Source organism: Anomaloglossus baeobatrachus, chromosome 5 (genome assembly GCF_048569485.1).
Source record: "Anomaloglossus baeobatrachus isolate aAnoBae1 chromosome 5, aAnoBae1.hap1, whole genome shotgun sequence".
Classification (NCBI taxonomy): Eukaryota; Metazoa; Chordata; class Amphibia; order Anura; family Aromobatidae; genus Anomaloglossus; species Anomaloglossus baeobatrachus.
Window position 1 is genome coordinate 282,978,000 of NC_134357.1, and position 72,089 is coordinate 283,050,088.

Here is a 72,089-nt window from a genome sequence, read left to right on the forward strand (position 1 = left end):
GGGACGGCTTCTTCTGGGACTTTCCCCTTGGCATGCCACGTTCCTGGGTACCTCCGCAGCACTTTCCCCCCGTGTGCAGAGAGATTGGTGCCACTGGTGAGCCGCAGTGAGCCGGTTAGGAGTCGAGGTGGCTGGAGCTCAGCAGCTAGGTGACCGGTGCCATTAGCAAGCAGGCCACGCCCCCCTCAATTAATGTTTTGACCCTGCCTGACTACTATTCTCTGTAATAGCGGTGTGACTCACATTTCCCATACATTTCAAAGTAAAGCTTTGACCGCCTGATGGCATTGAGCTCTGCTGCCAGCATAGTAAGGAGGTGTGTGGTAGTCCTTGTGCGCAGTTGCAAGGAAGGGTGGCCTGACCACACAGGGTTTGCGCCAAGGTAGAGGACCCACACGAGGTTGAAGAGGCAGAAGCAGTGTATTAACTTCTACATACAGAACAAGGATTGAAACAACTCGTGGGGACGGCAAGACTTGTACAGCAGACCCTTCTCCATCTCTCACCATAGTTTGCCAGTGCCCAGTCAGTGACATGTAATGACCCTGTCTATGCTTACTGGTCCAAGTATCTGTGTTGAAATGCACCCTGTCGCACACAGATTTTCTCAAGGAAGTGGTGATGTTGTGTGCGACATGCTGGTGTAGCGCGGGCATGCTTTTCTTGGAGAAGCAGTGGTGATTGGGCATGTGGTACTGGGGCACAGCGACAGACATAAGGTCTGTAAAATCCTGTGTGTCCACTACGCGTAAAGGCAGCATTTCGGTAGCCAACAGCTTACAGAGGGATAGAGTCAACCACTTAGCTTTGTCATGGGTCGCAGTAAGTGGCCTTTTATTTGACCACATCTGAGGGAAAGAGATCTGGCTGCTGTCTGTAGACGGTGTTGAGTAGGGTGTCCCTGGAAAAATGCAGGTTTGTGAGAAAAGTGCAGGCGGAGACATGATGTTGCCTTCATCTTGCCTTCAGATCTGTTCATCTTGTATCATTTTTAAAAAACACATCAAGCAAGGGTTACTCCAAGCGGAGTCTACCTTTTTTCCCAACATTGGGCACACAGACACCCCATCAGTGGCAGCACTTGTGCCCTAGTTGCAAACAGGATGTTTTGATTTGCATCAAGCACATTCCAAATCCACAAGCATTTACTCTCCCCAGGATGACACAGGGGTAGTAAATTCCTTCTGGATCCATGACTTGTTCATTTTGATGAACGTCAGTGTGTCCACATTGTCACTGGACAGACGCGTGCGCTTATCTGTCAGCACACACCCAGCAGCACTGAAGAAGACACGTTCAGAGACAACGCTGGCAGCTGCACACGACAAAATCTCCAAGGCGTAACTGGAGAGCTCTGTCAATTTTTCTAGATTTGAAGCCCAAAAGGAGCAAGGCTCCATTTGCAAAGTCATTGCATCGATGTTCATTTGGAGATACTCCTGTATCATCCTCTCCATCCGTTGACTATGTGTCAGACTTGTTGTCTCTGGTGGCCTTGCAAAGGAGGGTCTAAAAAAATTATGAAAATATTCCATAAAATTGCTGTTACCAGCACCAGATACGGTCCTACTGGTACGGGTAGACTGTTGAAGATGACGATGCCGTCCCATGTTTGTCAAGTTACAACTGGGAGAATCACTCCCTTCACCTGCACGGTTGTTTGGTGTAAAAGCCGAGCTAAGATTGAGTAACAGCTTATGCTGATACTCCAGCATACGTGCGTCCCTTTCTATGGGTGGAATTATGTCACAAAATTTGGACTTGTCCCGGGGATCTAATAGTGTGGCAAGCCAGTAGTCATCATCACTTCTAATTTTGACAATCCGAGGGTCATGTTGGAGGTAGTGCAACAAGAAGGCACTCATGTGTCTTGCGCAGCCATGCGGACCAAGTCCACGCTGTGTTTGTGGCATAGAGGTGCTAACCGTTCTTTCTTCCTCTGACATCTCCCCCCAACCTCTTTCAACTGAATTTTGACCAAGGTCTCCCTCATCCGCTGAGTCTTCCATGTCCATGGACAGTTCGTCCTCCATATCTTCATGTCCTCCTGCACCTTCCTCAACATCTCGCCTGCTACCATGCGCCCTTGTTGATCCCTGTCCCCCATGGTCCCATGCCTGCCGCGTTGGTGATGATGAACGTCTGGACCTTGGTGATGTTGTTGTGTCTTGCGCATATGAATCCTCCTGTAGTTCCTCCCCTTCCTGTTGTCCCACCCCCTGACTCCGAATAGTGTTTAGCGTGTGCTCCAGCATGTAAATGACTGTAATCGTCATGCTGATAATGGCATTGTCAGCGCTAAACATATTCGTCGCCATGTCGAAACTGTGCAGAACGGTGCATAGGTCCTTGATCTGAGATCACTCCATCAGGGTGATCTGCCCCACTTCTGCATCTCGTTGGCCCAGGCTATACATCATGACGTATTGCACCAGGGCTCGCCGGTGCTGCCACAGTCGCTGTAACATGTGGAGAGTTGAATTCCAGCGTGTCGCCACATCGCATTTCAGGCGATGAACCGGCAGGCCGAAAGACTTCTGGAGCGATGCAAGTCGCTCAGCTGCGGCGGTTGAATGGCGGAAGTGAGCACTGCAGACAGTTTACGTGCCCTGGTCAGAAGGCCATCTAGGCCGGGATAGTGTGTTAAAAATTGCTGGACAACAAGGTTCAACACGTGAGCCATACAAGGCACGTGTGTCACCTTGCCCAGGCGAAGGGCCGCACCCAGGTTTGCAGCATTGTCGCACACGGCCTTACCAGGCTGCAGGTTGAGTGGAGACAACCATTTATTAAACTCGGACCGCAGAGCTGACCACAACTCCTCAGCTGTGTGACTCTTATTCCCAAGACATGTCAAGCTAAAGACCGCCTGATGCCGTTGCGCTCTGCTGCCAGCATAGTAATGAGGGGTGCGTGATTCCTTCTGCGCAGTGAGAACGCTGGTGGCCTGACCAGGCAGGCTTGGGGCGGAGGTGGAGGACCCAGATGAGGTGGAGGATGCAGAAGCAGTGGCGGAACTTGGACAGACAGAGGATTGATACACAAGTCGTGGGGACGGCAAGACTTGTGCAGCAGACCCTTCACCATCTATCAACATAGTTACCCAGTGCCCAGTCAGCGACATGTAACGTCCCTGTCCATGCTTACTGGTCCAAGTATCGGTGGTGAAATGCACCCGTTCACACACAGAGTTTCTCAAGGAAGCGGTGATGTTGTGTGCGACATGCTGGTGTAGCGCGGGCACACCTTTCTTAGAGAAGTAGTGGCGACTAGGCATCTGGTACTGGGGCACAGCGACAGACATAAGGTCTCTAAAATCCTGTGTGTCCACTAGGCGGAAAGGCAGCATTTCGGTAGCCAACAGCTTACAGAGGGATAGAGTCAACCTCTTAGCTTTGTCATGGGTCGGAGGACGTGGCCTTTTATTTGACCACATCTGAGGGACAGAGATCTGGCTGCTGTGTGTAGACGGTGTTGAGTAGGGTGTCCCTGGAAAAATGCAGGTTTGTGAGGAAAGTGCAGGCGGAGACATGATGTTGCCTTCATCCAACGTAGGTGCTATCGATGTCTGAGAGAGCTGTACACACTCACTTGTTTCCCCTTCCAAACCAACTGACGACCTACCAAGCAAACTGCCTGTTGCGGTTACAGTGGTGGAAGTTTTGCGTGGAAAAACAGGTGTGACAGCTGTCCCCACAGTCCTAGAAGATGAAGAGCGCGCGGATGCACTGGAAGGGGCGGGCGGTGGATGGTTCGCTCCGCTAGGCCGCATTGCAGCACAGTGAGCTTCCCACCGGGACCTATGATATTTATTCATGTGACGATTCATGGAAGAAGTTGTCAAACTGCTGAGGTTTTGACCTCTACTAAGAGAATCATGACAAATTTTACATATCACATGATTTGGGCGATCTTTTTCTATGTCAAAAAAGGAACAGGCTAGGCAAGGCTTAGAGGCCATGCGACCTGTTGATGCACCCCGAATAATGCTCATAGGCAGAGTGGTGGCTGAGGATGCAGTTGTAGACGTGCTACCAGTGCTCCGACTCTGTCCAGGAAGGCGCAAGGTAATTTCGTCGTCGGTTGCATCCTCCTCCACCGCCTCTGTTGACCTCCTCGAGTGCCTGACTGGGGGTTGACAGTAGGTGGGATCTAGAACTTCATCATCAATTGTTGTGTTTGCACTCCCCTCCCCCTCAGACCGAGCCTCTTCTTGCCCTGACCGAATATTTAAGTTGTCATCCCAATCGGGTATCTGCGTCTCATCTTCATCAGTATGTTCCTCATTGCCTATAACCACAGTTGTTGGAAAGGCAGCATTTTGGTAGCCAACAGTTTGCATTTTATGAAAGTCAACCTCCAAGCCATGTCATGCCCTTCTAAAAGCATGTATAACACAGCGAGGGGACTCCAACCACAGTCTCCCTCGTTTCCACTCACTGGGCCACACACACCCCACTTGACTGGCATCGGTTGAGCTCCCTTTTGAAAAAGAAAAAGATGCTTTGCATGAAGCACTCTCAAAAATACGCGTGCCTTTCCCGTCCCCTGGCTGACCCAGGGGAAGAAAAGTCCTCTGAGAGCCATGACTTGTTCATCTTGGTTCTTTTAGAGACACAGCGAGGGGACTCCAACCACAGTCTCCCTCGTTTCCACTCACTGGGCCACACACACCCCACTTGACTGGCATCGGTTGAGCTCCCTTTTGAAAAAGAAAAAGATGCTTTGCATGAAGCACTCTCAAAAATACGCGTGCCTTTCCCGTCCCCTGGCTGACCCAGGGGAAGAAAAGTCCTCTGAGAGCCATGATTTGTTCATTTTGGGTCTTTTAGAAACACAGCGAGGGGACTCCAACCACAGTCTCCTTCGTTGCCACTAACTGGGCCACACACACCCCACTTGACTGGCATCGGTTGAGCCCCCTTTTGAAAAAGAAAAAGATGCTTTGCATGAAGCACTCTCAAAAATACGCGTGCCTTTCCCGTCCCCTGGCTGACCCAGGGGAAGAAAAGTCCTCTGAGAGCCATGACTTGTTCATCTTGGTTCTTTTAGAGACACAGCGAGGGGACTCCAACCACAGTCTCCCTCGTTTCCACTCACTGGGCCACACACACCCCACTTGACTGGCATCGGTGGAGCTCCCTTTTGAAAAAGAAAAAGATGCTTTGCATGAAGCACTCTCAAAAATACGCGTGCCTTTCCCGTCCCCTGGCTGACCCAGGGGAAGAAAAGTCCTCTGAGAGCCATGACTTGTTCATCTTGGTTCTTTTAGAGACACAGCGAGGGGACTCCAACCACAGTCTCCCTGGTTGCCACTCACTGGGCCACACACACCCCACTTGACTGGCATCGGTTGAGCTCCCTTTTGAAAAAGAAAAAGATGCTTTGCATGAAGCACTCTCAAAAATACGCGTGCCTTTCCCGTCCCCTGGCTGACCCAGGGGAAGAAAAGTCCTCTGAGAGCCATGACTTGTTCATCTTGGTTCTTTTAGAGACACAGCGAGGGGACTCCAACCACAGTCTCCCTCGTTTCCACTCACTGGGCCACACACACCCCACTTGACTGGCATTGGTTGAGCTCCCTTTTGAAAAAGAAAAAGATGCTTTGCATGAAGCACTCTCAAAAATACGCGTGCCTTTCCCGTCCCCTGGCTGACCCAGGGGAAGAAAAGTCCTCTGAGAGCCATGACTTGTTCATCTTGGTTCTTTTAGAGACACAGCGAGGGGACTCCAACCACAGTCTCCCTCGTTTCCACTCACTGGGCCACACACACCCCACTTGACTGGCATCGGTTGAGCTCCCTTTTGAAAAAGAAAAAGATGCTTTGCATGAAGCACTCTCAAAAATACGCGTGCCTTTCCCGTCCCCTGGCTGACCCAGGGGAAGAAAAGTCCTCTGAGAGCCATGACTTGTTCATCTTGGTTCTTTTAGAGACACAGCGAGGGGACTCCAACCACAGTCTCCCTCGTTTCCACTCACTGGGCCACACACACCCCACTTGACTGGCATCGGTTGAGCTCCCTTTTGAAAAAGAAAAAGATGCTTTGCATGAAGCACTCTCAAAAATACGCGTGCCTTTCCCGTCCCCTGGCTGACCCACGGGAAGAAAAGTCCTCTGAGAGCCATGACTTGTTCATCTTGGTTCTTTTAGAGACACAGCGAGGGGACTCCAACCACAGTCTCCCTGGTTGCCACTCACTGGGCCACACAGACCCCACTTGACTGGCATCGGTTGAGCTCCCTTTTGAAAAAGAAAAAGATGCTTTGCATGAAGCACTCTCAAAAATACGCGTGCCTTTCCCGTCCCCTGGCTGACCCAGGGGAAGAAAAGTCCTCTGAGAGCCATGTCCACATTGTCAGTGGACAGACACGTGTGCTTATCTGCCAGCAGACCCACAGCAGCACTGAAGACAGGTTCCGAGAGAACGCTGGCTGCAGGACACGACAAGATCCCCAAGACGTACGTGGCGAGCTCAGGCAATTTATCAAGATTGGAAGCCAAGAATGAGCAGGGCTCAAGTTGCACATTAATGGAATCGATGTTTCCTTGCATATACTCATATATCTGTGTGTCCTCCTCTTTTTCCTTGTCCAGCTCTTTTGTTTTCGCATGAGTATATGTCCTTGTCACTTTCCCATGTGTTGTGAGTTGTTTGTGACCTTTTGGACACCTTTGAGGGTGTTTTCTAGGTGTTTTTCTGTGTTTGTGATTGCCTGCCATTGTTTCCTATGCAGTTCGAGTTCGGTTCGTCGAACGTTCGACGAACCGAACTCGAACGGTAGGTCCGTTCGGTGAACCAACCTCGAGCCGAACCGCGACCGGTTCGCTCATCTCTAGTCCTGACATCACAACGTGCATCGTTAACTTCTAACGCAAATGGTGTTGGATTAGAAGATGTGGCAAGGAGCAGACAGGTACCATTGAGTATTTGAGGGGTTAGAGATGTGAGCCTTGAGTTGAGTATAAAGTAATTTTTATTCTTTACATATTACACTTAATATAGTCTGGAAATATCATAGAGCATAATAGGGGGCATTAAAGAGGTTATCAACTACTTTTACATTAATGACCTATCCTTTGGATAGGTCATCAATGTCTGAATGTTTGGGGTCCGACACCTTACACCCCCACTGCTCAGCTGATATCAGTCCCGAGTGTGGTAGAAGGTAGCTGCAAATGCTTAGTTCCGGAGTTGAACCGTTAACTGACTGCAGCCATAACCAAGTACTGCAGATCTGCCATCTATTCAAACAATATAAAATTAATGGCCAACCTCTTCCATTTCCCAGGAAGAATGGACAAACAAGCTAATTCAAATTATGCCTGATTTCTACTTGCCTCTAAAATGATTGAAAGCTGCTGGCGAAAGATCTTATTCCTGTACTGTGCAGTGGATTGAACAGTCTAATATATATATATATATATATATATATATAAATGTATTTGCCTAATTTTACCAAGTAAGAAATGGTCTACGCATATTTTGATTAACTTTGGCATATTGGGCCTACCACACCACTAAATTGTTCTGAGCGATCCCAACTAAATATGCAAAATATGTTTACAACTTACTTTTGCAGTACTATTTCTGTAGCACAAACAGGTCATAATAAAATTAAAACAGGAATGCCTCTCTAGGGTTTTTTGTGTGTGAACTTGGGCACATATGAAGAAGCTATAATGGGCCTGTACAACTATAGAAATGTACAGTTAACCCCTTCACCCCCGAGCAATTTTCCATTTTTCTTTTTTATCGTTTGCTCCCCTATTTGCCATACTTTTTGCTCCGAGAGCAGTAGCTTTTTTTATTTTTACATCAATCTTGCCATTTGAAGGCTTGGTTTTTGCAAGATGAGTTGCACTTTTAAATTAAACCATGATTTTTACCATATAGTGTAATGGAAAACGGCAAATAAAATTCCAAATTCGGAAAAATTGTAACAAAAAGTGCAATTGCACTATTGTTTTGGGGGTATTTTATTCTCCATGTTCACTATATGGCACAACTGATAAGTTGGTGTGATGCCTCATGTCAGTACTAGTTTGCAGATAACAAATATGTATAGGTTTACTTTTATCTAAGGGGTTCAGAAGTTTGTCCAAAAAAAGTGGCACACTTTTTGCACCATTTTCCGTGACCCGTAGTTTCTCATTTTTCTGGATATGGGGCTCAGTGACAGCTTATTTTTTGTGTCTTGAGCTGACGTTTTTAATGGTACCATTTTTTGCACAGATGCTATGTTTTGATCGTCTGTTATTGCACTTTGTAAAAAATTTGCAATGACCAAAACATGTAATTTTGGCGTTTTGAATTTTTTGCTGCTTTGCCGTTTATGAATCAGATTAATTGATTTTATCTTTTGATAGATCGGATATTTCTGAATGCGGCAATACCAAATGTGTGTATTTTTTTTATTCGTTTAAATTTCAATAGGGCGAATCGGGGGTGATTTGAACTTTTAGTTTTTTTTTATATTTTTTAAACAAAAATGTAAAACTTTTTTTCCTTTTTTATTTTACTAGTCTCCCTAGGGAACTTTAAGGATCATCAGTCTGATCGCTGATTCATTTCTGTTGATCAGAACTGCTATTGGTAGGTTGTGAGGGGTCTGATAATACTAGATGCCAGCTTTACCTTGTCTGGTTATCAAATATGGGGGGAACCCATACCATTTTTTAAAATTATGTATCTACATAATTTTAAACACCGGCATGGGATTCCCTCTATTTTTGACAACCATTCAAGGTAAAGCTGACAGCTGAGGGCTGCAGTCCTCAGCTTTCTGCTTTGCCTGCACTGGTTATCAAAAATAGGTAGGACCCCACATCTTTTTTTTGTCTTTATTGTTTACAGTAGCATACAGGCATCTTCTGCATACAATACAGTTTGTTTATTGGCTGCCCTGCACACTTTGAATAAACTTTATTAACATAAAAACAGTACCGAAACTTCAATACCCAATGTCCGGTTTAAACCCTGAACTTTATCATTTTGGGTTCTCACATCTCCAGTTATCACCTATCCTATGGATCTTGTGGATCAGTGATATATTGTTTTCACCAAAGAATCTATTTGATATTAACTACTTAAAGGACTTGTTCAAGTGTGTGCTGTACATGAAACAGCTTTTGACTGTCTGCTATGTTCCGTATCCTCCTGTAATTTGTTTTAAAGTCTGATCAATAAGTTTTGGTTTTATGGATGGTGAGTGCTACTCCATTTTTCATCTTTTTATTTTATGGAACTAATGTAATGTTACATCATAGTTGCTATCTGTGCGCAGTATATGTGCAGGCGCTGCCTGTAATTTAGTGTCAACACTACAGTATAATGCTACAGTATAATGGGGATAATAGCTAACAGGTATTTGCATAATACTGTAGTGTAGGCCACAGAATGAATTCCTCCTGTGGGCCCCAGACACCTCAGTCTGACCCTGAAGAAAAAAAAAAATAAAAAATATATATATATATATATATATATATATATATATATATATACAGTTAGGTCCAGAAATATTTGGACAGTGACACAATTTTCGCGAGTTGGGCTCTGCATGCCACCACATTGGATTTGAAATGAATCCTCTACAACAGAATTCAAGTGCAGATTGTAACGTTTAATTTGAAGGTTTGAACAAAAATATCTGATAGAAATTGTAGGAATTGTACACATTTCTTTACAAACACTCCACATTTTAGGAGGTCAAAAGTAATTGGACAAATAAACCAAACCCAAACAAAATATTTTTATTTTCAATATTTTGTTGCGAATCCTTTGGAGGCAATCACTGCCTTAAGTCTGGAACCCATGGACATCACCAAACGCTGGGTTTCCTCCTTCTTAATGCTTTGCCAGGCCTTTACAGCCACAGCCTTCAGGTCTTGCTTGTTTGTGGGTCTTTCCGTCTTAAGTCTGGATTTGAGCAAGTGAAATGCATGCTCAATTGGGTTAAGATCTGGGGATTGACTTGGCCATTGCAGAATGTTCCACTTTTTTGCACTCATGAACTCCTGGGTAGCTTTGGCTGTATGCTTGGGGTCATTGTCCATCTGTACTATGAAGCGCCGTCCGATCAACTTTGCGGCATTTGGCCGAATCTGGGCTGAAAGTATATCCCGGTACACTTCAGAATTCATCCGGCTACTCTTGTCTGCTGTTATGTCATCAATAAACACAAGTGACCCAGTGCCATTGAAAGCCATGCATGCCCATGCCATCACGTTGCCTCCACTATGTTTTACAGAGGATGTGGTGTGCCTTGGATCATGTGCCGTTCCCTTTTTTCTCCAAACTTTTTTCTTCCCATCATTCTGGTACAGGTTGATCTTTGTCTCATCTGTCCATAGAATACTTTTCCAGAACTGAGCTGGCTTCAGGAGGTGTTTTTCAGCAAATTTAACTCTGGCCTCTCTATTTTTGGAATTGATGAATGGTTTGCATCTAGATGTGAACCCTTTGTATTTACTTTCATGGAGTCTTCTCTTTACTGTTGACTTAGAGACAGATACACCTACTTCACTGAGAGTGTTATGGACTTCAGTTGATGTTGTGAATGGGTTCTTCTTCACCAAAGAAAGTATGCGGCGATCATCCACCACTGTTGTCATCCGTGGACGCCCAGGCCTTTTTGAGTTCCCAAGCTCACCAGTCAAGTCCTTTTTTCTCAGAATGTACCCGACTGTTGATTTTGCTACTCCAAGCATGTCTGCTATCTCTCTGATGGATTTTTTCTTTTTTTTCAGCCTCAGGATGTTCTGCTTCACCTCAATTGAGAGTTCCTTAGACCGCATGTTGTCTGGTCACAGCAACAGTTTCCAAATGCAAAACCACACACCTGTAATCAACCCCAGACCTTTTAACTACTTCATTGATTACAGGTTAACGAGGGAGAAGCCTTCAGAGTTAATTGCAGCCCTTAGAGTCCCTTGTCCAATTACTTTTGGTCCCTTGAAAAAGAGGAGGCTATGCATTACAGAGCTATGATTCCTAAACCCTTTCTCCGATTTGGATGTGAAAACTCTCATATTGGGAGTGCGCACTTTCAGCCCATATTATATATATAATTGTATTTCTGAACATGTTTTTGTAAACAGCTAAAATAACAAAACTTGTGTCACTGTCCAAATATTTCTGGACCTAACTGTATATATATATATATATATATATATATATATATATATATATATACAGTGCCTACAAGTAGTATTCAACCCCCTGCAGATTTAGCAGGTTTGATAAGATGCAAATAAGTTAGAGCCTGCAAACTTCAAACAAGAGCAGGATTTATTAACAGATGCATAAATCTTACAAACCAACAAGTTATGTTGCTCAGTTAAATTTTAATAAATTTTCAACATAAAAGTGTGGGTCAATTATTATTCAACCCCTAGGTTTAATATTTTGTGGAATAACCCTTGTTTGCAATTACAGCTAATAATCGTCTTTTATAAGACCTGATCAGGCCGGCACAGGTCTCTGGAGTTATCTTGGCCCACTCCTGCATGCAGATCTTCTCCAAGTTATTTAGGTTCTTTGGGTGTCTCATGTGGACTTTAATCTTGTGCTCCTTCCACAAGTTTTCAATTGGGTTAAGGTCAGGAGACTGACTAGGCCACTGCAACACCTTGATTTTTTCCCTCTTGAACCAGGCCTTGGTTTTCTTGGCTGTGTGCTTTGGGTCGTTGTCTTGTTGGAAGATGAAATGACGACCCATCTTAAGATCCTTGATGGAGGAGCGGAGGTTCTTGGCCAAAATCTCCAGGTAGGCCGTGCTATCCATCTTCCCATGGATGCGGACCAGATGGCCAGGCCCCTTGGCTGAGAAACAGCCCCACAGCATGATGCTGCCACCACCATGCTTGACTGTAGGGATGGTATTCTTGGGGTCGTATGCAGTGCCATCCAGTCTCCAAACGTCACGTGTGTGGTTGGCACCAAAGATCTCGATCTTGAACCAGTCTGTCTCAGAGTCCTCCAAGTGATCATGAGCAAACTGTAGACGAGCCTTGACATGACGCTTTGAAAGTAAAGGTACCTTACGGGCTCGTCTGGAACGGAGACCATTGCGGTGGAGTACGTTACTTATGGTATTGACTGAAACCAATGTCCCCACTGCCATGAGATCTTCCCGGAGCTCCTTCCTTGTTGTCCTTGGGTTAGCCTTGACTCTTCGGACAAGCCTGGCCTCGGCACGGGTGGAAACTTTCAAAGGCTGTCCAGGCCGTGGAAGGCTAACAGTAGTTCCATAAGCCTTCCACTTCCGGATGATGCTCCCAACAGTGGAGACAGGTAGGCCCAACTCCTTGGAAAGGGTTTTGTACCCCTTGCCAGCCTTGTGACCCTCCACGATCTTGTCTCTGATGGCCTTGGAATGCTCCTTTGTCTTTCCCATGTTGACCAAGTATGAGTGCTGTTCACAAGTTTGGGGAGGGTCTTAATTAGTCAGAAAAGGCTGGAAAAAAAGATAATTAATCCAAACATGTGAAGCTCATTGTTCTTTGTGCCTGAAATACTTTTTAATACTTTAGAGGAACCAAACAGAATTCTTGTGGTTTGAGGGGTTGAATAATAAATGACCCTCTGAATAAACTTTTCACAATTTAAAAAAAAAATAAAAAAAGAAATAACATTCTTTTTTGCTGCAGTGCATTTCACACTTCCAGGCTGATCTAGAGTCCAAATGTCACAATGCCAAGTTAATTCCGAATGTGTAAACCTGCTAAATCTGCAGGGGGTTGAATACTACTTGTAGGCACTGTATATATATATATATATATATATATATATATATATATATATATATATATAATATATTGTATATACAGTATATATATATATATATATATATATATATATATATATATATATAGATCTATCTATGTGTTTGTGTGTGTGTAAATCATGACTATATGCTATGCTTGAATAACATTAGTATGACATTCTGTAAAATACCTTGGTGCTTGACACACTTCTCGTCACTGCTTCTCTAAGGGGCGAGTCTATGTTAGCGCATCTTTTGTTGCCAGCTGGATTACTATAGATCATTAATTAGTACCATAAAAATGGCACCCTGAACTCAGGAAATGTGGATCAAGTTTATTTTATATTTTTGGAGGTTTTTTCTTCTTTGAAATATTGAAGATATAATATTAGAGTAAAAAACAGTAATTCTTTTTAGCTGTTCTTCATTTTAGTTTGAGCCTGCCCTCTGACTTTTTTTGCGATAAAGTTCTTAGCAGTGAGACAAATCATCTTAAGTCTATCATACTGCTTTAGAAGGTGTTGTTATTTTCTCTGTAAATGTCACTATAGTTCAGTTGTATTTTTATGCAATTTCCTTCCTGGTCGTAAGAAATAAAAGTTAGAAAACAGATAGACATCTGTACACAAATAGTACATTTGATGGGAATTCATATAAGCAAAAACACAGACAACTAATTATGAAAACAATTTTAAGAGAACCTGTTAGCATGTTTTACGGAAGCCATGGTATAGCTGTAAAGGTGTTTGTCTCCCAATATAAAATAAATAGTGATGAGCGAGTACTAAAAAGCTCGGGTGCTCGAAGCTCGGGCCGAGCCTCCCAAGATACTCGTGTACTCGGCCCGAGCAACGAGCCCAATGTTATCCTATGGGAGACCCGAGTATTTTTGTGAAATGACCCCCCGGCAGCATGGAGAAACCCTAAAAATGTCACAAAAGTCTCAGAAGAGTGCTCAAATGACATGGCAACAGCATGGGGAAGACCCCTTGAAGCATTTATCACTGAAAAGTCACAGCTGTGAACAATTTTGTAAGCGTTTTACGCCATTTTTACGGACTCACCAGAAAACCTTCCAAAATGACCCCAAAATGATTTTTCATGGCGGAAATGTTAAGGGCACATACCCAATAGTGAGATAGAGCTGGTGTATGTTACTTTTTGAGATTAATACATGAAAGATTTTACGTGAAAACATTGTGTGGCACTCCGATGTCCCTGAGAAGAGACGTACATGAAGGCCTCTTGAGTCTAATGTGCCCATTTTGAGGAAGTGAGTCTTTGTAGTATTTTCCTTTGCCAGGGCAGTCCAAAATTGTGAGGTTCACCAATGCCCCTGCATACAGACGTGCATGAGGGCCTGTAAACCTGAAGTGCCCATTGTAAGGAAGTGGGTCTATTGTAGTATAGCCCTTAGGCAGGGCAGCCAAAAATTGGGAGGCTCCACATTGTCCCTGGATAGAGACGTGCATGAGGGCCTGTAAAGCTGAAGTGTCCATTGTAAGGAAGTGGGTCTATTGTAGTAAAGCCCTTAGGCAGGGCAGCCAAAAATTGTGAGGCTCCACATTGTCCCTGGATAGAGACGTGCATGATGGCCTGTAAACCTGAAGTGTCCATTGTAAGGAAGTGGGTCTATTGTAGTAAAGCCCTTAGGCAGGGCAGCCAAAAATTGTGAGGCTCCACATTGTCCCTGGATAGAGACGTGCATGATGGCCTGTAAACCTGAAGTGCCCATTGTAAGGAAGTGGGTCTATTTTAGTATAGCCCTTTGCCAGGGCAGCCAAAAATTGGGAGGCTCCACGTTGTCCCTGGATAGAGACGTGCATGAGGGCCTCAAAACATTAAGTGTCCATTGTCAGGAAGTGGGTGTATTATAGTATAGCCCTTAGGCAGGGCAGCCAAAAATTGGGAGGCTCCACGTTGTCCCTGGATAGAGACGTGCATGAGGGCCTGTAAACCTGAAGTGCCCATTGGAAGGAAGTGGGTCTATTGTAGTATAGCCCTTAGGCAGGGCAGCCAAAAATTGGGAGGCTCCACGTTGTCCCTGGATAGAGACGTGTGTGAAGCCCCACAGGTGTAGTGTCGGTGCATTACCTTCAGGGACTCCACTCGGCTGGATCTCCGTCACTGGTAGGAAATCTTCTGTTTTGATCGTGACGCCACTCTCAGTATTGCGGTCAGTAGGGACCGCCACTGCAGGTTGAGGGTCGCCTGGGGCTGATGGTGTGTGCAGTTAGTTGGAATAGCCTCCTGAGAGTGAGGCAAGCCCCAGGGCCCGGTGTAGGTTTGTAGTACCACAAGTCGCAGAATGACTCACGCAGGCAGAACTGTCTTTCAAGGGCTTTACTCACATTTGATGGCAGGGTGAGTAGCCCGGGCGTAGCTGGGATGAACCAGATGGGAACCAGGTATCCTTCAGGCTGACTTTATGAGGGTGACTACTGACTCGCCTTCCTTAGCCCTTGGTGGTTTGGGGTGACCCCGACTTTGAGTCCCTATGGGGGTCACCCAGGGAAGATGCTGCAGCCTCTCTCCCCCTTTTGTTTGCCGTTTGCTTGTTCCCCGGACCAGGCCACTCCAGCTGCTTGCCTCCTGTGACCTATGGGCCCTCACTGCGGTTACGTGGCTGCGGCTTTTGTGGTGTTGTGGTGTGGGCTTTGAGAGCCCCACACCGGCAGGTTTAGCAGAAGAAAGCTGGATCTATCTTCGCTTCGGGATCTGCCGCCCGGTTGGGCCTGGTGCTCTCTAGCAGTCTCCTTACTTCCCACTCCGTGCTTTCTCTCTAGCTGAAGCTGGCTTTCAGGTAGCACTCCTAGTTGACCGTTCTCCCCCGTCAGTAGCCACTGCGCGGGCGCTGTTAGACAGCAACAGCCCCACAGGTCTGCTCCTCACTGAGCCCTCTGGAGTTCTCTGCTCTAACTGACTCACTGCTCCTCCTCTCCTGTTCTTGCCTACGCCACCTAGCAACCAGACTCTCCTCCACACCCCTTGAGAGGAGATGGAGGCTTTTGACCCCCTGCCACTATTCCAGTGGAGGTATAGGCTTTGCCCCCTCCTGGGACCCCCAGGGGTCCTCTCATGGGTACATGTGTGAGACCTGATCACTATGCGCCTGTGTTCCACACCCCGGTGAGCCTTCTGGATTACCTGTATTGTACTGTCCCCAGCATGGGTGCAGTACTCAGTGGTGCCTGACCAGGTCAGGGGCGCCACACGTGCATGAGGGCCTGTAAACCTGAAGTGCCCATTGGAAGGAAGTGGGTCTATTGTAGTATAGCCCTTAGGCAGGGCAGCCAAAAATTGGGAGGCTCCACGTTGTCCCTGGATAGAGACGTGCATGAGGGCCTGTAAACCTGAAGTGCCCATTGGAAGGAAGTGGGTCTATTGTAGTATAGCCCTTAGGCAGGGCAGCCAAAAATTGGGAGGCTCCACGTTGTCCCTGGATAGAGACGTGTGTGAAGCCCCACAGGTGTAGTGTCGGTGCATTACCTTCAGGGACTCCACTCGGCTGGATCTCCGTCACTGGTAGGAAATCTTCTGTTTTGATCGTGACGCCACTCTCAGTATTGCGGTCAGTAGGGACCGCCACTGCAGGTTGAGGGTCGCCTGGGGCTGATGGTGTGTGCAGTTAGTTGGAATAGCCTCCTGAGAGTGAGGCAAGCCCCAGGGCCCGGTGTAGGTTTGTAGTACCACAAGTCGCAGAATGACTCACGCAGGCAGAACTGTCTTTCAAGGGCTTTACTCACATTTGATGGCAGGGTGAGTAGCCCGGGCGTAGCTGGGATGAACCAGATGGGAACCAGGTATCCTTCAGGCTGACTTTATGAGGGTGACTACTGACTCGCCTTCCTTAGCCCTTGGTGGTTTGGGGTGACCCCGACTTTGAGTCCCTATGGGGGTCACCCAGGGAAGATGCTGCAGCCTCTCTCCCCCTTTTGTTTGCCGTTTGCTTGTTCCCCGGACCAGGCCACTCCAGCTGCTTGCCTCCTGTGACCTATGGGCCCTCACTGCGGTTACGTGGCTGCGGCTTTTGTGGTGTTGTGGTGTGGGCTTTGAGAGCCCCACACCGGCAGGTTTAGCAGAAGAAAGCTGGATCTATCTTCGCTTCGGGATCTGCCGCCCGGTTGGGCCTGGTGCTCTCTAGCAGTCTCCTTACTTCCCACTCCGTGCTTTCTCTCTAGCTGAAGCTGGCTTTCAGGTAGCACTCCTAGTTGACCGTTCTCCCCCGTCAGTAGCCACTGCGCGGGCGCTGTTAGACAGCAACAGCCCCACAGGTCTGCTCCTCACTGAGCCCTCTGGAGTTCTCTGCTCTAACTGACTCACTGCTCCTCCTCTCCTGTTCTTGCCTACGCCACCTAGCAACCAGACTCTCCTCCACACCCCTTGAGAGGAGATGGAGGCTTTTGACCCCCTGCCACTATTCCAGTGGAGGTATAGGCTTTGCCCCCTCCTGGGACCCCCAGGGGTCCTCTCATGGGTACATGTGTGAGACCTGATCACTATGCGCCTGTGTTCCACACCCCGGTGAGCCTTCTGGATTACCTGTATTGTACTGTCCCCAGCATGGGTGCAGTACTCAGTGGTGCCTGACCAGGTCAGGGGCGCCACACGTGCATGAGGGCCTGTAAACCTGAAGTGCCCATTGGAAGGAAGTGGGTCTATTGTAGTATAGCCCTTAGGCAGGGCAGCCAAAAATTGGGAGGCTCCACGTTGTCCCTGGATAGAGACGTGCATGAGGGCCTGTAAACCTGAAGTGCCCATTGGAAGGAAGTGGGTCTATTGTAGTATAGCCCTTAGGCAGGGCAGCCAAAAATTGGGAGGCTCCACGTTGTCCCTGGATAGAGACGTGTGTGAAGCCCCACAGGTGTAGTGTCGGTGCATTACCTTCAGGGACTCCACTCGGCTGGATCTCCGTCACTGGTAGGAAATCTTCTGTTTTGATCGTGACGCCACTCTCAGTATTGCGGTCAGTAGGGACCGCCACTGCAGGTTGAGGGTCGCCTGGGGCTGATGGTGTGTGCAGTTAGTTGGAATAGCCTCCTGAGAGTGAGGCAAGCCCCAGGGCCCGGTGTAGGTTTGTAGTACCACAAGTCGCAGAATGACTCACGCAGGCAGAACTGTCTTTCAAGGGCTTTACTCACATTTGATGGCAGGGTGAGTAGCCCGGGCGTAGCTGGGATGAACCAGATGGGAACCAGGTATCCTTCAGGCTGACTTTATGAGGGTGACTACTGACTCGCCTTCCTTAGCCCTTGGTGGTTTGGGGTGACCCCGACTTTGAGTCCCTATGGGGGTCACCCAGGGAAGATGCTGCAGCCTCTCTCCCCCTTTTGTTTGCCGTTTGCTTGTTCCCCGGACCAGGCCACTCCAGCTGCTTGCCTCCTGTGACCTATGGGCCCTCACTGCGGTTACGTGGCTGCGGCTTTTGTGGTGTTGTGGTGTGGGCTTTGAGAGCCCCACACCGGCAGGTTTAGCAGAAGAAAGCTGGATCTATCTTCGCTTCGGGATCTGCCGCCCGGTTGGGCCTGGTGCTCTCTAGCAGTCTCCTTACTTCCCACTCCGTGCTTTCTCTCTAGCTGAAGCTGGCTTTCAGGTAGCACTCCTAGTTGACCGTTCTCCCCCGTCAGTAGCCACTGCGCGGGCGCTGTTAGACAGCAACAGCCCCACAGGTCTGCTCCTCACTGAGCCCTCTGGAGTTCTCTGCTCTAACTGACTCACTGCTCCTCCTCTCCTGTTCTTGCCTACGCCACCTAGCAACCAGACTCTCCACCACACCCCTTGAGAGGAGATGGAGGCTTTTGACCCCCTGCCACTATTCCAGTGGAGGTATAGGCTTTGCCCCCTCCTGGGACCCCCAGGGGTCCTCTCATGGGTACATGTGTGAGACCTGATCACTATGCGCCTGTGTTCCACACCCCGGTGAGCCTTCTGGATTACCTGTATTGTACTGTCCCCAGCATGGGTGCAGTACTCAGTGGTGCCTGACCAGGTCAGGGGCGCCACACGTGCATGAGGGCCTGTAAACCTGAAGTGCCCATTGGAAGGAAGTGGGTCTATTGTAGTATAGCCCTTAGGCAGGGCAGCCAAAAATTGGGAGGCTCCACGTTGTCCCTGGATAGAGACGTGCATGAGGGCCTGTAAACCTGAAGTGCCCATTGGAAGGAAGTGGGTCTATTGTAGTATAGCCCTTAGGCAGGGCAGCCAAAAATTGGGAGGCTCCACGTTGTCCCTGGATAGAGACGTGCATGAGGGCCTCAAAACATTAAGTGTCCATTGTCAGGAAGTGGGTGTATTATAGTATAGCTCTTAGGCAGGGCAGCCAAAAATTGGGAGGCTCCACGTTGTCCCTGGGTAGAGACGTGCATGAGGGCCTCAAAACATTAAGTGTCCATTGTCAGGAAGTGGGTGTATTATAGTATAGCCCTTAGGCAGGGCAGCCAAAAATTGGGAGGCTCCACGTTGTCCCTGGGTAGAGACGTGCATGAGGGCCTCAAAACATTAAGTGTCCATTGTAAGGAAGTGGGTGTATTATAGTATAGCCCTTAGGCAGGGCAGCCAAAAATTGGGAGGCTCCACGTTGTCCCTGGATAGAGACGTGCATGAGGGCCTGTAAACCTGAAGTGCCCATTGGAAGGAAGTGGGTCTATTGTAGTATAGCCCTTAGGCAGGGCAGCCAAAAATTGGGAGGCTCCACGTTGTCCCTGGATAGAGACGTGCATGAGGGCCTGTAAACCTGAAGTGCCCATTGGAAGGAAGTGGGTCTATTGTAGTATAGCCCTTAGGCAGGGCAGCCAAAAATTGGGAGGCTCCACGTTGTCCCTGGATAGAGACGTGCATGAGGGCCTGTAAACCTGAAGTGCCCATTGGAAGGAAGTGGGTCTATTGTAGTATAGCCCTTAGGCAGGGCAGCCAAAAATTGGGAGGCTCCACGTTGTCCCTGGGTAGAGACGTGCATGAGGGCCTCAAAACATTAAGTGTCCATTGTCAGGAAGTGGGTGTATTATAGTATAGCCCTTAGGCAGGGCAGCCAAAAATTGGGAGGCTCCACGTTGTCCCTGGATAGAGACGTGCATGAGGGCCTGTAAACCTGAAGTGCCCATTGGAAGGAAGTGGGTCTATTGTAGTATAGCCCTTAGGCAGGGCAGCCAAAAATTGGGAGGCTCCACGTTGTCCCTGGGTAGAGACGTGCATGAGGGCCTCAAAACATTAAGTGTCCATTGTAAGGAAGTGGGTGTATTATAGTATAGCCCTTAGGCAGGGCAGCCAAAAATTGGGAGGCTCCACGTTGTCCCTGGGTAGAGACGTGCATGAGGGCCTCAAAACATTGTTCCCATTGCAAAGGAGCGGGTCTCCTGTCGTTGTAATGTCCATTCTGCAAAGAATGGGCGAAAAAATTTACCACTGGGGGTATACCTGAAACAAAGGCCTAAGTATTGCAATTTGTAACGGTCATCATCATGGTGGCGCATGAGGAGAAGGAGGAGCAGTCCAGCGATTATCCAAAGTCCAGAAGTGTGTACCCATGGGTGAGTGGAGGTACATGGCAAACTTTAAATTCCGCTCTCATTTGTTGGTGGTGTGGTGAAGTCTGGCCCAATCCAACCCTTGTTCATCTTGATCAGAGTCAGCCTGTCAGCATTTTCAGTTGACATGCGGGTACGTTTATCTGTAATGATTCCACCTGCGGCACTAAAAACACGCTCTGACAAAACGCTAGCGGCAGGGCAGGCCAGGACTTCCAAGGCGTAGAGAGCCAATTCATGCCACGTGTCCAGCTTGGATACCCAATAATTGTAAGGCACAGAGGAATGTCGGAGTACAGTTGTTCGATCTGCAAGGTACTCCTTCAGCATCTGGGCAAACTTAGGATTTCTTGTGGCACTACCCCGCACCTCAGGGGCTGTGGTACGTGAGTGGCTGAGAAAACTGTCCCACATCTTAAAGACTGTTCCCCTACCTCTGGCGGATTGGACTTGTGCCTCTCTCGGCTGTACGCCTCGGTTGTCCACTGATTCATGACCTATGCCGCTAGCGTTTTGTGAGGGGAATGCTTTGCCTACTTCCGTGACTATGGCCTTCCGGAACTGCTGCATTTTGGTTGACCTCTCCTCCACGGGAATAAGAGACAAAAAGTTCTCCTTGTAGCGTGGGTCTAACAGTGTTACCAACCAGTAATGATTGTCGGCCAAGATGTTCTTAACGCGAGGGTCACGAGACAGGCAGCTTACCATAAAGTCAGCCATGTGCGCCAGACTCTTAACAGCCAGGACTTCAGTAGCCTGACCAACAAGATGACTGAACATGCTGTCCTCCTCCTCCTCCTCCTCCTACTCCTCCTCCTCATCTACCCTGTCCTCTGGCCAGCCACGCTGAACCGAGGATATGACTGGTGTGCATGTCATATCCTCAATTTGGCCGGAGAGTTGCTCCATGTCTTCATCCTTCTCCTCGTCATAGTCCTCCACTGCACGTTGTGATGAGACGAGGCTGGGCTGTGTGTTATCATCACCCACACCCACTACTGTTTCTTGCTGCAACTCATCGCGCTCCGCCTGCAATGCATCATGTTTGTTTTTCAGCAGAGACCGTTTTAGAAGGAAGAGTAGCGGTATGGTGACGCTAATAATGGCGTCATCACCACTCACCATCTTGGTGGAGTCCTCAAAGTTTTGGAGGATGGTACATAGGTCTGACATCCATCTCCACTCCTCAGGTGTTATGTGTGGAGTTTGACCCATTTCCCGACGGCTTAGGTGATGCAGGTACTCAACAACTGCCCTCTTCTGCTCACATATCCTGACCAACATGTGCAGAGTTGAATTCCAACGCGTGGGGACATCACACACCAGTCTGTGAGCCGGAAGATGCAAACTGCGCTGAAAGCCGGCAAGGCCGGCTGAAGCAGTAGGTGACTTTCGAAAATGTGCAGACAGGCGGCGAACTTTTACCAGCAGATCAGACAGCTCTGGGTATGACTTTAGAAACCGCTGAACCACGAGGTTGAGCACATGGGCCACGCATGGAACATGTGTCAGCTGGCCTCGCCTCAAAGCCGCCACCAGGTTCCGGCCATTGTCACACACGACCTTTCCTGGCTTTAGGTTCAGAGGTGTGAGCCAGTGATCTGCCTGCTGTTTCAGAGCTGTCCACAGCTCTTCTGCATTGTGGGGTTTGTCACCTATGCAGATTAGCTTCAGCACAGCCTGTTGCCGCTTCGCCGAGGCAGTGCTGCAGTGCTTCCAGCTTGTGACTGGTGTGGAGGGTACAGTGGATGAGGATGCGCAGGAGGAGGAGGAGGCTGAAGAGCATGACATTCCGGAGCTGTAGAGTGTGGGTGAAACACTGACTGAGGTAGGGCCTGCAAACCTTGGTGTGGGAAGGACGTGTTCCGTCCCTCGCTCAGACTGGGTCCCAGCTTCCACAATATTAACCCAGTGTGCCGTCAACGAGATGTAGCGGCCTTGCCCACAAGCACTTGTCCACGTGTCTGTGGTTAGGTGGACCTTGGGTGAAACAGCGTTGTTCAGGGCACGTGTGATGTTTTGTGACACGTGGTTATGCAACGCGGGGACGGCACACCGGGAGAAATAGTGGCGGCTGGGGACCGAGTAACGTGGGACAGCTGCCGCCATCAGGTCACGGAATGCTTCTGTCTCCACCAGCCTAAAAGGCAACATTTCCAGCGCAAGCAGTCGCGAAATGTTAGCATTTAGAACTGTGGCATGTGGGGTGTTGGCAGTGTATTTGCGCCTGCGTTCAAAGGTTTGCTGAATGGATAACTGAACGCTGCGCTGGGACAAGGACGTGCTTGATGATAGTGTTCTTTCTGCGTAGGCAACTGCAGGTGCAGGAGTGGAGGAGGCTTGTTCGCAGGCAGCATGGACAGGGGATTGGCTCGCATGCACAACCAGCGAAGACGTAGCAGTGACATCAGCAAGCACTGCTCCTCGACTCTATTGTACTTCCCACAAAGTCGGGTGCTTGGCTGACATGTGCCTGATCATGCTGGTGGTGGTCAGGCTGCTAGTTTTGGTACCCCTGCTGATGCTGGCACTGCAGGTGTTGCAAATGGCCTTTTTTTAATCATCTGGATCCAACTTAAAAAACTGCCAGACTCGGGAAGACCTAACATTTGTACAGGCACCTTGTGTCGTCGTGTTGTTCCGGGGAACGGTTGCCTGACTTCTGCCTGGGGCCACCACCCTGCTTCTTACTGCCTGTTGTGATGCTACGCCTCCCTCCCCCTGTGCACTGCTGTCCTCGCTCTGCATATCCTCCTGCCAGGTTGGGTCAGTTACTGGATCATCCACCACGTCGTCTTCCTCTTCCGCACCCTGCTCCTCCTCCTGACTTCCTGACAATTGTGTCTCATCATCGTCCACCACTTGTTGAGACACGTTGCCAACTTCGTGAGAACGTGGCTGCTCAAATATTTGGCCATCTGTACAGACGATCTCCTCATGACCCACTTCAATATGAGCTGGCGAGAGGCCAGAATGTGTGAATGGAAACGTGAACAGCTCTTCCGAGTGTCCAAGTGTGGGATCATTAATGTCCGAGGAGGACGTGTACTCAGCCTGGTGGTAGGAAGGAGGATCAGGTTCAGAAATGTGCGGTGCAGTATCACGGCTACTGACACTTGACCGTGTGGAAGACAGAGTGTTTGTGGTGGTGCCAATCTGACTGGAAGCATTATCTGCTATCCAACTAACAACCTGTTGACACTGGTCTGGGTTCAAGAGCGGTGTACTGCTGCGGTCCCCAAGAATTTGGGACAGGACGTGCGAGCGACTAGATGTGGCCTTTTGTTGTGGCGAAATTAGAGCTTGCCCACGACCTCGGCCTCTGCCTGCACCACCATCACGTCCACTTCCTTGTTCCTTGCCAATGCCCTTGCGCATTTTGCAATGCTGTGCACTGCTGACGTGTATATTCACTACTTGTGCGTTATATCAAAGTTTGTGGAAATTGCACACAAGTGCACCTGTACGCTGCCACCAACAGGCACACACGTGCGGTTTTAAAAACCAAGCACGGACGCAATAAGAACCTAACAGGTTTTTTTGGGGAGCGACAATTACAGACAAGTCAGACACTATCTGGACTGTTTTACACTGTGTACACCAGCCCCAGATATGATGAAGGCTGGTATACGGTCACCACTACCCTGCCTGCCTGCCTGCCTGTATACTGGTACAATAGTCCTGACAAGGACTCTTCTGGTCACTAGCCTGTATTCAGACCTGGCTATACCCTGCCTGTATATAGCAACAATAGTCCTGAGAAGGACTCTGCTACTGTACTCCGACCTGGCTATACCCTGCCTGCCTGTATACAACTAGAATAGTCCTGAGAAGGACTTTTGGTCACACTGTTTGCAGCCCTGCAACTGAAAAAGCTATAAAGGGCCGCAAAGCTTTCCCTGAATCAGCGACACTCTCCCTGCACTCACTGTCTGGATAGCTGTGAGCAGAGCACAGCGCGCCGGCCGGTATAAAGGCTCGGTCACGCTGTGCAGGCCGGCCAATCACTGCAATTCCACAACTAACAGGGCTGTAGCATTGCAGTGGTCTGCCAGCCAATCCCTGCATGAGGGCTGGCTCTCAAAAGAGCGCCAACATGCAGAAATGAAGACCACGAGTACAGCACGAGTATCGCGAGATTACTCGGTCCCCGCCGAGTAGACCGAGTACAGTGATACTCGTGCGAGTACCGAGTAGTAACAAGCATGCTCGCTCATCACTAAATATAAACATGTCTTATATGATGTGTGAGTCAAAAGATATCTAGCTGATAAGTCATATCCACATGCTTTTCCAGGGGGCTTTGCAAACGGTTTCTGTACTAGATTTCTCTTGACTTTTACATTAGACCTCTACCAAAAAGTTATTTTTTTTATTGGAATTCAAACACCTATATTGCTAGACTACTACTTCCATAAGTATAAACATGCATACATTTTCTTTTTTAACCCCATAATAACCCAAGACTTTTTCATTTTTACTGAACAGTTTTTTTTCCTTCTCTTAGCCTGAGAGCCATAACATTTTTAATTTCCTGTCTACATAACAATATAAGGGCTTGCTTTTTGTGGGCAAAGTATTTTTAAATGAAACTAGGAATAAAAGTATACTGAGAAGGAGGAAAAAATACAAATAAGTCAAAATGACACAAAAAAACCTAAATTTCACAATTTTTTTGAGGTTTTGGTTTTATGGAATTCATTGTGCAGTAAAAATGACTTTGCAAAATAATTTTCCAGGTCAGTGGGGGGATATTAAGCTTGCCCAGTTGACATTTTAGCAGTGAAAATAAATTTGAATTTTGCCCATTTGCTCTTTTTCTGAGACCTGTGACTTTCTATTTTTTTCCACCCATGAAGATGTGTGAGAGCTTGATTTTTTCCATGCTTTGTTTCTTTTTACTAAAACCACTTTAACACTAGAAGTCACAGAGAGGGGTCATTTAACATTTCTACCTTTGGAACCCAGAGATGGGTCGAATGACCTGAAGGATTTTAGCTAACATCCTATAATCACCATCTTTTGTTCTGTAATTAAGGCCATTACTGTCGCATCATAGGAGGTTGTTTTTTTCCATTGAGTTTAGCCATTTAGTTTCTAGTTAGTTCTATTCAGTGTTGACTAAGGGTCATTTGACCCTCTTTCAGGACTTCAGGAGGGAGCTCTAAATTCTGGGACTTCTAGTGTTAAGCAAATATGATATTCTGATTAGAGATGGGTGGATCAGGCAAAATTCTAATTCTCCTGTATGTTTAGATTTTCCTAGTAAATTTGATTTGTGGTTGTAATTAGAGATGAGCAAACCTGCAGTTCATGGTTCAAAGTTCGAATTCGGAAACTGACTTCCAAAAAAACCTCAAAGTTCGGGTTCGAAGTTTGAGTGAGTTATAATTGCAAACCACTCATTGAGCAGCACTGTGCCTGGGTATGATTGATGCTCAGCCTTGTGCGAGCCACGTGCAGTGTTTTAATGGCTCACATTGAGGGTAAAATCAGCATGATCAGATGTAGTGTGCACACACACAAAAATAAAAATAGAAAAACCTCACCCACTCTCCCACAGAAGTGTTTTGCTTATGTCTGGCTGCGTGGGGGGAGCCATGAATTTCCCAATTACATTCTTCCATTGAGGTTTGGATCAAGTCAGGAACACAAACCTTACTTATCTAAAATTCGACTGTACCCAATTTGCCCAATCTGTCCAATTCCAGCCCAATGTCTAGAGTAAGGTTATCTTCTCTGATGTGTCTAATTTTCAGCTTTGCCCAACACCTGGTCATCTAATGGTTTGACAGAGACCTGGATAGGCGTACAAGCCACAGTGTCTTGCACCCACTGTGAAATTTGGTGGAGGATCGGTGATGATCTGGGGATGCTTCAGCAAGGCTGGAATTGGGCAGATTAAACTTTGCATAGGACGTAGGAAGCAAGCTGCATACAAGGTTGTCCTGGAAAAACAGTTGCTTCCTTCTGCTCAGGCAATGTTCCACAACTCTAAGGACCATTTTTTTCCAGCAGGACAATGTGCCATGCCACACAGCTAGGTCAATCAATGTATGGATGAAGGACCACCAGATCAAAACCCTGTCATGGCCAGCCCAATCTCCAGACCTGAACCCCATTGAAAACCTCTGGAATGTAATCAAGAGGAAGATGGATAGTCACAAGCCATCAAACATAAAAGAACTGCTTACATTTTTGCCTGTTAGTGCCTAGACACATTTTTTTTAATAAAGTCACAGATATATCCTTTAAATGCTGCCATCAGAGATTAACACAGGTATTTAAAATGCTTACACTTCAAAGAATGGCACAATCTCAAGTTGTTGCAGTAACAGGTTATGTAATATAAATGATCCATTTTTCGGTCAGATGCCTGTCTTGCTCATGCTTATCTAGTGGCAGTGAAAATGGAAGAATATGTGACTCTTTCTTAAAGAATAGAGAAAAAATATCTCAGTTTGGGGAATATGAAGAGCTTTATTCTTTTCTAAATGAAATAGCAATAGCTTTTTTAGAAGCCATGCAAAAGTTATATCTTTATTTAGGGGATAGAAACAGGTGTGCAGTTTGAAAGCAAAAGCATTTCAGCTAGGAATGAAAATGTATCCTTATTTTGTGATTTGCAATAAATTTAGTATTATCAAAACAATAAATAATTACAATGGCTTTTTTTTCTATCAGTCTGTCTAAAAATGTTCCCTTTATTTAGACAATTTTATCAGGTATTCCATTTTTCAGGTGAAAAATCCAAGTGCCGAAAATGTGTGTGGGCATCTACCAGCAATGGCAGCAGAAGAAGCTGAATAATGGTAGAAAAGATTATACCTCTAGCAGCAGTCATCACGATAGTACACCATGGCAAGGAGGAGCTGTGTGACTGTCATGGCTTTGCAGTGGCAGAAGCCGATACCACATAGTCGAGAATTATAAATAAAAGCAAGGTCAGCTCATCCGAATGCAGTGCACTCAGAAGTCTCCACTGAATCTGGAAAATTACCAGATGATATCACCAGCACAGTCCATTCATGGAGCAGTTCTTTATTTAAATCCTTTAAAATAAAAAAAAAGAAATCCAGCACAAGGTACAAGACATAAATGTGGATAAAATAATGGTATTATCAGTATCTTGTGCTGGATCTCTTTTTGTATTTTGATGGATTAAAAGAAAGAACTTCTAATTTTCTATGGATGGACTGTGCTGGTCATATCGTCTGGTAATTTTACAGTTGAGAATTAGGATGGGGCAGGCAAAGAGACGTTTGAGACTGTAGTGCCAGCAGCAACATCCCTAGCATCATCAGTCCAGTAAAACACTCTAAAAAATAGTTGGCAGCAAGGATATGTATGGCTGGTATGGCTATTCTGTGGCCATGGTAGTGGCAGAAGTCACACGTTAGACAATTTAGGACAGTTCAGGCAAGGAGATGTGTGGAATTGTATGGTCAGCTACAGCAAAGCTGGCTCCTTCAGTACTATAGTATAGATCACATGATGGACACAGAATAAATACCAGGATGAACAATCCCCATGGGCAGTGGTGACAGCAGTACCATGTTGAAAACCATTTGCCGTGCTGCATATCCTCTATAACAGTACATGGGAGGCAAAATATTACAATGTGCCTATTGCAAACTGGACGGGTTCCTGCTACTGGTCCAATATAATGACCCAAAAGACTGTAGTTGTTGCTGCTGCCTTGGCTAAGTGTTGTAGAACAAGTGCTAGTACAACCTAGGGAGCATTGGTTCAGAGTAGTGGAGCTTCCTGATCAGCTATGTGATCAGCATGTTTGCTCAGTGAAAGCTTTGCTGAGCATGTATCAACCTATCCTTGTGGTTTGCCAATTTGTACTAGTTTTCTGAAACTAGAAAAAATTCCCCTATTTTGCTATCAAATAGTCATCTCTTTGCTTGATAGTAACAAAAGACCTAGCATCCTATAAGCATTCCATTGCCATGCTCACCACTGTGGCCGGAGGCTCTGTTTGTTCACTCTCTTTACTCCACTGCAACATTTTGTCCTCATGGCCTATATCATTACGCTGATTTTTAAGCTGACTCTCATCTCTGTCCCTTGCCTGTGTAAACTCCATGTCCTTCTCCACAACCAATCTTGAGTGTTTACAAAAGACACAGGGTGAGGATGATCATGTAAAAGTCTTCCCTCATTCCATGTCACAATCTGGTGAGTGCTTTTTCCAGGATATATATTAGGAGGATGAAATCTTTGATGCTGAAGTTATCACTAATGACAAATTTTGTAGCTTCTTTAAAAGGCTCCAGTATGTGATGGGTATGCCTCTTAAGCTGCTGATGGAGAATATAAAAGTAACCCATGCTCCTGCAGCACCCTGGGGTATAATAATAATAATAATAATAATAATAATAAAGTTTATTTATATAGCGCCAACATATTCCGCAGCACTTTGCAATCAGGTGGGGGGTTGTATAGACAAAAACAGGAAAAAATAGTACATAATTCAACAGCTACAGTAGGAATGAGGGCCCTGCTCAAAAGCTTACAATCTATGGGGAAGAAGGGGGACACAAAAGGTGAAGCACACTTGTAGATCTGGCCGGCCATCCTTATGCTAGTTTATTGGTTACATATAAAGATGAATGATCTGGTCTTTAGACAGTAACCTTTTGGGTGCCCTTACATGCTACTGGTTCTTTGTAGGATCTGAGGACAGAAATAGGAGAGACAAGGTTACAAGTAGCATTTGGAAGGTGGGACAGGGGAAAGTTAGGTTAGTAAGTTATTATGATAAGCTTGTCTGAAGAGATGTGTTTTTAATGTTCACTTAAAAACTTGGGGGCTGGATATTAGTTGCATTCTTTGGGGTAGTGCATTCCAGAAAACTGGCGCGACACGAGAAAAGTCTTGGAGACAGAGGTGTGAGGTTCGTAATATGAAGGATTTTAGTCTCAAGGGGGCTTTACACGCTACGATATCGTTAATGTTTTGTCGTCGGGGTCAAGTTGTTAGTGACGCACATCCGGCGTCATTAACGATATCGCAGTGTGTGACACTGACCAGCGACCTTAAGCGACCTCAAAAATGGTGAAAATCGTTCACCATGGAGAGGTCGTCCCAAACTCAAAAATCGGTAAGGGTTGTTTATCCAGGTGGTTCATCGCTCATGCGGCAGCACACATTGCTATGTGTGACACCGCAGGAGCGAGGAACGTCTCCTTACCTGCCGCCAGCCACAATGCGGAAGGAAGGAGGTGGGCGGGATGTTACGTCCTGCTCATCTCCGCCCCTCCGCTTTGATTGGCCGGCCGCTTAGTGACGTTGCGGTGACGTCGCTGTGATGCCGAACGTCCCTCCCCCTTGAAGGAATGATTGGCAGTCACAGCGACGCCGCCGACCAGGTAAGTATGTGTGACGCTGCCGTAGCGATAATGTTCGCTATGGCAGCGATCACAAAGAATCGCATGCGCGACGGGGGCGGGTACTTACACGCTTGCTATCGCTACAAATTGCTAGCGATATCGCTACCGTGTAAAGCCCCCTTAAGATCATTTGCGGAACAAAGGGGGCGAGTGGGATAATAGACAGAGATGAGGGATGAGATATATGGTGGTGCAGAGCTGTGGAGAGCTTTGTGGTTGAGGGATATGAGTTTGTATTGTATTCTGTAGCTGATGGGTAGCCAATGTAGTGACTGGCACAAGGTGGAGGCATCGGTGAAGCGGCTGGACAGGAATATGACCCTGGCTGCTGCATTCAAGATGGATTGGAGAGGGGAAAGTTTGGTCCGAGTGAGACCAATCAATAAAGAGTTGCAGTAATCCAAGTGGGAATGAATAAGAGTGACAGTAAGGGTTTTTACAGTTTTGAAAGTGAGAAATGGTCGGATTCTGGAGATGCTTTTAAGATGCAGGGGACATGTGCGAGTGAGAAATTGTATATGGGGAATGAAGGAGAGTTCTGAGTCAAATATGACCGCAAGACAGCGAACATGCTGCTTGGGAGTAATGATTAAGTCATTAAAGGTAATTGAGATGTCGGGTGTACATTGGTTAGTAGAGGGAGGAAACACAAGAAACTCAGTTTTGGAGAGACTCAGTTTCAGTTAGAGGGAGGACATGCTTTGAGAGACAGCAGACAGACAATCCCTGGTATTTTGTAATAGAGCAGGGGTGATGATTGGAGATGATGTGTATAATTGAGTGTCGTCAGCATAGAAATGGTATTGGAAAACGAATCTGCTGATGCTTTGTCCAATACGGGCGGTGTATAGAGAGAAGAGGAGAGGGCCAAAGACTGAGCCTTGAGAAACCCTGAAGGTGAGAGGGAGAGGAGTGGAGTAAGAGCCGACAAAGGAAAAAGTGAAGGAGCGGTCGGTGAGATAGGAGGAGAACCAAGTGAGAGCGGTGTGGGGTATGCTACCCCAGTGGTCTGCAGGATCCTAAGGCTTTCTGGAATGCCCTCTGCTGACAACCCACACCTCACCCACAGGTAGGGGCACATTCCCTGAGAACTGGGCGCATCAGCACAGGTTAACAGTGGGCAGATGTGATACCCCCTCCCTTAGCTGTTGGCCTGGGGAAGGGGCGTGGCTAGTGGCAAGCTAAAGGGGTTGCTAGGCAAAGTGCGCAGAGAGAAAAAACGCTTAAAAATAATGCTTACATAAAGTTTTAGTGTAAATAAAATAAATCATTTTTACAATTTAAACCCATTGGAATGCGACCACACATGGACTCATTAGAATCCTTGGCATGATAAGAGTAAAGGCTGCTTTACAAGCTATGACATCGCTCAAGCGATCTCATTAGGGTCACAGAATTTGTGATGCACATCCGGGCGCTATAGCGATGTCGTTGCATGTGACACCTATGAGCGATTTTGAATCATCGCAAAAACGTTCAAAATCGCTAATCGGTGACATGCCCCCCTATTCCCAATTATCGTTGCTGCTGCGTGTATGATTTAGTTCGTCAATCCTGTGGCAGCACACATCGCTATGTGTTACACCGCAGGATCGAGGAACCTCACCTTACCTGCAGCCGCCAGCAATGAGGAAGGAAGAGGTGGGCGGGATGTTACGGCCCGCTCATCTCCGCCCCTCCGCTTCTATTGGGCGCCCACTTAGTGACGTTGCTGTGACGCCGAACGAACCGCCCCCTTAGAAAGGAGGCGGTTTGCCGGTCACAGCGACGTCACTAGGCAGGTAAGTATGTGTGATGGGTCCGAGCGATGTTGTGCACCATGGGCAGGAGGTTCCCTTCGCTAACGGATTTGGCAAATTCACGGTGACTCCTAGCCTTGCCGGGGTCCGTAAGCCCCTGTCGGGTGGTGCTGGCTTCTCTTTGCGTACCGGTCCGGTACCACCGGGCCACCGCCCGTCCACGGTCCTTACGGCTCGCTCCAATAGGCCACTCCTGCAGACGGTCACCACCGTCTGCCAACCTTGCTGATCCGTCAGGGCCACACACCCGGACCAACTTCAGGCTGCTTAACTGCCACTTTCCTCATTCCACTTCCACTTCCAAAACTCTATCTCTCTCTACTCCTCAACTCATCTGCCTGCTTTTCCCGCCTCTAGGACTGTGAACTCCTCGGTGGGTGGGGCCAACCGCCTGGCCCACCCCCTGGTGTGGACATCAGCCCCTGGAGGAAGGCAACAAGGGTCTTTGTCTGACTTCGGTGTGCCTGACCGGGAGTGTGGGGTGTGTAGGTGTTGTGCTTGTGATGTCCTGGCTTGTCCAGGGCACCACATTCCCCCTTAGTAAAATGCAGACCGTCCGCGGGCTTCCCGTCCATCACCGGTTTTATTTTCACAAACTGAAAAAAGATAAATGGTCAACAGGTTACAATTATAATAACATCTTCCCACATCGGGAGGTACTCTTACTTAAACGTTGCTAAAACAGTTACAGCTTCCGCTCTCTCCCACCCAAGTAACCTGGCCCCGATGCTGCCCCTAAGCAAACAAGCAGCACCCCTTGACCCCAGTCCAGCACAAGTTACCCGAGCGGGTTCTGTCCTTTTCAGGGGACCCACGTCCATGGGGAACCCCTGAAGCCCCCAGAGGATCGCCACCGGTTCCGGTGGTGGCTGGGCCCCAGCCTGCTCCACTGCGGGCCCTTCCTCCAATCTGCTTTTCCGGAGGCGGCAACGATGAAAGCCACAAACATAATTATTTACAAGCCACAAGTTTGTGGTTGCCCTGCAAGTTCTCAGGCTTGTCCATAAGGAGTCCCTTATGCAAAACTTGAAAATAGTCCCCACGGGGACAACAGTGCTTCGTAGCCAACGGGCTACCACAAACAAAACTGTAGGGTCCCAACGGAGACTTGCCGTAGGGTCCCAACGGGGACTGTCAGCTGGGTCCAAGGGCCATCCACAACACCTGGCTCCGGTACAGCTTCCTCCTGCAGCTTTCCCACAGTCCACCATCGAACAGCGCGAGCCCCCAACGCCACCCTCACACAGGGGTGACACTGTCCCACAGGACTCCATTTTCACCTGCCGATGATGCGGGTATGACTGCTCCTCCAACCGGACTCCTTAGCCTTGAGAGCCGTCTGGAACGTCAGCAGAGTCCAAATGGGACCGACAGCAAGGTAACCGGGAACCACTACCATGCTCTAACTTTTCTTTCTTTATCAGCAATCCCGCGGCGCAGCTGCCTTTGCTGCCGCTCCCGGTGCAGAGCACTTTCTGCTTGCTCCAGTTCAGGCGGTGTGGGGGACGGGCCCAGCCAGAGTTGTTTGCGGTCCTCTGAGGACCCCATCCCCTGCACAAACTGCTCACTTAACATTTTGTTACTGTCCGCACTGTTGATGGTGTCCACCCGCTTCAGTGTGCGAAGTGCGGTTTGCAGGCCCAAGGCATAGTCCCGAATACTATCTGCGGGCCGTTGCCGGCATTGATAGAACTGCATCTGCAACTCTGCCTTGGTACGGGTCTCAAAGGCGGTCTGCGACTTCTCAAAGATGGTGGCTTCAGAGGACCGGTCCCCCTCGGCCCAGGTCTCCGCCTCTTGCTCAGCCGCGCCGGTTAGCTGCCCCAGCACTAGCGCTGCACGTTGCTTATCAGTCAGGGGGTACAGCTCTAGTAGCGGACTAAGCTTTTTCCGGAAAACCTGCAAGGCATCAGGTTTCCCATCGTACTGCGGTAGCCAGGCAGCTCCGGGCACATAGGGCAGAAAGAACGGCATCACCTGAGCGAGAGCTGGGGTCGCGGCGCCCCCCGCCAGTGCGGCCGGGACCTGTGCAGGCCCATTCCCATCTACGGGTGGTCCCACGACTGCGTCCGCCGCTCCTCCAGTGGCTTCGTCGGGCGCAGACATCTTGTTTCCGTCCCCCTTAGTCTTTTTCCGGCTCCTCCTCTACAGGGGCGGGGTTTTGGCCTTCGCGCCTCCACTACTTGAGGAGACACTCGAGCGGGAATTTTTCGCGCCCAAGATGGCGGCTTCTCAAATTTTCCGGCCGGACACCTCCGGCTGTAACAAGGCGCACCTCTACCAGATGGCAGAGAGGTATGATCCTGTTCGTGACGCCAAGTTGTCGCGGGCGGAGGAGGGGACGCTGCGCTCACCCACTGCTCAGGTCCAGTTGCTGCTGCTGCTGCTCGGTGGTGGCTCGAGCGGTGGGCCGGATCCCGGGGACTCGAGCGGCGCTCTTCGCCCGTGAGTGAAAAGGGTGGGGATTGGATTGTGGGGATTTGGTTATTGTCCGTGACGCCACCCACAGTTGTGGTGATATTGGTGACACCACCGCTGCTCTGGACGGGGATCCCTGGACCGATGACTGGGAGCAGCCTGGTTGTTAGTTCTCCCCTCCGTGGGTAGGGGGTTGGTTGTCCCGGGGCCCGGTGATGGGGTAGGGATGGATGGCAGGCGGGTTACGGGGCCTGGCGAGGTGCAGGGTCGCGGGGGCAGTGCTGTGCCACATGGCACGGTGGTACTCACTCAGCCAATGATGAGGACACAGTTCTCGGTAAAACACATGGCTGGATGGACGGGTCCCACAGACGGCTGCGGTGTTTCTCCTCCCGGCAGGTTGATGGTGACTGCCTTTCCCTGCACCTATGTAACGTGTACGGTTCCAATGGGTTCCCACCGGTAACCCGCTCCCCAGCTTGGATGGGTGCTGAAGAAGCCCCTTTTGCCCGCAGGCTCTGGCCCTGGGAACTTTAGCCTTGGCGGTGCCTGTGTTTCCCTCTCTCGGTTGGACTGTTGCCTTCTGTCGGGACTTGGCTGCTTAGAAACCCAGGAGGTTCCCTTTGCTAACGGATTTGGCAAATTCACGGCGACTCCTAGCCTTGCCGGGGTCCGTAAGCCCCTGCCGGGTGGTGCTGGCTTCTCTTTGTGTACCGGTCCAGTACCGCCGGACCACCGCCCGTCCACGGTCCTTACGGCTAGCTCCAATAGGCCACTCCTGCAGACGGTCACCACCGTCTGCCAACTTTGCTGATCCGTCCGGGCCACACACCCGGACCAACTTCAGGCTGCTTAACTGCCACTTTCCTCATTCCACTTCCACTTCCAAAACTCTATCTCTCTCTACTCCTCAACTCATCTGCCTGCTTTTCCCGCCTCCAGGACTGTGAACTCCTCGGTGGGCGGGGCCAACCGCCTGGCCCACCCCCTGGTGTGGACATCAGACCCTGGAGAAAGGCAACAAGGGTTTTTGTCTGACTTCGGTGTGCCTGACCGGGAGTGTGGGGTGTGTAGGTGTTGTGCTTGTGACGTCCTGGCTTGTCCAGGGCGCCACATTTACACCAGACTTTGAACAAGAGTTCTTGGTTCAGACACAGGGTTTGGGTCCAAGTTGTCTCAAACTATAGATGGGTAAGAACACCCAGTACTATTTTGCAGCAGATAATTGACTCTGGCTGGAAAAAACTCAATCGTAGGGCTGGAAAACATATCTGTAAAACACATATCTTTAAGTCACATAGACTTTACAGGTCGAGTAGCTGCCTAGCACTTGAATTTGTGTATTATTATTTACACAGTCAGACTACCATTCCTATTTTCTATTTTCTTCAGTGCTGCAGTAGTACACTACAGTTTGACTTAGGCTTTTCTACAGTTGTTAACTATGACCATGGCCAGCACAGAGCGCCGAATTTCAGGACCATGGCCAGTACAGAGTACTGACAGCCAGTCATAAGAGGGGGGCACCGCAGGGAGACAGCAAGTCTTTGTTACTTTGCCTGCCAGAGAGAAATGTGTGGAAAAATTATCCTGTGTTACTTGCTTGTTAAATGCTGCTGTCTCTGATTGTCAGCAACTTATAACAGGTTAACTTTGCTCCACCCTTGGCTGTTATAGGCAAATAATGGCTGAAAAATTCAGCCTTCATCTGTTGGCAGAGATGCAAGCCTGGCGTGGAAGCCCACATCACAGTTTATCATGGACACAGTATGTCATAAGTCATTAAGGGTTAATCAACTAATTAAATGAACTCCCCTTTTATATAATCATAATAAAAGCCCCCATGCCTGGACTACAATCATGGAATAACACCCCCCTCCTTGGACTATAATAAAAAAAACACCTTTAAGCTCCTCATACATATTTAGTAGCTAAGGTCTCATTTAGAAGTCCAATTTTTTTTAAATGTAAGAAAAAAGTGATTTTTTTTTTATAGACTTTGCGGCATCCTTTCTTCTCCAAAGGAACCACAAAATATAAATTTCCAAGTTTCTCCTGACTGTAAAATAAATTAACTGCAATTGGATGACGCACAGACGGTTTCCAAGTACCAACTGTTTTTCTGACTGACCCATTCATTTGAATGGGCAAGGTTAGTCTGTAAATCTGAAAAATAAATCTACATATGTCTCAACAATTGGGCCCTGAAATGGATTACTGATCGGAATTCCTGTTAATTTCCAATTGACTACATCATCAATGACAGTAGCAGATCACAGGACCCTATTGTTGAGATAGATGGCAGCAAACTCATGGGTTATGAGTAAACAAAAAATTGGATGGGGGCATCAAAGGGCAAATTTGCACTGGGCAACATTCATCCCAAGCTCGGCCCTGCCTCTGACTTAATATTCTAAGGCTATAAAACACTAAAATGTAGGCAACTTTCCCTAACCACACCTTTTATAGTGTCTATGGTAGTGCGCTAAACCATGTGATGTGATCGCTGCAATGCATTTCGGGTAAGCCCACGCACGGGGCCATGACTGCAGTTCCTGTGCCTGCTAATTGCACAGTAATATGTAAAATGGCACCAAGATTTTTTTTCCACAATCCACATAAATCAAATCTCAAATTCTTGGAATTCACCGGAACCTGCAAATTACAGAAATTTCAACTTGATCGATTCCATCCTCTCTTGTAGTAAGGTATAGGTTTGAACAGTTCTTGATGTTTATTGTTTTTACAGCATCAAACATAGTTGAAAGAACAGTCAATGTGGAATAGAAGCCTCCTGGGCTGGTATATGTGAAAACAAAGGGTATCATAAAGATATATTTTCATTTATTTATTTTCATTCTTTTTAAACTAAAGAACATATTTATTTATTTCCAACATAAATCGCAGAATAAAGTTCTAGTTACATTTTAGAAAGTTCTAAAAATGTTCAGCACTAAGGAGTGATGTAAGACAAATGAAAAGAAAGGATAAAAAGTGTAAAAGCAAAAAAAAAAAATAAATAAGAAAACTTCTTCCAACCAAAGACATCAACTTACTTTTTTATAGCTTTGTAATCAATAAATTATAGAACAACCATTTCTTTATTTCAGTGAATAAAACACAAATTACTAACAAGATGGAGTTAAGCCATACTGAGAGATGATGGAGGATGTTCAGGTGCAAAATAATTGATGAATATCCACTTACACACCTATTGAGGAGGTAGAAACTTAGTTTTCTTATAGAAGACTAATGTCCAGATAAGTTTACTAATTTCTGTGCTTAATTGCTGGAATTGCACTTAAGGGTATTTTTGCTTATTCCATTTTGTTCAGTGTTTTGGTTTCTTGTTTGTAAGGATCTGTCTCTCTGCTTTTGTGAGCAGGCCAGTTCTTCCAGTAAGAACGGGAGCTTGCTCCCTATTCATGCTTGGATTATTTGCACTTTAGAATATTATTTGTTCTGTGATTTTGTTTCTTCCCATTATATCTGCAGTTCTGTTTAAAGTGTCTGGCACAAGAGTACCTGATATAGTGGGGTAGATACCATGTGGTCTTAGATCTTTTTTCTATCAGGAGTTTGGTATTTTTTGCAGGGTTTTTGCTGGCCGCAATCAGTTATCTTTCCTGTCCTGTTGTATCTAGTAAGTCAGGCCTCACCTTTGCTAATCTATATTTTCTATCTGTGTATTGTGTTTTCTTACATCACAGTTGTTTACATGTTGGGGACTTGCTATTTCTTTGGAGACTGCTCCAAGGCAAGTTAGGATTCCTCATTTCTATCTTTGAGGTGTAGCAAGTTTCTCCAGCAGTGACAAGGTGTCTGGGTGTGTTGGGAGAATTCCATTTCTACTTCTAGTGTTGTCCGATAGATAGGGGATTGCGGTCAGCTTAGTTTCCAACTACTTGTGGTTTTGTTTTTTCTTTATTAATGGGATTTTTTTCGTCCACGGTTACCAGTTCCTAACAAGCGAGGGTGTATGTACATCATATATTAGAAGCTGAATCTTCTATATATGCACCATATAGGAGACACTGAGGCTGGTATATATGCCATATTAGAGACAAGAGGGAGGGTGTATGTACATCACATATGAGAAGCTGGGGCTTGTGTATATGCACCACATAGTAGATACTAGGGCTGATGTATATGCATCACAAAGTACATGCTGTGGCTGGTGTTCAGCATATACACCACGTAGGAGGTTATGTGGATGGTGTATTTACATGACATGGGAGACAATAGTTCTAGTATACACAGTACAGACCAAACGTTTGGAAACACCTTCTCATTCAAAGAGTTTTCTTTATTTTTATGACTCTGAAAATTGTAGATTCACATCGAAGGCATCAAAACTATGAATTAACACATGTGGAATGAAATACTTAACAAAAATTTGTGAAACAACTAAAATATGTCTTATATTCTAGGTTTTTAAAAGTAGCAACCTCATCAAGAGAATGCCAAGAGTGTGCAAAGCAGTAATCAAAGCAAAAGGTGGCTACTTTGAAGAACCTAGAATATAAGACATATTTTCAGTTGTTTCATACTTTTCTATTAAGTATTTCATTCCACATGTCTTAATTCATAGTTTTGATACCTTCACTGTGAATTTACTATTTTCAGAGTCATAAAAATAAAGAAAACTCTTTGAATGAGAAGTGTGAACAAACTTTTGATCTGTACTGTATATCACATAAAATACACTGTGGATTGTGTATATACATCTCATAGGAGACACTGGGGTTGGTATTTAAGCACCACATATTAGACACTGATGTTGGTCTATATATAACACGTAAGACATGCTGGGGCTGCTGTATATACATCCCATAGGAGACACTGGGGCTGGTTTATAAGCACCACATGGGAGATGCTGGTTGTTAGAGATGGTGTTTCTGTTGGTTTGGCTGTTGCCAGTTGTGAAGGGGTTAAGATTTTTCCTGAGTATGTTTATGGGCTCCCTCTAGTGACCACTTGTGCAAGTGAGTCAGGTTCTGTACATTTCATTGAGACGGGTGCGGGGCTTGTCTCTAATCCCAGTGGGCCAATCATGTTCGTCCTTGGTGTATAAAGGAATAGATTCTGCCTCAAGCTGACATCAGTGATATAATTTCCTTTGTCAGTTTTTCACCAGTGATCATGTCTTGAACACCAGGTCCTTCTGTAATGTAGGCCATGTGCCTGTGACCCGCCAGACACTTTTTCAGTGTGCTCCAGCTTGGCTTTTTCTCTTGGAGATCTCCAGTCCTGTCTGCTGCAGTTTGTCTGCTTCTGTGGATTAAAATGTTTACCTTTTTTTCTAGTCATCCTGATCTCGCCTTTGGAGCCTAGGATAAGTACTTTGTTTTCTAGTCTGTGACTGAATAGTTTTCATGCATTTTTCTATTATGTACAATGTTTATTTGATTAAGTTTCATTTTGTTTTGAAGCGCTATGAAGACTGTTAATTCACAGTGGAAAAAACACATAGTGGAGTTTTTTCTCTCTGTCTGAACATGGTCCTGCTTTTTTTGTTAAATATATTTATTTTGTGCTCCATTGTGTTCCCACTGATGAACTTTAACGGGACATTGCTGAGAATCCAGTGAACACCTTTCTCCATCATTTTTGCATATTTACTTTCGTTGTACTTAGTATACGTTTTATTAGACCACATCGATGAACTGCTAACTATTAGTCCTGTTGGACAATGAATATTTTTCTGCCTATGGCATTTACTACTTAGCCGTTTTTTTGAGAAAACCTCTCTGGGATGCTAATCCTGTCTGGTGCTTTGCACTAGAGTTCCCTGATGTAGTGGGTGAAGGATAGTATGGTCTTAAGGGAATTTTGATCACCATAAGTTGGCATATATTAGGGTTTTTCTGGCAGTAGCCAGTGATCTAGCCTATCCTTTTGTGTTTTTGCCCCTCTTTGCTCAAGCCTATTCCTAACCAACTGTGTATTGTTTGCTTCTTATATCATCATCAATATATGTTGGGGGCTTTAACTATCCCTTTGGGGTTGCTCTGAGGCAAGTTATTATTCCTTTCTTCATCTTTGAGGCTAGCTAGTTTGTTAGGTGGTGATGAAGCGTCTAGGTAGAGTAGGTAAGCTCCATCGCTCTTTCTACTTGTGTTTAAATAGTCAGGGGGTTGCCGCCTGTTAGCTACCAACCATCCCTGTGCTTTTTTTCTGGGTTCTCTAGGTTTTTCCTCCTGCACTTTTTGGGGTAGTGGATCTTAGTTCTTGGGTTGCCACTATCTCTGAATAAGTGATGATGTTTTCTCTTAAATGGGATATCTACGGGAATTTCAGCGGTCTATATACAACTTAGGAGACAGAGGTTGGTCAATATTCACCACATAGCCATTCTAAATCACCCTAAAATGCTGCCCACTCATTGTCACGGGTGTGTCATGTGTGACAGTCATGTGGTTCCTGGCCATACACAGTCACAGCATCTGGCTTCGCAGAATGCTCCCTGACTTACCATTTTTCCTGTTTTCAGTATTCATTAGTATTGGTAGCTTTCCTATGGGAGTCATCGCTCTCCTTTTTGGACCCAGCAGAAGCTCAACTTTCACACAGCTGTTGACTATCAGTATTCCTTTGGTATATAAATACCCCTTCCTGCCTTTGGACTGTGCTGGTGAAATTTTCACTTCCTCTCGCCAAGGTTACAAGCAGGTGGTTTGTACTCCTATCTAATGATAAATAGTTCATGCTTTTCCCTTGTATTCACCTTGTATGTTCTATAGTTGTTAAGTGGGGTTGACAAAGAGCTCATCTGATCTATTCCCTATTTAGAAACCAGCACTACAGATACCTAGGGTCGGGTATCCAGCTTGGCGCATAGGTGCATAACGTATCTAGGGTGGTGAGTGACCCCAGGGACTAGCAGTAGGTTCGGTCAGGGGTCACTATCTTCCCTCTCCCTAGGCACAGGGTTTTCCTTCCCTTTTGCCGTGCGCTTGGTACTTCACCGTACCTAGTGTGACATTCATGTGTATTCAGTCTGTGCGCAAGCACATTGTACCTAAGAAGGGTAATTAAAGGGCCAGTGGCCATTAATCCAGGAGTGGGGGTGTCACACGTGGAGTGGGAGAAATTAGATTACACATCGTGGCAGTTGTGACTAGACCTAAAGGCATCTAGCACACTACAAAAGCACCACATACAAGGGGTGGGTACACCAGGGACACCTTAACAATGGTGGGCTCTGGTGCTTTTGAGTGGGAAGATGTGAAACTTCCTGTGCTCACCTGCAGCTGTACCCTGCACTCCCTAGCCAGCCCTCTACTGGTTGTTTCACCCCGCTGCCAAGTAGGATACCTAATGCCCTCACAAAGCCCTGTACTCACCCTCACTAGTGAGAACACTAGTCCCACTGCTGCACTAATACAACATGAAGGTAAGGAAGACAAACAGGGGGAAAAAGATACAAACACCAATTCCAAGGCTGCAGCCAGACTCCAAGGCAGCAGACGGTTGGGCTCAGGTCAGAACCCCAGCAGCTTCTTACACCTTGACAGCCAGGACAGAATATATTCTATGAACAACAAAGGTTGATAGGTATTGCCACTATTTGAAGGTGATGGGCATGGTCACAGAGCGATTGCGTCTGACATGGAGTCGCTCTGTAAAAGCGGATAGCAACAAAACTGACATTAACCCCTTACACAGCAAAAGAAAGGAAAACATTTATTCTCCAGAGTCTCACAAGGCTAAGGGAGACTCGAGGCCAAAACCTGTCACAAGTCTCCTAATAATAGGAGATGGCCATGACAGGGGGCCAACTATTTGCGTTAGCGCTGAAGCCCACTTGAAATCTACCTGGTTGGGCAATAGATATGGAGAGAAAAGCCTAAGAAATTGAGCAAATACTTTAACCAGTGATGTGCTGTACACCTGCAGCACTGAAAAAGATGAGTGTAGCAGACTGTGAATTATTCAATTGATAGGAGGAAAGAAATAGCAGAGTTGCCAGTAGCAGTGCCATATTCATCTTGATTGAGCAGTAATTGAAATAGAAGCTAGCATTTGTCCTGCTGTATTTGAATTATGCATATTTGGCTTCATTTTTAATGAACTAGAAAACAGTAGCAAGATAGAACAATATTTTTTTACATAAAAAAAAATCTAAAGTCAGTGTAGGTCACATAAGGTATGCTTGCTTGTGTCAAGGAACTTTTCTTAGTTTATTAAATTTATTGTGGAACCATTGTTTGCGATGGTAAATAATTGTTTTCTAAAAATGCAAAATATAATTCACTAAAATTCAAACATTTAACTGTGACTGCCTACCTCAAAAAGTGTGAAAGTCAGAATCAGGTTTTTTATTTGCATTTCTTTGTTACTGGTCAAATTTTACATCCATACACACTATACCGATAAAGCGACATTTTGCAGGAGATGTCTTATTGTATGTGTATTTAACTAGCATTTAATTGTGCATGTTTTTTTGCACACCATTCCGAATCATTATTTTTTGCTCAACACAGTTGAAATATGGCCAATATCTAAAAATATTTTTTACAGAAAAGGGAATACAATTTAAAATCTTCTCAGCAATCCATTATGGTCGTGAACAAATTCTTAAAAATAGACATATATTTTGTTTTATTATCTATATTTTCCATGCTATCAGCAAAAAATAAAAAACTAAAAAAAGAGGGCAAAATCTATATTCATATCCAAACATCAATAATTTTTAGAGCAGTTATAATTGTGAAAAATTGACAAATGATGAACTATTTAACCAACATATTTTTTTGACATCTCTTCTTTTGCACACCTGTTTTACAATCTTAATTTGACAACTGTACTTGCCACACAAATGCATTGACCTATTGTTGAATAAGGCTTTTTGGACATGTGCAGTTCCTCTCTAGTATTTCTTGCTACAGCTTTAGGCCTCTTTTACACATCCGTGAAAATCACGCACGCTTTTTACGGACATGTCAAAGGTGCGTATTGCCCTCCTTGTGCCATGTTTATGGCACACGTGTGTTCTCCATGTGTTATCCGTGATAACACACGGAGAATGGGAACTTTCTACTCACCTGTCCCTGGCGTCACTGTCCGTGGTGCTGATCTTTGGTCTCCAGCCCTGCTGACTCCCCGCTGCTGCTGCTTCTGGCCGCAGAGAAGTGAATATTCAATTAGCATAATGAGCGGCGGTCGGCAGCAAGTGACAGCAGCGCCAGAGACAGGAGGGCTGGAGAAGGTGAGTAAAGTTTTGTTTTTTTTCCCACAGATACATGTGTTTCTCCGGCGCGTGTCACACAGAACACATCTGTGTGGTCCGTTTGTGTTACATGTGACCCATTTGCTTTCCGTGTGACACCCGTGATGCCGGAGAAAACGTGGACATGTCTACGTGTGGAGCACACGGGAACACGTATGCTCCACACGTACACATGGTCCATGGCAGAATACGCACGTGAACGCAGACCCATTGATTTTAATGGGTCTACGTGTGCACGTGTCTCCGGTGCGTGAGGAAACTGACCATACACGTAGCGGAGGCACAGACGTGTGAAAGAGGCCTTATTGAAAGGGTGGATTAATTGGGGTTAAATAGTCAAAAGTAGAGCTAATTGAACCTTAAAACTAAAGTTTGGTGTTCTAACCAAACACGGACTTTACCAAAAAACAGTGTTCAATTTTGGATTTTTGGTGCTTTACATATGTTAATCACTCATTCAAACATTACTGTGCTTGGGTACGCTCAGTGTTCAGGCCATTGTAAGCTACTTGCAGTGACAAAATGGCTCACACTGGGGATAACAAGAGCATTATCTGATGTAATGTGCGTTAAAAAAAATGGAAAAACCTCTCCCACCCCTCCCCTGGAAGTGTTCTGTTTATGGCTGGCTGTATGTGGGTAGAGCCCTGAACTGCCCAATCAGTGACTTCCATTGGGGTTCAGGTCAAGCTGGGTACATAAACGAACTTTATCTAAAAAGTTAATTCAATATTTCAAAGATATACTGATAGAGAATGTAGATTATGAGCCTTAATTTGGACAGTGATGCCTGTAAAGCAGTGTAGAATTAATAGCGCCTTATAAACTATTAAAGTAAATAAATAAAGAATGTTATACAAAATGTATGGTAAAAGATAACTTTCCAATGACAATGGATGGGGGGAGTGCAAAAGAATGAATAAACAATACCGTTGTTAATAATGTGAGATCCACTTGCAAGACTATTTCCACAAGAGTAAAGTGGATTGATCTGTGGAGGATTGAGTTTGAGTTGAATTTGCTAAAATTCAAGATTACACACAAAATAAAGCACTTTGAGATTCCATTTGCAAACACAAAGTTGCCTGTCACCCTTTCCCAATGTGGTGAAGTATCAGAAGTGGGCTAAAATCGTTTTGCATGGCTGAGGGGGTTTTTCTATAATATTCAGCAGTTATGGCATCACATCCCAGTTTATCAAGCTGATATTCATACCGTACCATGGTGGTCAGTAGTTAAGCTGTTTCCAGGATCATTGGAGATCAGTGGTTTCTAGTGGAGAACATTTGGGCACAGAGCTGATAGTATGTACAACATAGTTGGGTTCCTTCTCCAGATTCACCTGATTCACTGGGTAAATGTTTCAGATGTATTATTCTTGAGGTTTATTTCTATTTCACTCTTTCCACCCCACAACCACCCTTCCAGTGCTGGGGTTCACACAAATTTTTTGACTCAAATTGAATTTCAATATATAACGCTCATCTCTAACCTCCATCTCTAGCAACTGCCATCCGGACAGTATCACTACCAAATACAGGGCACAATTTTCCTTGCTTGCCTCTGACATGGGTATTGGTGGGGCAGAGGTGGAAGGGATTTTAGATTATATGGCACTTTACTTGTCTCAGGCACATTAACATGATCTTATTTCTGACAGTGACACTGTTGATTTGGGACAATGTTCTGCATAATGGTGTTTCCAGACAGTTAGCCTTTTACATGGTGGAGCTTCAATTCTATCAGTTATACCAGTTTATCTATTAAGATTATTAACCCCTTAAGTAAGAGAATTCTTAGACTAAATAAGATTTCTCACAACAACGTCTTCCTTTTGATATACTTAATGATATGAACAGTAAGCTTTTGTACTTAGACGGCATGAGGCTGGAGGTGATGCTGGACACAATTTAAACATCTAGCCGTATCGTTGACACTGTCAGATATGGTGGTAAGGGCACTGGCAATGGCATCCTAAATGGTAGAGGCTCTTTGAGTCAGAAAAATTCTACAAGTGTGAAGTAGGTGTTGGTGGTGGTGAAGAGCAGCTCATTACTGTCATGGTGACTCCAATTCTATTCACATTGTAAAGTTTGGCAGGCATCCTGATATGTCTTAGTTGCTGTTTTGTGCTCTCTGGTCTTGAGTTTAGCAGGAGTCAATTCCTGTTGGCTGGTGAATAGCTGCTGGGGTCACAGGGTGCTGATGCCTTATCACAGCCACCCACAGCTTCCCATGCCAAAGACAGCTCTAGCTCTGCCCCATCTTTATCAGTCTTTGAGCATGGGGATCCAGTTGTTGGTGAACTGTTGTATGCTATTTGGTGTGTTGTGGAAATATCCTCGGTGTTTATTTCTCCCTGAGCACTTATTGTCACTTCCCCTGTGTGTGCTTGTAGTGTGTTTGAGCTTTGGTTTTTCCCTGTCTGTCGATATTTTTGGTATTCTTTATCCCAGTCTTAACTCTCCCCTGGGGTGTTAGACCAGGGCTACTCTGGAGTCAGGACTACGTTGGCGGTCCAGGCCTGGCTACCATTGTGCTTACCCTTGGAATAAGGGATGGTCTAAGGCCCCTAGCCTGAGAGCCAGTCTAGGTGCCCTTACCGCTGATTGCCATGTTATACACATGACAATTACCTTTCATACCCTTAGACAAATCTCAGCCATCTCAATGGCTATACCTATGCTCCTTTTTCTCTTGCTTATCCTTCTTTAAGCCAGGCTGTATCATCAAGCAGTGTCTGGTCATTGTCTTCATCACCACCATTATCTTTCTTTACTGCTCTCTGTTGCGCCATCAGTTGACCAAATGTGTGCAAAGACACTTGTGTCCAGTCATGCATAGAAACTCACTGCCACAAGGTTCAAGTTCAACCCAATCTATGCTGTACCATCAGTATTGTAGTGCCGTTTGTGAAATGATGTGCGGTCAGTCTCCATAAAAGATATCTAGCCACCATTAATTCTTGAAAGACATTATAGCTTCTATAGCTTTTCTATCATGTTTAGTGAAAATAACATTTTAGCCATCAACTGTGATGATTATTCCTAGTGGGACCCTTCTTAAGATTATGGCTATGCACAAAAGGGAACATTTCTTTTAAATAAAAAAATCTTGAGTATTTTTATGTTTTACGGTGGGAAGTTCCCTGGTAGAATGCTGTGCAGAATTGGCCCCTGCCCAGAACTGGGAACATAACAAGCTGTTATACTATAGTTGTAATAGAAGGAATAGCAAAATTTCAACACCAGTAGGTAGCAAATTAGAACTCTTACATGTATGATTTCTGTGAATATAGCAACATGTGACATTTAAAACTTAACTTTTAATTGGGTTATATAAAATGATTTAAATAAGTGTAAACCGTGATCCACACACCAATTTAAAACCTGAAAATGATAAGGCCAATCAAGGATTATGGCGCCGTCATCTTCATTCAAACGGGTGAATATTTTACTAACCCATACCATATAACACAGGTGAACAAAAGGGTCAGGTGCCCTGTATGTAAATATCACGTCCAAAATCGATAGCTGGGGGGATAATGGGTGTATATGATCTACAATAATATGAAAGGTTTATATCAAACACCCCAGAAATGTCTATCAATAATGATGATAATAGGCATAAATGGATACCTACACAGCTTTAAGATCATACACTGTAGATTAACAGACTGAGGGACACCTTGGCAGGCATATACAGTATAAATTGCAGTATCCAATAGATGGTAACTCTTAGTGGATATAGTATATTCAATAGCCCCTCTGTCAATCAATCAACAAAAAATATTTGGATAGTGCAATATTAAGGACACACACATATAATTGGAATAATCTCACCCAATTCTTGTATCCCGATGAGGGTCAAGGTTCTCCTGTGTTGCTGAAATCCATAAGTCAGTATGACGGGAGAAGTGGCTTGGTCACTGACCCTGTTAGGGATTATACTGACCCTTTTTCCCACATTAAACTCCCACCCTGACAAGGGCAGTCCACAGCTGACCCTGTTGTGGCTAGCCCTAATATCCAGACCAAGTGCCTCCCGACGCGTTTCACATTATATGTTCATCAGGGGAGACATATGGCACTTGAAAATGGTGATGGTGGCTCAATGCAGAGCTCAACCCTGCGTGGCCTGGTATCAAACAACTATACTATAGTTGTAATAGAAAACCCTGATGCCATGATTTCTGTGGCTTGGAATCCATGATAGGCAGCATAGGATGTAACATACAAAGCTGATAGAACACACAATGTTGATGACACAATAATGGATGTCCATCATCAAGTCGAGGGTACTGTATGCTTCGTATATAAAGTCAATGGTCAATCAAAAATATTTTAGACCACAGGCTTATGCAGTTTAGTGCACCCATGGGCATGAAATGTCACTAATTCTCTTAAGGCCACTTTACACGCAACAATATCGCTAATGAGATATCGCTGCGGTCACGAAATTTGTGATGCACATCCGGCCTCGTTAGCGACGTCGTTGCATGTAACAGCTACGAGCAACCGCTAATGACCAAAAATACTTACCTAATCATTGATCGTTGACACATTGTTCCTTTCCCAAATATCATTGCTGATTTTGGACGCAGGTTGTTCGTCGTTCCTGAGGCAGCACACATCGCTAAGTGTGACACCCCAGGAACAACAATCAACAGCGTTCCTGCGTCCTCCAGCAACAAGGTGGGCGTGTCGTTAATTTGTCTGCTCTCTGCCCCTCCGCTTCTATTGGTCGCCCGCTGTGTGACATTGCTGTGATGCCACATGAACCTCACCCTTAAGGAAGAGATTGTACGCCGGCCACAGCGACGTCGTTAGGAAGGTAAGTATGTGTGACTACTAATAGCAATATTGTGCGCCACGGGCAGTGATTTGCCCGTGACGCACAAACAACGCCAGCGGGTGCGATCGGCAGCGACATCGCTAGCGATGTCACTGCGTGTAAAGTGGCCTTTATACTTATGGTCAACAAGAAAATGCTATGCCACCTATTCTCTTAATAGTTGAGTTAATCCTGCACCTATAAGACATTTATATCATTTACATTCAATATGTTATAAATGTGTTCCGGATGGTAATGCCATTTTAAGTTCTATTGCTCTGATTGAAAGTGTTTTAACCTGACAATGTGACCCTTGGACAATACACTTTGTGCTACTGTTAACATTCTACTATCTAAATCATGAGTGCACAACCTTCTAAACAATCCTTAAATCTATCAGGAACTTTTATAACATATAACAAAATATTTCAACTTTTTTTTTTAAGATTCTATTACAGAACATAACTTTTTCAACATTACTTCAGCCTATTTTCAAAATTTTCTCTGCAGTCACATAAATGTTATTGATTCTTGTAAGAAAGTGGAGCTGTGTAGAATATCAAAGGAAAGCAGCAGTAAGTTTCACCATTTCTTATTCACAGCATTTGACACAAGGGTTTTATTCTGCACTGTTGAAAAAAAATACTAAGTAGACGTTGTATGTGGTACAAGACCCAGCGTGGCTGCTGCTGAATTGTAAATAAAAAATCATGTTTTATTTTATAAAACTCGATTGATCCTACTAATGTTCTGTGGAGATAGTAATATGTTAACAGGTAGATTTCAGTATACTGATTAAATGTTTGGTATAATGGTAAAATAGCAAACAAATATTTGACAAGTTGCTACCAGCCTTTTACTCATGTGTATTACTATATTAACCCCTTTAGGACGAAGCCAGTTTTGTACTTAATGACCAGGCCATTTTTTGCAATTTTGACCAGTGTCCCTTTATAAGGCTATAACTCTGGAACGCTTCAATGGATCCCGGTGATTCTGAGATTGTTTTTTCGTGACATATTGGGCTTCATGTTAGAGGTAAATTTAGGATGATATATTTTTTTTTTTTTGTGAAAAAATATGAAATTTGACAAAAAAAATTAAAATTTTGCAATTTTCAAACTTTTAATTTTTATGCCCATAAACCAGAGAGTTATGTCACACAAAATAGTTAATAAACAACATTTCCCACATGTCTACTTTACATCATCACAATTTTTGAAACAAAATTTTTTGGGGTTAGGAAGTTATAAGGGGTCAAAGTTCATCAGCAATTTCCCATTTTTTCAAGAAAATTTACAAAACCATTTTTTTAGGGACCACATCACATTTGAAGTGACTTTGAGAGTCCTAGGTGACAGAAAATACCCAAAAGTGACCCCAATCTAAAATCTGCACCCCTCAAGGTACTCAAAACCACATCAAAGAAGTTTATTAACCCTTCAGGTGCCTCACATGAACTAAGAGTAATGTGGAATGAAAAAAAAAAAAAATAACATTTTACCCAAAAATGTTGCTTTAGCATCAATTTTCTCACTTTTTCAAGAGGTAGCTCCAAAAATTGGAGCTCACACTTTGTTACCCACTTTCTTAAGAGCGCGCCGATACCCCACATGTGGCGAGAAACCTCTGTACGGGCAAATGGTAGAGCTTGGAACGAAAGGAGCAATATTTGAATTTTTGAAAGCAAATTTGGCAGAAACAGATTGCGGGCACCATGTTACATTTACAGGTCCCCTAAGGTACCTAAACAGCAGAAACCCCCCTCAAGTGACTCCATTTTGGAAACTAGACCCCTTAAGGCTTCTATCTAGGGGTATAGTGAGCATTTTGGACTGACAGGTACTTCACAGAATTTGATAACATTAGGTTGTCATATTGAAAATTTTCATTTTTTTAGCAAAAATGTTGCTTTAGCATCAATTTTCTCACTTTTTCAAGAGGTAGCTCCAAAAATTGGAGCTCACATTTTGTTACCCACTTTCTTATGAGCGCGCCGATACCCCACATGTGGCGAGAAACCTCTGTACGGGTAAATGGTAGAGCTTGGAACGAAAGGAGCAATATTTGAATTTTTGAAAGCAAATTTGGCAGAAACAGATTGCGGGCACCATGTTACATTTACAGGTCCCCTAAGGTACCTAAACAGCAGAAACCCCCCTCAAGTGACTCCATTTTGTAAACTAGACCCCTTAGGAAACTAGACCCCTTAAGGGGTCTAGTTTACAAAATGGAGTCACTTGAGGGGGGTTTCTGCTGTTTAGGTACCTTAGGGGACCTGTAAATGTAACATGGTGCCCGCAATCTGTTTCTGCCAAATTTGCTTTCAAAAATTCAAATATTGCTCCTTTCGTTCCAAGCTCTACCATTTGCCCATACAGAGGTTTCTCGCCACATGTGGGGTATCAGCGCGCTCATAAGAAAGTGGGTAACAAAGTGTGAGCTCCAATTTTTGGAGCTACCTCTTGAAAAAGTGAGAAAATTGATGCTAAAGCAACATTTTTGCTAAAAAAATGAAAATTTTCAATATGACAACCTAATGTTATCAAATTCTGTGAAGTACCTGTCAGTCCAAAATGCTCACTATACCCCTAGATAGAAGCCTTAAGGCTTCTATCTAGGGGTATAGTGAGCATTTTGGACTGACAGGTACTTCACAGAATTTGATAACATTAGGTTGTCATATTGAAAATTTTCATTTTTTTCGCAAAAATGTTGCTTTAGCATCAATTTTCTCACTTTTTCAAGAGGTAGCTCCAAAAATTGGAGCTCACACTTTGTTACCCACTTTCTTATGAGCGCGCCGATACCCCACATGTGGCGAGAAACCTCTGTACGGGCAAATGGTAGAGCTTGGAACGAAAGGAGCAATATTTGAATTTTTGAAAGCAAATTTGGCAGAAACAGATTGCGGGCACCATGTTACATTTACTGGTCCCCTAAGGTACCTAAACAGCAGAAACCCCCCTCAAGTGACTCCATTTTGTAAACTAGACCCCTTAAGGCTTCTATCTAGGGGTATAGTGAGCATTTTGGACTGACAGGTACTTCACAGAATTTGATAACATTAGGTTGTCATATTGAAAATTTTCATTTTTTTCGCAAAAATGTTGCTTTAGCATCAATTTTCTCACTTTTTCAAGAGGTAGCTCCAAAAATTGGAGCTCACACTTTGTTACCCACTTTCTTATGAGCGCGCCGATACCCCACATGTGGCGAGAAACCTCTGTACGGGCAAATGGTAGAGCTTGGAACGAAAGGAGCAATATTTGAATTTTTGAAAGCAAATTTGGCAGAAACAGATTGCGGGCACCATGTTACATTTACAGGTCCCCTAAGGTACCTAAACAGCAGAAACCCCCCTCAAGTGACTCCATTTTGGAAACTAGACCCCTTAAGGCTTCTATCTAGGGGTATAGTGAGCATTTTGGACTGACAGGTACTTCACAGAATTTGATAACATTAGGTTGTCATATTGAAAATTTTCATTTTTTTAGCAAAAATGTTGCTTTAGCATCAATTTTCTCACTTTTTCAAGAGGTAGCTCCAAAAATTGGAGCTCACACTTTGTTACCCACTTTCTTATGAGCGCGCCGATACCCCACATGTGGCGAGAAACCTCTGTACGGGCACATGGTAGAGCTTGGAACGAAAGGAGCAATATTTGAATTTTTGAAAGCAAATTTGGCTGAATTTGGAATATATTCTCAAATTTGCAGAGCTTTTTGGGTTTCAAGAACAGAAAAACCCCATAAATGTCTTTGTAAGTTATACCCTGTAATGTATTTGTTTACAGAGGTAGGGAGTAGTTTGACACCATTTTTTATGCAGCTGATGCCTATTATAGATGGTGCACCATTTGGTCTTCAGGGTAAAACTGATGGAATCCCAGAACCTATTCAAAGCTTACAGAGACATTGTGCTACCAAACAAGAAAATCCTTCCAGGAATTATTACTCACAAAGGGCGGCATGCCCCTAAAAACACATTTACTGGACTTGGTCTTGCTAACAAAACAGTTGTAGAAGGAAGAATAAACTTTATTGGACGGAAGGGCAAAATGTTCAAATGTGGAGGAGTTGGCAGCCACTATGTGGCAAACCTGAGTGTGCCAAAGATGACAGAACACCAGCAGGGCCGGAAGGACAGCTTTATCTTCCAAATAACTGGTCGTACAATGTCTTCTTAGCTCCATCAATCCCTATATGAGGGACAAATGTGCCAAGCGACATGGGACATCATAACAGGCTCCTGCCCGCCAAGGTAGGAACCGCTATGTGCACAAAACGACCAATTCGTTACAGAATTCTGAAAGTATTGTTCGATGCAGGTGGTTCGGCAAGAACCCTGCAGTAAAGCCCATAGTGTTTGAATATGGCACAGCATCATTGTTAGGGGATCCTCCAATAAAATGATCATGCCCATAATACCAAGATAAATGCAAAGAAAAGTTTTGTGTAGTAAGACCTAGTGGTAATATGAGTCAAACTAAAATAATTGGTAAAAAAAATGTTTGAGTAATGAAGTCCTGGAAAGTTGTCAAATGATGAGACTTTTCAAGAACGTTAGTGGGGTCCACACTCTGGAGTCTAAAGTTGTGGGCATGTGGACTGGGTTTTGTCTGAATAATTGTTTGGTATGTGATGATAAAGTCCTGGAATTAATTGTGAAATGGGGTAAAATGTGTTTTACTGCTGAAAATTTTCTCTTTATTACTAGTCCAAGAAAAAAAAATTACTGAACAGAAATATAAAAGTAAAGTATTTTCAAAATTAAAAAAAAGCTGCTACCACACAGTTTGGTGTAATTTATTTATGCCAATTAATAATTGAGGGATGTGTGGTAGGTTTCAAAACAGGGGGAGATGCAAAGGCCTGGTTGGGAGGGGCACATGGGGCAGAAGTACCGGGAATCGCTCCTTGTGCCGTGCTTTCTACAAACACGGCATCTTTTTTGGGGATACCTTTGGGTGGGAGTGGAAGGGATGGGGCGAATGAAATGACGCTCGGAAAGTCTCCGGACATCCTCTGACTCGAAGGCTTCCTCCTGTGCCTCCGAGTCAAAGAGGAGGCTCTCAATAATTTTCTCCTGGTATTGGAGGAAAGAGAGCGGTCCTTGAGATTTTCTATAGAGGATGAAGCTATTATAGGTAGCAACCTGTAGGAGATAGATTGCTACCTTTTTATACCAGGTTTTGGTTTTCCGCTTCACTAGATAAGGCTGAAGCACCTGGTCAGACAAATCTACACCTCCCATGAACTTATTGTAGTCTACGACACAAAGCGGCTTCTGTTTGTCCCTGGTGGCGCCCCTGTCCCTGACCGTCACAGTGGTGTCCGCATGCAATGTGGTCAGCATGAAAACATCCTTGCGGTCTCTCCATTTTATGGCAAGAAGATGGTCACTTGCCATTGAGGAGGACGCACCCTTCTCCAGACGTTTAGACACCAACTGTGGGGGTAGACCAACTCTGTTTTTTCTGATTGTTCCACAGGCCCCTGTGTTTGCAGCGTGGAGGGATTTAGAAAGGGGGACACTGGTATAGTAATTATCGGTATACACGTGATAGCCTTTCTCAAGGAAGGGGGTCATTAGCTCCCAAACAATTTTGCCAGGGATGCCAATTGTCTGGGGGCAGTTTGGGGGGTTGATTTGGCGGTCCCTCCCTTCGTAAATGAGAAAGGTACACGTGTAGCCGGTTGTGCTTTCGCACATTTTGTATAATTTTATACCATATTTGGCACGCTTGGAGGGGATAAATTGGCGGAAAGACAGACGGCCCTTATAGCTCATAAGGGACTCGTCTATAGAAACATTTTTGTCAGGGGTATACGAATTTAGGAAGGTAGTTTTTAGAAGGGATATTAGGGGTCTCAATTTATAAAGTCGGTCATAGTTTGGGTCATTTCTTTGGAGGGCTTGGGAATTATCGTTAAAGTGCAGGAATCGCAAAAGGGTCTCATATCGGGATCGGGTCATGATGGCTGCAAACACAGGGGTGCTGTGCACTGTTTTTGTTGCCCAGTACGAGCGGAGTGTAGATTTTTTCACTAACCCCATGTTAAAAGTTATGCCCAAAAAATTTTTAAGTTCGGGGACATTTGTGGGGATCCAGGAGCGGGAATGGATGGAGGTAGGATGTTGGGATATATATTGACGGGCATATAAATTGGTTTGGTGGACAAATAATTGGAGGACTTCTGGGGTAACATAAATTTGGAAAAAATCTAATGGGGTAAAATTTGTGACATTTACATTTATACCGGGGGTTGCTACAAACGGAGGAATTTGAGGGGAGAAGGACGGGTCAGGATACCATAGTGGCCGGGGAAGGGCACTACTTGGACCTGCCTCTGACGTTTCAGCAGTGACGACCGACTCCGCTACAATCGGGCTGTCGGATCCCGAGGAGGAAGCCGAGTCGTCACCATCCGAAAATCGCTCGATTTCAGAGGCAGACTCTGTATCCGAGCCTGAACTGCCGGAGGCAAGAAGCATGTATGCCTGCTCGGCGGTAAATGTTCTCCGCGCCATTACAGTATTTTTCACTGCCTAGCAAAAAAAAGAAAAAAAAATACTACAAATTTTTTTTTTTTTTTTTAAATTTTTTGAAAATTTGTTTTTAGATTTTTTTAACCCTAACCCTGATCCTAACCCTGATCCTAACCCTGATCCTAACCCTGATCTAACCCTGATGCTAACCCTGATCTAACCCTGATATAAGAAAAAAAAAATCTAAAATAAAAATTCTAACTAAGGGGGGATTCTGACAAAGGTGATGAGGATATTTGGGGGGGGATATTTTGGGTGAGGATATTGGGGATGAGGATGACTGATTTATAATAAAAATTGGTGTTTTTTTTTCTGACAGAAACGGCAGCAAATGTAGTCTCTCTCTCTCTTCTCTCCCAGATCAACTACAAGGGAGAGAAGAGGGAGGCAGACCCAAATGCTGCCATTTCCAAAATATTTGGGGTATTTGATCACTGTGATAGGGTCTAACACAGTGTTCAAATGTCAGGAACCAATGAAATAAATTCCTGACGTTGCTAGGTGGAAGGAGGCAGACTTTGGCGGTCGAACTGCGCATGCGCCCGCCATTTTACACGGACACGAGAAGGAGGGGGGCCGGGGGAATGCCGTGGGAACTCGGTAACGAGACCCAGGTACCGGGGGGGGGGACCGAGAGGGACCGGACAAGGACCGTTCTCTCACATTTGACTGTTAGATCACGTCAAATGTGAGAGAAACCATTAAAATGCATTAAAAACCGGCATTTCATTTTGCAGGTACATGCTTGCCGTTATTCGGTTAATAACGGCGATCACCGTACCTTTAAATGAAAAAACCGGCCTGAACCGTAATCTCCATGGTCTCAGCTACCCCCGGCAGCTGAGACCACGGAAATTTTCCGACTCTGGGGGGCGCTAGACCCTTTTTTCCGACCGCCGTTAAAAAGCGGCGGATCGGAAAAAGTACCCGAATATGCCGCCGTTAAAAGGCGTATCGGCGGTCGTAAAGGGGTTAAACAAGATTAAAAAAAATTCTAAGTGTCATAAACAAAAATAAGTCAATTAAATATGTTTTCTATTGAAATCTAATCATGTCTTAAGAAGTTCTGCTTCATTATTTAAACATTCAAGTTATATCTGTTTTCTTTTCACCATATTTAAAGTGCACATAGGGTTGGGAAGGAAGAAAACTCCCACATAATATGTATAACAATACCAATGCAGTCAGAGGCCCTATAGATAAAGTAGCTTTGCTTTTGCTTATTCTTCATAAGCTTCCTGTATTGTTTATCCCGCCTGTCATGGTTTCCCCTCCCCGTCCACGTGGCTAGGGGGTGGAGCCTTCTCCCGGGCCTCACTTCCGGAGCTGAGATGCTTTAAATACTGTCTTCTCCGGTGAACCTGCGCCGGCAATAAGCTTAGCGCTGCTTTGCCTGTGAGTGCTGGTCCCTGTAAGTGTGATCCTGATCTGTTCCCTTTCTGTGCCCTAAGCCTCTGTCTGTGTTCTGTCCCCTAGTCATTCTGCCATTCCTCTGTCCCACCTCCTTCCTTCCCACAATTGCCCCGGTTGTTCCCCCCTCTCCTACCTCCCCACTAGGTTGTTTCCTCTGGTACTGACCTCGGCCTGATCTAAACTCCTCCTCTGTTAGTTACTTCGGTCTTCCTGCTGCCCGTACTGTGAATGACCCAGACCCGTCTGACCATCCCCCGCATACCCCACAGCTTCAGCTGTCTGGCTGATGCTGGCAGACACTACATCAGCACACACTGGGAGTTCCCCTCCTTGCTCATTCAGCTCTGTGTAGTGTCTTTCCCTGCAGGACTCCAACTCCCCCTGCTGGCAGCTTGACACCACCTTTTGCAAAATGTTTTACTTTCAGCAAAAAAATATGCATGTATGACTCAGTATATGCATGCTCTTCTATATAATGTGTACACTTACAAGCAAAAGGGTAACAATATTTTGAACTTTTGACTTTCATGCTCCATATCTCACCATACACTATAGCTGTGAGTGTGAGACTTTCTTCATTTTAGACAACTTGCAACTTAGCATATGATTAGTTATTCAGTTACTTGTTATGTCACTGCATTGCTACTGTTTTGCATCTAAAAATACAATTTTTAATTTTTAGTATTTTGTAAATTCACATTGGCTTTCAACACTATCTGAATCCTTCTCGTCATGCTCTAGATCAGATTGAAGTATGCCTCAACCATAATCTGATTCTAGTTCTCTTCTATACGATCTTAATGTTGGTGCATACTGGTCAACTAATTTGGGGATGTATACAGCTTTTTTTTCAACTCTACCCAGAAGTGTTCAATTGGGTTGAGGTCTGGGGACTGTGTGGCTCAATCCAGGATCTCTACTTCATTGTTATTTAATCATTTCTTCTCCAATCTCAACATATGCTTTGAGCCATTGCCCTGCTGGAACACTATGTCATCCTTTTTATACTCATTGTACTCGAATGTATGAAATAACTCGTCTGGTTGGATACTCACACATAGCTCAGCATTGAGGCCACCATCGATCCTGGTCAAGTATGCAACGAAACAACCGCATATCATTAGGCTTCCTCCACTGAAATCGACAGTTTCTTCAATTTCTCGATTTGTTATTCCCTTTTTGCCTTGTTTCTTTCAGACCCATTTGCACCCATCACAGCCTAGTCTATTGACTGTCGCATCATCGCTCCACATCAGCTGTTATCAATATTCTACTGTTCACTTTTTGTATTTCTTTGTAAAGTCAAGCTCACATTTCTTATTTTGATATTGAAGTCAATGCTTCTTGACCTTAATTTGGGCCACTATACTAGACTCGTGTAACGTTTGTCTTATAGTACTAGCATGGATTTCTGTGATCTTACAATCACAAAGAATACAAGCCACCTCCACTGCCGTATTTGTTGCACCAGAACTGATAGACTTTTTGATAAGCTGACTAGTTGACTCCTATATTTTGCATGGAAGTCCACAACTTGGCTTTAAAATGGATGGATGGACTTCATTTCATATCTGCTATCAATGAGCTGTATAATGCTGTTTCTTTTTTCTTGGGAAAACGTCTTCATGACTTCTTCTCGATTCCAACCACTAATGTTTCACTTGCGAATTAACCAAATAACACACTGAGCTATTAGGAAATTTGAGAACAGGTTAAAATTTGTAGTATATAGGAAGAACATTTTGTTTAAAACACAAGGAGCAAAACAGTAACAATGCAGTGACATTACAAGAATCTGCATAACTAATCATATGCTAAATAGTTGAAAGTCAAATTTATGTATTGAATAGCCAAGAAGAATGTTTTAAATAATGTAGTCTCGCGCTGAAAGATGTAGTGGCTGATGAGATATGGAGCCTGAAAGTCAAAAGTTAAAAACCTTGTTACGCTTTTGTTCTTCACTGTACATTAACAATTTATGCATTTATAGTTTTGTCTTTCCTAGGAGGATAGTATATTTTGTTATTATGACTTTAGCCCCTTTACTACCAAGCCTTTTTTAACTTTTATGAACAGCCAAATTTTTTTCAGTTCTGATCAGTGTCATTTTGACAGAATCTCTTCAACTTCACTTCAACAGATCCCGATGATTCTGAGATTGTTTTTTTCGTAATATATTGTACTTCATGGTTGTTGTAAAATATAGGATATGTTTTGAGTTTTTTTGTAAAAATATTGCAAGTTTGGCAAACATTTTGAAAATCTCACAATTTTCAAACTTTGAATTTTATGATTTTAATCCAGAGACATATGTCACATAAAATAGTTAATTAATAACATTTGTTGGACCATGATGAAGGCGTAAGCTGAAACGCGTAGTCCAGTGCATTGCCACTTCTTTTTATATGGTTTTTCTGCCCCATGCTGTGGAATAAACTTTATTAACTCTTTAGTTGCTTCACTGGAAATAAAGCAATGTGGAAGGAAAAAAAATACAATTTTTCTTTTTACAAGAAAAATGTTAATTTTCACGAGGGTAAAAAGAAAAAATGCACCATAAAGTTTGTTCAGCAATTTTTCCACAAATACCTCATGTGTGATGGAAAGCTACAGGCTTGGGCTCACGGCAGGGTTCAGAACAGAAGGAGCGCCGTTTGAATTTTAGAGCGCAAAATTGTCTGGAGATAGTTGATGCTATGTCACGTTTGGAGAGCCCCTGATGTGCCTAAACAGTGAAGTTCATGCAGGTGAAGAATTGGCTTTATTTTATTGGGTTTTTTTTTACACCGTTAAAGTATAAGTAACAGTGGGTCTTTATTCCTTTGGTCAGTACGATTACAGCAATACCAGATTTATTTTGTTTCTTTTTAAGGTGTAGCTACTTTTAAAGTAAAATCACTTTTTTACAAAATAAAGGTTTTTTGTAATAATGAATTTTAACCCCTTAACAACTGTGGGCAGTAAAGTTACATCCTAGTGGTCATAGTTTTAATCCCCACCTGTTTCTGCAGGCTGCAGGCGATGATTCACGCACATGTCAGCTGATTTATACTGCTGACAGTTACCTGCTAGGCACAAGTTGAATCATTATCCACCCGTGCTTTTTAACCCCTTAAATGGTGCTGTCAAGATGTGACAGTGCCATATTAATGGCAATAGCAGAAGATCCATACTCACAGGCCGATACCGGAAGACATGTGATGTAATTACGTGGATCCGGTGGTTGTCATGATAGCACAGGGTCATGTGATGACTCCTGTGCGCACATGACTCAGGTGCTGTAAGAAACAGCCGAGTGCTGCTTGTTAGAAGAGATGATCATTTCTCCCGGTGCTGTTCTGATCGGGAGAAAGGAATGAGCGATCAGACTGCTTATCATTATAGTCCCCTAGGGGGACTAGTAAAAAAAAAACAAGTTTAAAAGAAGTTTTAAAAAAATAAAAAAACCTAAAAGTTAGTTCAAGTCACCCCCCTTTCGACCCATTGAAAATTAAAGGGCTAAAAAAATATATACACACATTTGATATAGCCGCATTCAGAAACGCCTAATCTATGAAAATATAAAATCAATTAGTCTGATAGGTAAATGACGTAGCAGGAAAAAAATTCCAAACACCAAAATTACGTTTTTTGGTCACCCCAAATTTTGCGTTAAATGCAATCACAGGCATTCAAAACATAGCATCTGTGCAAAAACTTATATAGTTAAAAACATCAGTGTGAGACTCAAAAAATAAGCCATCACTGAGCATCATACCCCAAAAAATGAAAACGCTACGAGTGATGGAAAATTGTGCAAAAAGTACACCATTTTTTTCAGACAAATTTCTGATTTTTTTAACCCCTTAGATAAAAGTAAACCTATACATGTTTAGTGTCTATGAACTCACACCGATCTCAGGAATCAAAGTGATACATTCGTTTTACCATATAGGGAACACAGTGAATAAAGTATCTCAAAAACTATAGCGCAATTGCACTTTAATTGCAATTTTTCTGCATTTGGAATTTTTTTTTTATTTTCCAGTACACTATATGGTAAAACTCATGGGTTAATTTAAAAATACAGCTCATTCTGCAAAAAAACAAGCCCTTACATGACCATACTGACTGAAAAATAAAAAAGTTACATCTCTCAGAAGAAGAATGGCAAAAAAGAAATGGAAAGCGCAAAAATCAGTCGGTCGTGAAGGGGTTAAAGGCTATAGTTTTTCTAACTTTCTGCTGAGAGAGTCATGGTAGGACTTGTTTTTTTGCAGCATTTTTTATAGTTTAAAATAGTACCATTTTGGATCACAACATCATTTTTAAGCAATCTCTATTTCGATTTTTGTGAGGCAAAATCAAGAAGCAGCAATTCAGGAATTGTTTTATACGCCATTCACAATGTCGCAAAAGTAATAAGACAGCTTTATTCTTCAGTAGAGTTTAGCAGACCCGTGGAAATTCCATTCAGCATGTTCAGACTAACTTTAAATTTACCCCTTCATGACCTAGTATGAATATGTACACAACAAATAAGCCATCACTGAGCCTCAAGTCAAAATGTGAATCTACGAATTTTGAAAAATGGTGACAATAACACGTCTTTTTCAGGACAAACTTCTCAACGTGAACTAGTACTGACATGGGGAATCAATGCTAGGTCAGTTTTACCACATAGTGAACATTGTTGTGAATATGTTTTCCAGTTTGGGGCTCCCTCTTGTTGTCAGTGCTGGCGATGCAGTTGATGTGCGGAGCGAAAGCTACACACCTGTGGAGGACTGGCAATAAGAGTCAGATAGGGCTATTTAACTGAGTAGTTTTCTCTGGTTACTTGCCGGTGGAAAATTGCTCCTGTGTGTTAAGGACATTCTGTAACCAGCTCTGCTCACTTCCAGAACTCCTCTCAGATAAGTGGTCTTTGTACCTCTTCTGTTTGTTTTCCACTTTCTTGTTGCTTTCTCTGCTTTGATACCAATGCATGATTCCTATTTTGTCTGTGTGGAGTTCGTGGTGGAATGGGATCATTCCCTGCTGGGAGTGTCTGTATACTTAGCTCCATGATTCTGCAAGGTAATGTGTTTGTCATGCTTGGTATTAATTCAGTCCCTCATCTGGATTACTGTTTTTGAATCCCAGTAACATCTGAGTGCTGGTACAATGGGGGATAGGTTGTGTGACCTCAAGATTTTTCAATATCAGAAGTGCTGATATATATTTGGGTTTTTATGGCTGCAGACAGTTGATCTTTCCTATCCTTTCCTATAAAGATAGTCTGGGCCTCATCTTTGCTGAATCTGTCTTTTCTGGCTTTGTATTGTATTTTTTTATATCACCGTAGCCTTTACATGTGGGGGGCTACCTATCTTTGGGGACTACTCCAAGGCAGATTAGATTTCTTACATTTCTATCTGTGAGATTATTTAGTTCTCCGGCTTTGTCGAGGCAACCAGGTGATCGTAGGCACACCCCACGGCTACTTCTAGTTGTGTGCCAGGATTAGGTCTGCAGTCCTTTATGTTTCCAGCCACTCTGTTATCTTTTTGGGATTTCGCATTTTTTGATCCTCCTTGGTTCCTGAATCATAACAGAACATGGTAAATAAAGAACCCCCAAAATAATGGTGGAATTGCACTTTTTTTTGCAATTTCATCACACTTGGAATTTTTTTTTCCTATTTTTGAGTACTCTATATAGTAAATCTAATGGAGTTATTCAAAAGTACAACTCATCCCACAAAAAAAAAGCCCTCCTATGGCAACATTGACAAAAAAAATAAAAAAAGTTGTGGCTCTTAGAAGAAGGGGAGAAAAAAAACAAAATGATAATTGCCGGAGAAGTGAAGATCAATTTGGGACCTGAACTTTATCTGAACCACAATGAATGTCTCTATCTGGGCAGTTCGGGTCTCTTCCCACATTCAGCCAGCCATAAACACAGCACCTCCATGGGAGGTTGGTGGGGTTTTTTCATTTTTTCTTTTGGGGAGCACACTACATCCGATCACGCTGTTGTTACCCACAGTGCAAGCTATTCAAACCCTGCAAGCGGCTCACACTGGGCTGAGGACTGAGCATATCCAAGCACAGTGATACTAGTGTCAGTGGTGTTCATAAATAAAGCACCCGAACTCCAAATCCGAACTCTGTTTTTGATTAATGTCTGTATTTGATATAAACACCTAACACTGAACCTTGGGTTCGCTCATCTCTATTCTTCTGGTCAGTATGATTACACCAATACCACAGTTGTAAAAAATTTTTAGACAAAGAAGAAAAACTATTATATGCACTTTTTGCATGCATGCCGCTTTTACACTATAAAATTATTTTAGAGAAAAAAAGAATAAAAAGAATAATTTTACATTGTTTTTTTCATTTTTTTGCTGAAGAAGCTGTATGGTAACTTGTTTTTTTGCGTAACAAGATGATGTTTTCAGAGGTATCATTTTTATTGAAAAATTACTTTTTGATTGCTTTTTATTGCACTATTTTGTCAGCTGTATGATGAAAAGACATTTTTTGCTACGTTTTTTTTTCACTGAAGAGGTTAACTGGTTTAATAGTTTTATAGATTGGGTTGTTGTGGACACAGAGAAATCAATTATGTGTCCATTTCTTGTTAATTTTTAGCTAATGTTTTACATAGATGATCATATTTATTGGAATATTTAATTTTGGGTTTTTTATTTTGAGATTTGTTTATATTTTTACAATTTTATTTAATCCTATATAGGATATTGCCTTTTATTGCTCTTATCGCAGCTACAGTTTATTACAATGCTCAATCATTCTCTCATTATTCTGGCATTTGGCAAATCTAAATAATTTTGGTTCCTAATTGACCTAAAACGGGAAAGGTTTATTCTGATTTCTTGTCAGATAGTGAGGAAAACATGCATATATAGTATGTCTTTTAGACAGTGTATGTAAACTTCTGGTTTCAGCTGTAAATCTGTTACCCATAAAGCTCTCCATAATTCTGCACCACCCTCTATGTCAAGCCTCATCTCTATCTATCATCATACCTGTCCCCTCCATTCCTCAAATGATCTTCCACTAACATCCTTCATAATCTGAACCTCACACCTCCCTCTCTAATATATTTCTCATGCTATACCAGTTTTCTGGAATGCACTACCCCAAAGGATGTGACTAATATCCAGCCCACAAGTTTTTAAATGTGCGTTAAAAAAACATCTCTTCAGGCAAGCCTATCATATTAAATCACTAACCTAACTCTCCTCTATTCCCACCTTACAAATTCTATTCATAACTAGAGATGAGCGAACCGGTCCCGGTTCGGCTCGTGGTCGGTTCGCCGAACGGAGGTCCCGTTCGAGTTCGGCTCGTCGAACGTTCGACGAACCGAACTCGAACTGCATAGGAAACAATGGCAGGCAATCACAAACACATAAAACACCTAAAAAACACCCTCAAAGGTGTCCAAAAGGTAATAAACAACTCACAACACAACACAAACACATGGGAAAGTGACAAGGACATATACTCATGCGAAAAAAAAAGAGCTGGACAAGGAAAAAGAGGAGGACACACAGATATATGAGTATATGCAAGGAAACATCGATTCCATTATTGTGCAACTTGAGCCCTGCTCATTTTAGGCTTCCAATCTGGATAAATTGCCTGAGCTCGCCACGTACGCCTTGGGGATCTCGTCGTGTCCTGCAGCCAGCGTTCTCTCGAAACCTGTCTTCAGTGCTGCTGGGGGTCTGCTGGCAGATAAGCACACGTGTCTGTCCACTGACAATGTGGACATGGCTCTCAGAGGACTTTTCTTCCCCTGGGTCAGCCAGGGGAGGCGAAAGGCACTCGTATTTTTGAGAGTGCTTCATGCAAATCATCTTTTTCATTTTGAAAAGGGGCATCAACTGATGTCAGTCAAGTGGGGTGTGTGTGGCCCAATTAGTGGCAACGAGGGAGACTGTGGTTGGAGTCCCCTCGCTGTGTTTCTAAAAGAACCAAAATGAACAAATCATGGCTCTCAGAGGACTTTTCTTCCCCTGGTTGAGCCAGGGGACGGGAAAGGCACGCGTATTTTTGAGAGTGCTTCATGCAAAGCATCTTTTTCATTTTGAAAAGGGGAATCAACTGATGTCAGTCAAGTGGGGTGTGTGTGGCCCAATTAGTGGCAACGAGGGAGACTGTGGTTGGAGTCCCCTCGCTGTGTTTCTAAAAGAACCAAGATGAACAAGTCATGGCTCTCAGAGGACTTTTCTTCCCCTGGTTGAGCCAGGGGACGGGAAAGGCACGCGTATTTTTGTGAGTGCTTCATGCAAAGCATCTTTTTCTTTTTCAAAAGGGGGCTCAACCGATGCCAGTCAAGTGGGGTGTGTGTGGCCCAGTTAGTGGAAACGAGGGAGACTGTGGTTGGAGTCCCCTCGCTGTGTTTCTAAAAGAACCAAGATGAACAAGTCATAGCTCTCAGAGGACTTTTCTTCCCCTGGGTCAGCCAGGGGACGGGAAAGGCACGCGTATTTTTGAGAGCGCTTCATGCAAAGCATCTTTTTCTTTTTCAAAAGGGGGCTCAACCGATGCCAGTCAAGTGGGGTGTGTGTGGCCCAGTTAGTGGAAACGAGGGAGACTGTGGTTGGAGTCCCCTTACTGTGTTTTACATGCTTTTAGAAGGGCATGACATGGCTTAGAGGTTGACTTTCAGCATTTGGAAACTGTTGGCTACCAAAATGCTGCCTTTCCAACCTTTTTAACCGAGGATTTTCGAGACCTTATGCCCATCGCAGTGCCCCAAGAGCCGATGCCCAGGCGCCACTCCTTCTCCAACAAAGGCGTGCACGCGCTACACCAGCATGTCGCACTAAACATCACTGATTCCTTGAGAAACTCTGTGTGACAGGGTGCATTTCACCACAGATAATTGGCCCAGTAAGCATGGACAGGGGCGTTATATGTCGCTGACTGGGCAATGGGTTACTGTGGGGAGAGATGGAGAAGGGTCTGCTGTACAAGTCTTGCCGTCCCCACGAGTTGTTTCAATCCTTCTTCTGTATGTAGAAGTTAATACACTGCTTCTGCCTCTTCAACCTCGTGTGGGTCCTCCACCTTGGCGCAAACCCTGTGTGGTCAGGCCACCCTTCCTTGTAACTGCGCACAAGGAATACCACACACCTCCTTACTATGCTGGCAGCAGAGCTCAATGCCATCAGGCGGTCAAAGGTTTACTTTGAAATGTATGGGAAATGTGAGTCACACCGCTGAGAAGTTGTGGACGGTTAGCTCTGGAGACCGAGTTTCATCAATGGTTGTCTCCACTCAACCAGCAGCCAGGGAAGGCCGGGTGCGACAATGATGCAAACATGGGTGCGGCCCTTCGCTGTGACAATGTGACACACGTGCCTTGTGTGGTTCACGTGTTGAACCTGGTTGTCCAGCAATTTTTAAAGCACTATCCTGGCCCACATGGCCTTCTGCAGAGAGCACGGTGTAACGCCTTCCTTGATCCACACACTCAGATGGGCTGTAAATGATAGGCTAGAGGGAAGCCACTCACCAAGCAGGACCCCTAGAACCCTGAAACCCTTTAACCCCTATACAGGGATTAGGAATTACACAGGGCCCAAGGTGATTAATACCTGTGGAAGGCTGCAGTTCCAGAGAATAGTAGTCAGGCAGGGTCAAATCATTAATTGAGGAACAGGAACAGAATGGGACGGCCAGGACTTAATCAGAAAACAAGCAGAGGTGAAATGCGGATCGGCTAACAAGGTACATAAACAGCAAGCAGGAAAAGTAGTCAGGTAACAAGCACACAAAATCATAAAACTGAACTGGGGGTAAAATTAACCAGAGGTTCATAGCTATGTCTGGCAGTGGTCTGCAGACAGGATGGGCATAAAAAAGGGTGTGGTGTCTTCCCATTGGTTGTAGCTGAATGATGGTATTTCATCTGTGAGATACCCACCAGCTACATTCAACCAGAGATTCTGCATCTGTCAAGGTAATGCAGCCCAGTGGGTGAGCATAACCTGCGTCCACCTGCGCCGCTGGCATCGACTCCTCTCCCATCATCAGCACTATGCATGAAAGGAACACGTTGTCACCTGGCGACCGGAGTACAAATTGACGGAGCGTACTCCGTTGGTGACTTAACAGCCGTGTGCGGCAATGATGCAAACCTGGCTGCGGGCCATCATCAGGGCAATGTGACCCACGTGCCTTGTATGGCTCACATGTTGAACCTAATTCTCCAGCAATTTTTAAAACACCATCCCGGCCTACATGGCCTTGTGCAGCGGGCACGCACTTCTATCGTGCGCACACAGCAGCTCAACAACTTTCATCGCTACAGAAGTCTTTAGGTCTGGTGGTTAAACGCCTGAAATGCGATGTGCCGACACGCAGGAATTTGAATCTGCACATGTTGCAGCGTTTGTGGCAGCACCGCCGATCCCTGCTGCAATACGTTATGACATATAGCCTGGGATAACTTGATCCAGAGGTGGTGCAGATCACGCTGCTGGCGTGGTGTCAGATCAAGGACCTATGCACCCTGCTACACAGTTTACAAATGTCGACGAAGATGTTTAGCACTTGCAATGTCATTCTCAGCGTGACAATTCTGGTCATCTACATGATGGAGCACACTGTAATTATTATTCGGAGTCAGGTGTTGGGACAAGAGGAAGGGGAGGAAGTACAGGAGGAGTCATATGCGGAAGGGATAACAAGATCTACGAGGTCCAGATGGTCAGCGGCACCTATGCGGCAGTCATGGTGAGGGAGAGGGATTAACAAGGGTGCATAGTATCAGCAAAAAGTGTTGAGGAAGGTGCAGGAGCCCATGATGAAATGGAGGACGAACTGGCGATGGGCATGGAAGACTCAGCAGATGAGTGAGAGCTTGCTCACATTTCGGTTGTGCGAGGTTGTGGGGAGAGGGCAGAGGAAGGAGGCACAATTCTCACCTCTCTGCCACCAACACACCAAGGACTTGGTCCTCCTGGATGCACAAGACACATGAGCGCCTTCTTGCTGCACTACCTACAACATGACCCTCGGATTGTACGAATTGAAAGTAATCCAGAATCCTGGGTTGCCACATTGTTAGATCCCCGGTACAAGACAAAATTTGGTGAAATAATTCCTGCCATAGAAATGGACGCACGTATACAGGAGTATCTGCAGAATGTGGTACGCAATCTTAGATCTGCTTTTCCACTAAACACCAGTGCTGCACAGAGTGAATCTCAACGCTTTGTCATGGATAGGAGGAAATGGTCTTTTACTTGTCCACATCTGAGGGACCGAGGGCTGGCTGCTGTGCTGAGATGGCGTTGAGTACGGTGTCCCTGCAGAGTTGCACCTTTGGTCATATACCAAAATGAGTTGAAAAAGGACAGATGCTGGTGGAAAGGGGAACAGGTGTGTTGGAAAGGGGAAAAAAGTTTTGGTCCGTGGATTTGGTGGTTAAGCAACAGTAACATTTGCTGAAGAAACACCATCTGTTACAGTGGGACTGGCAGATTTGGATAAGGTGGTATATACTATGTTACCGCTATATAACGAAAATTAATAAGAAAAGAAAGAGAAAGGTATATATCCCCATCAGCAGTCAGTGTCCACCGTGCTCCCAGTTGGAAAAGGAGAGGTTGGCAACTGGAAGGTTTGGTGGAGGATACAGAGCTGTGTGGCTATGAAACTAATAGTAGCCTGAACCGAGTTAGACGCCATTCGGATCTGGAGACTGGGAGCCCTGTTAGCGTCACAGGGTCCACATGCCCACCCAGCCCAGGAACTCCCTGTTAACACAGGGGCCATTGAGTACGCTGACCGTGTGCGTAGGGGCCACACCTGTGGACAGCAGGCGCATCAGCAGCAGCAGGCCTGTTAATGCCACTGGGATGTGTGTCGCCCTGGGCAAGCCAGGGGACACAGGTCACACACCACCACACCCTACATCCCAGGTAGAAACATCTAAGCTAACCAAAAATCCTTGTTGCCTTCCTCCAGAGGCTGATGATTCACACCAGGGGGTGGGCCAGGCAGTTGGCTCCGCCCACCGAGGAGAACACAGTTCTGAAGGCGGAAGAAACCAGGCAGTCAGCTCAGGGACCAGCTTGAGTAAACAACAGAGATTAGCCCAGGCAGGGCTAGAGCGAAGTTCAGTTTAGGAGGAGAAAGTGAAAGTAGAAGCGAAGTGAAGTGGTAAAGGAGGAAAGCAAGAGTGGTGACAGAACAGAAAGAGTGTGCAAAGCCTGAAGAGTCCAGCTGTGTGCAGGGCAGGTCAGCAAGGTCAGCAACGGCGGTGACTGTCTGAAGGGGGACCGTTTGGAAGTTCCTGGAAGGACCCCGTAGGCTGTGTGCCCGGTGGTCTGGAGCAGTGTTCCGAAGGACAGTCAGCACCAGGGCAGGGGCCTCTCGGACCCCGGCAAGGCTTGGAGTCGCCTAATTTGTCGAATCCGTCAGTGAAGGGGACGTAGATCCCCCAACAACTAAGTCCCGATTGAAGGCAACAGCCCAGCCAGTGTAAAAAAGACACCGCCACCGCCAAGGCACCAGTTTCTTAGGGCCAGCGCCTGCGGGCAAAGAGTAGAGCTCCCCCGGTCCAGCTTGAAGCCGGGGAGCGGGTTACCGGTGGGGACCCATCGCAACCAACAAGTACACCAAGGTGCTAGGAAAAGGGACATCACCGTCATCTACCGGGAGAGCAAGTGCAGCCGTCCGTGGGACTGTCTTACCAGCCGTCTGGTTTACCGTGAAAACTGTGTCAACGTCTCAGGCTGAGTGAGTACCACAGTGCCGCAAGGCACAGCGCTGCCCCCGCGTCCCTGCGCCCACCAGGCCCTGCACCTCACAAGCCATCACCGGGCCCCGGGATCACCAACCCCTACCCACGGAGGGGCAACACAACACCTGGCTGCTCCGCATCACCATCCCCAGGATCCCCGTATTGAGCAGCGGTGGTGAAATCACCACAACCGTGGGTGGCGTCACGGACTATAAACAATCCCCACACCCAACAAACCCCTTTCACTCACGGGCGAGGAGTGCCGCTCGAGAAACCCCCGGGATCCGGCCTACAGCTCGAGCCACCACTGAGCAGCGGCCGCCGGACCCGAGCAGAAGGGGGTGAGCGTAGTGTGCTGACACCCTCCTCCCCGCCCGCGACAACTGCACAAGCAGGACTGGTAGGACAGGAGCTGGTCTTAACCGTTCTGCGTTACCAACTGTGGTGGTGGCCTGCATCGACACCCTATCCCTGCCTACCTCTGGCCTAAAGCCGCAATGGGTTCAACACATGGAGGTGTGCTCTTTCGGAGCATAATAGAAGACTGCGCACCTCCTTGTTGGTTCCAGCCCCTTTTATAACCTGGGTCCGCCCCAAACCAGGGTGAACCACAATGCACCTCCTGGAGACAAAAGTAGAGTGACACGTCATGAGTGGCATAACTAGCGTCCTATTTGGAACCGCAACTTCAATGATGACCTCATGGCTGCCATGACCCAAACACCTCACCAGTCATCATCTGACCATCAATAATGCGGTGACAAGTCATAGGGGTGGGCCTCTGCAAGCCATTTGGGAGGACACCTGATGCCCTGTGGTCTATATGGGACCCCCACATCAGGGGCAGGGCCAAAGAGTTCATTACCGGACCTAGTCTCTGATGCAGTAAGTGCCTGAGCATGCTCAGTAGCATGAAATACAGTCTCTGAAAAAAGACTATCAGCTTAAGCATGGTGTCTAGGCACAAAACAGGACTTAGACCCGGCACGGAATGCAAGTACCTGTGCAAAGAGGCTTTTCACACTTAGTGTGGGAGCATGCGCTGTATCCAAGAAATGAAGACTTAGCGTCAGGAATGGCACAGTCAGGCTGAGCATACTCACTAGGCGAAACACTGTAGTTAGGCTGCAGCTGGGGTAAATCGGCACACGCATGTGCACTAGCTGCCTCTCCACACTTAGACGTGGAGGGGAAATTGCTCTTGGAGATGCTGTCTATGAACAGAAGGAAAAGCTAAAGGAAGCCTCAATTTCTATCCCTCCGAATTATCAAATGCAGCAATGAATTCCCTGAGTTTGCTATAACATTAGCGTAGCAAAATGTGCATGAGGGTGTCATGTAGAGGTGCTAGAAATAGCTTGGCACCAGTGGGGCACTAATGGAATACAACAGCCAGTTCTATGATGCCACTAAATGGCAGTATTTTTTGCTATCATTATAGCTTATTAAAAACAGAGCAGGAGGGTGTCATGCACAGGTGCTAGAAATAGCTTGGCACCAGTGGGGCACTAATGGAATACAACAGCCAGTTCTATGATGCCACTAAATGGCAGTATTTTTTGCTATCATTATAGCTTATTAAAAACAGAGCAGGAGGGTGTCATGCACAGGTGCTAGAAATAGCTTGGCACCAGTGGGGCACTAATGGAATACAACAGCCAGTTCTATGATGCCACTAAATGGCAGTAATTTTTGCTATCATTATAGCTTATTAAAAACAGAGCAGGAGGGTGTCATGCACAGGTGCTAGAAATAGCTTGGCACCAGTGGGGCACTAATGGAATACAACAGCCAGTTCTATGATGCCACTAAATGGCAATATTTTTTGCTATCATTATAGCTTATTAAAAACAGAGCAGGAGGGTGTCATGTAGAGGTGCTAGAAATAGCTTGGCACCAGTGGGGCACTAATGGAATACAACAGCCAGTTCTATGATGCCACTAAATGGCAGTATTTTTTGCTATCATTATAGCTCATTAAAAACAGAGCAGGAGGGTGTCATGCACAGGTGCTAGAAATAGCTTGGCACCAGTGGGGCACTAATGGAATACAACAGCCAGTTCTATGATGCCACTAAATGGCAGTATTTTTTGCTATCATTATAGCTTATTAAAAACAGAGCAGGAGGGTGTCATGTAGAGGTGCTAGAAATAGCTTGGCACCAGTGGGGCACTAATGGAATACAACAGCCAGTTCTATGATGCCACTAAATGGCAATATTTTTTGTTATCATTATAGCTTATTAAAAACAGAGCAGGAGGGTGTCATGCACAGGTGCTAGAAATAGCTTGACACCAGTGGGGCACTAATGGAATACAACAGCCACTTCTTGTATGCCACTAGGTACACTGAGTGTTTGCTAGTATAATGGCTTAGTAACAATGAGTTTGAGTGTGCAATGCAGGCAGAGGTGCTGCAAATATCTGTGCACTAGTGGGACTATACAGAAGTCCAATAGCCACGTTTAGGATGACACTAGGTACACTGACTGTTTGCTAGTATAATGGCTTAGTTAAAAAGAGTTGGAGTGTGCAATGCAGGCAGACGTGCTGCAAATATCGTTCCACTAGTGTGACTAGACAAAAGTCCAATAGCCACGTTTAGGATGCCACAAGGTACACTGACTGTTTGCTAGTATAATGGCTTAGTTAAAAAGAGTTTAAGTGTGCAATGCAGGCAGACGTGCTGCAAATATCTTTCCACTAGTGTGACTACACAAAAGTACAATAGCCACGTTTAGGATGCCACTGGGTACACTGAGTGTTTGCTAGTATAATGGCTTAGTTAAAAAGAGTTTGAGTGTGCAATGCAGGCAGACGTGCTGCAAATATCTTTCCACTAGTGTGACTACACAAAAGTCCAATAGCCACGTTTAGGATGCCACTAGGTACACTGACTGTTTGCTAGTATAATGGCTTAGTTAAAAAGAGTTTGAGTGTGCAATGCAGGCAGACGTGCTGCAAATATCTTTCCACTAGTGTGACTAGACAAAAGTCCAATAGCCACGTTTAGGATGCCACTAGGTACACTGACTGTTTGCTAGTATAATGGCTTAGTTAAAAAGAGTTTGAGTGTGCAATGCAGGCAGACGTGCTGCAAATATCGTTCCACTAGTGTGACTAGACAAAAGTCCAATAGCCACATTTAGGATGCCACAAGGTACACTGACTGTTTGCTAGTATAATGGCTTAGTTAAAAAGAGTTGGAGTGTGCAGAGGACAGGAGGGTACAGTGCCAGGATTGTGGGGCTCTGGGTAGAGGAATGGAAGCCTGCCTTTCTATTCCCTCCTAATGGGGAAATGCAGCGACGAAATCCCTGACCTTGGCTACACAGACGCTGTCTCTGTTTTCAGGACCTGTCACCTATGGCTCTGACCCTGCCGGTACGAGCCCTTAAAAGG